Source organism: Pezoporus occidentalis, unplaced genomic scaffold, assembly GCF_034315485.1.
Source record: "Pezoporus occidentalis ecotype Australia unplaced genomic scaffold, CSIRO_AGI_Poc_V1 ctg16, whole genome shotgun sequence".
NCBI lineage: Eukaryota > Metazoa > Chordata > Aves > Psittaciformes > Psittacidae > Pezoporus > Pezoporus occidentalis.
This window is the reverse complement of record NW_026913425.1, coordinates 5,446,212-5,512,090: the sequence shown is the minus strand read 5'-3', so window position 1 is coordinate 5,512,090 and position 65,879 is coordinate 5,446,212. Positions and strand designations below refer to the sequence as shown.

General features: G+C 42.6%; 2 long non-coding RNA genes across 2 annotated transcripts; both read right to left on the bottom strand.

The window, feature by feature from the left end:
- Positions 1-5,813: 5,813 nt before the first annotated feature.
- LOC134160440 (uncharacterized) lies at positions 5,814-25,245 on the bottom strand. Its single transcript, XR_009963548.1, has 4 exons — positions 25,200-25,245; positions 16,387-16,588; positions 9,892-9,964; positions 5,814-8,588 (listed from the first exon to the last, which is right to left on the bottom strand). It is a non-coding gene; the product is annotated as an uncharacterized LOC134160440 (long non-coding RNA).
- Positions 25,246-32,972: 7,727 nt separating this feature from the next.
- Positions 32,973-36,560, bottom strand: LOC134160347 (uncharacterized). The gene is made up of 2 exons (XR_009963521.1): positions 36,040-36,560; positions 32,973-33,336 (listed from the first exon to the last, which is right to left on the bottom strand). It is a non-coding gene; the product is annotated as an uncharacterized LOC134160347 (long non-coding RNA).
- Between the last annotated feature and the right edge of the window lie 29,319 nt (positions 36,561-65,879).

Genomic DNA, 65,879 nt, shown 5'->3' with positions numbered 1-65,879 from the left:
CAGCTAATGCACAGAGATAAAAGGACTGGAATTGCTTGAGCTCGATCTGCTCTCATCGGCTGCAGAGCTGACCCCTTTGCTCCCACTGAAGTCTGAACACCAACTGTTTAATAAGCTGTGAAGGGGAATCCAAGAAGTAGCTGAACTTACTCCCATTCTTGTTTTTCCATATACAATCTTTGGCTAGTGCTGCAATATTATAGAATTATAGAATGCTACATAATGATAGAATTATGGCTGTCCAATAAATACATATTACCACAGGTACTCCTGGATAACTGCACCATAAAACACGCTATAGCAAATTGTAACATGTATGAAATTGAGCAAGAAAGAGGAACAGTTTAATTTCTTGGAAGTTTAAAAATCCTTAAGAACATGATGAAGAGGATTTGCAATGTGAGTAGATTACTAAAATTCATATTCTAACAAAGGAAAGTAAATTAGCCATGAAAGCAATATCATAGACTTGGAAAAGAGCCTGTCTCATCAGAGAGCTGTGGAAATGAACAGCAAACTAATCTGCAGGCTGCAGAAAGTGTGAGATTAGTTAGGCTGAACAGGAAGATTTAATTAAAGACATATACAAACCAAACTGCAAAGTATGTATTATTCTGCTTTGAAGAGTTTAGGGGAAACAGCCATTAGCAGAAGGTGAAAAAGGAGGCATGAAAGCTGGGGAACAGTAAGTCGGTGGCAACGCTGAGGACCAATTGCACTTCCAGATGAGGCTGAGGCAGGATAGAGGTAATTTAGCCTAGAAAAGGGCAACTGAGGCAAAGGAGCCTGTTCTTATCTGAATTTTACATTTATCACTGTCATTACAGGGCCAGCCCAGCTCCCTGAAGGCTGAAGAAAAGTACTCACAGGGGCAAGTAGCAGAAGACAGCAGAATAGCATTTGGTGCCAAGAAAGAGGTCAGGGGTTGTATTTCTTAGATAGAAATGAAAACTCATTGGTTTCAGCTCAGGCAAGAGAAGTATTTGTACCCTACAAAACAAGGAACTGATTTGTGCATTCAGAAAATACAAAAATCAGCTGTTAATTTTCCCTGGTCTGCTAGAATCTGTTTGTGCACTGATTTGCAATCATGATTTTCTGGACATGAATGTTATATCTACTGTGACAGTGTTTCAACAACGTCCATACAGAGAATATGCAGGAGGCTCAATGCTGCATTTGGTGCAGTTTTACTAGTAATACCTTAAAATGCTAAATTCAGCAGACGTCCTTCATTACTAGGAGCTCAGCTGTTTCCTAGAAGGAGCAGCACCTTCAACCCCTTCAGCTATGAGACCCAAAGCAAGCACCCTGCCATTGAGTGTTCCTCCAGATTACCTATGAGAATGTGCCAGCTGCACTACATGCTAGTTTGCAGTCTTTCTTGCCCCTGCAAATTTTCACCGGTTGTTTAGCAGCAGGAAGGGCCTATAGGTCGCTGCAATTTTGCCCCTTCTAAAGAGCTGATGGGAGCTCAGTGAAGGACACTGCTGCCAGTTTTTGCATAGGAAGCGGTGTGCGGGGAGCCTGTTGTGCAAAGCCTTTCTTGATGGTGAGTCACTAGCTAGGATCACCGATTCAGCTCAAATAGTCCTTCAGATGTCATTTTCAGGAATAGAAGAACTATGTAGATGCTTTATTAGTGAGGAAAGAAAATATTTGATAGTAGCCAAGATAGAAAATCTTTTTGGAGTGCAAAGAGATTTTTCATTTTAGAAATAAAAGGACATGGTGATTTGTTTGAGTTGTGAAGAACAACCCATCCAGAACAACGAGCATGTCAGGCAAATCAAGTACACAATGGCTATAGAAAGTGAAATGTGGCATACCTGAGTCAAACAACTGAATGTGAGTAAAGGTCTTCATAGCTTATTTATGGGGACATTAGCTTTTTTGCGGTTTGTTCTTGGCTGGGTTTTGCTCCCCCCCCCCTCAGAAAAGCAATTCGGGTTTCTGCACATTTTAATTTTTCAAGGGTGTTGGTCCCCAGTAATCATAGCTTACCCAATATTTAAAAGATTTAGTTCACAATCTGTTGCAATATCTTGCAGTTACTCCTTTTAGTTCAATAGATTCTACCCATTTAAGCCTGGCAGATCAAAATGGGCTGTGTTTTGTTTGTCTGCTAGAGTTCACCTTAAGTTGATGCTAATAGTGGTTGCAAAATTGATGTGTCTGCGTGTTATGTGCATAAATGCAAACGAGATCAGAAAGAATAAATATACAGCTAGATCAAAAAAAGTGGGATCTTTTTGAAAACAACTCAGAGGAAGCCAGAGGGAATTTGTACTGATGATTAACAGTTTGAGGAGATGGTGCACCATGTGTCAAGCAGAGGATATGTGGAAAGGGCATAAAATGACAGTGTCAGTCTCTGTAAGTAGCTGGCACATACAGGAAAGGAGAATTTATGCCAACCCTGTGAGCACGGTCTGCCCCAAAGGGCATAAGGAAATGCTGATTTCCTACCGGGCAAGTCCCAGCTACTCTGCTTAGGGCTGGCATCATGCCCAAGAACAAAAGACTCCTGCAGGGATGCAGGAGGAGCAGGGAGGCAGTAGGGTAGGCATGGAAATATCCACCAAATACTCACAGAAGTATATTCTGGTGCTCTAATCAGCCTCGCCCTCTTCCTGCTGCTTCTTCTCTTTCATTCTGTTTGACACAAGCACCTCCAGCCTCGGGCTCATCTCACACATATCGAAACTAAGCCCTGCTCCAAATGAGTTCAGTTTCAGCAGCTTCCTTGGCTTATGTGCTTGAAGATGTTTGAATTTCCTGTCAGTGTGGGTGCTGCCAGAAATTTCTTTGGCTTTATTTCCCCTAAACTTGTAATTAAAGCACAGTGGTTCTTTGTAAAAAGGCTGCTTTCAAGATTCTCAGCAGTCAAACAATAGTACAGATGGTGCCCTGCAGATTTCAGTTCTTGCAGTATTCTAGGAATTCAAGACTATGCACTGTCTATAACTGGCCCCTTTCTATTTCCAGATGCTCTTGTGAAAAGTTAATCACAAGTTAAGCACAAATTATAATCCTAATAAATATAGACATAGTCTTTTTTAAAAAAAAAAAAAAAATTCTAACAGTGCAAAATCCTTTTTCACATCTTCTGATGTTTCCATTTATTTTTTGTGTGTTGCAGGATGAAATTGGTTCTTTCCTGACCAAAAGACTTCAACTGAAATATCATTTCACTTGCGCTACGTTTTGCTCACCACCACCATGTAAAAAGATTACTAAGAAGGCCAGCATGACACAAAAATGTCATTAACAAAATCTGCCACTTCCCAGCATCAGTAAGATTTTAAAAAATCCATTATACTATCACTACAATGAGAAAAGGAAACCTGCCTGAGATTTCACAGTAAAGGAGGTTCAGGGGGTATTCTGAAATGGCTGAAATAGAGGATTGGTGACAGAAAGTAGAAAATTAATGAACATAACTGTAAAAGTCTGTGAGATAGGATGGAGTAATGTCCTAAAATAAGATTGGAATATATTTCTGTTCCTCTTCAACTTTATGCAGGGTTTGAATGAGACTTTGCACAAGGTTGATGTAGTTTACAGCTCAGATCTGAATAGAGACTAGGGCTAATCTCTCAAAATTTCAAAATCTGTGTGTCAGATTTCATCCCAAAACAAAAATGCCAGGGAAATTGTTGAATTTGTGAGAAATTTGCCACCTCGAGAAGCAGAAAGCCTCTTACACTTCCTCCAATTTTGATCTGTATCTAAATGAGAAACATACAAAAAGATTGAACTGTAGCCATAAACTGAGGAATTTTTGGCTCTAATCCGGGCATATTGTTGTGGGGTGGGTGCTGCTTGGTGCCGTGAAGAAGTGATTAGGGAGGAAGGTCTCAAAAAATTAACACCAAGCTTCACATGGCTGCACGAATACAAGCATTGAGCTGGGACATGCACACAGCCTATATTGTTGCTTCTGAAGGAACTCTGGTGTTTTTAGACTTTATTTCCCTCAGTGTTTGATGTAGACAGAACAATAACCTCCACACATCTAAATAATTGCTTTCACCAAAAGCTCTGAGAGCACTCAACTATTAGTTCATAGATGTTATCATAAAATTAATCACATTCCCTAAAAGGCGCCCTTAAAGTTGATGTTGATGGCTGTCTTATTGATTGGCTACTGAACTCTTCATTGTGCTAGTTCACCAAGGTCTCAGCCTGATTCTATGCAGAACACTTTTGCCCTGGGCTAGCTGCCAATCTCCACACAAAGCACCTTGAAAAGTTCAGGTCTACCAAGGCTAGCCAGGGGTGTACTTTAGCTCAACTGAAAAAGGACTTCATTAGGACAGAAATAACATGTTTGCTGAATTTCACGATGTAGTTATCTAGCTGATGAGTAAATTCAGGAGGCAGGCTATCTGTTCTCACCCCTTTTAGGGATTAACACCGAAATCCATAGCTTGAAAAAAAACTAAAACCCGACAGCAAGGGAGGGAGAGGAGTGATGGCAAGGGGAGGTGAACACAGAAAGCATAATCCCAGTCATTGGGCCCCATAATCAGACTTCTCCAAGAAGCAAACTGCTTGCAGTTCCCCTTCAATTAGCAAGTGGCTCTAAAATGGAAAGGAAAGCACAAGAATGTGGTTTTCAACATGTCAGGCACAGGTACAACTACACTGTGAAACAGAGGATGGCAGGAGCAGCTGGGGGGAAGACTGAGTGGGCAGGGAAAGCACTGGGGGAAGCACAGGGCAGCATCCAAGGTGCAGGCTAGGCTGTGCAGGGCTGGTGGTGCTCACCACTGCTCTGACAGTCTGGAGTTCAGATAATAAGTCCTAATTTTTGGAAGGCTTTGTCAGCTTGGGACACTGCTAAGCTAAGGGCTACTTCACCTGAGCTGGTGTTGAAGCAAGAGCTCTGGCATCTCAGTTTCTGATGCAGACATTTGCCCATGCTCCCAGGTAACCCCTGGCCCTGGTCTCTCAATGCCTGGCCTCTGCATCCCTGCTAGAAAGCCCTGGCTTTTGGTGCCTCAGCAGGCAGTGCCTCCTGCACTTTTACCTCCTCTACTCTGCATGTCAATATTCATGGACAAATAGCAGAGTGTTATGTCCTTTTTTTTTTTTTTTTGGCTTCGGGACCACACATTATCAAGATTAAGCTGTCAGTTAAAAGTTGTCCTGTGCTCTGTATCTCACCTCTGTACAGTATCTGAGGTATTTTCCACACTACAATTACGAGCAGTATTTTCACACGAAATTCCCATTCTAGCCATGGCATATTCTATAGTCAGGTTTTCACAGGAAACTCCTTATGACTCTCTGTTAAAAACAGGGAAAATGTTTATTTTTTGTACATAGTTCCTCAGGACTCTGATTTTCCATTACCACTATGGGCTGGCTTTCACCATCTGCTGGAAGTTCCTGAACAAGCAGAAGACCACAGCCAACCTGAAAGCCAAACAGAAGCAGATGCCTACCTGATTCTACATGTTGATGGCTGTCAGGAGCCATTTGCCCGTGGATTTACCTATTTAACTGAGCTACCTTGCAGGGTTGTTTGGGCCAGAAGAGTGGGTGCAGAAGGCATATGAATGAAAGGCTGCAAGGAGAGAGGATGCAGGAGAAGTGCTGGGGGCTGGCACAGGAGGTGAAAGTACATCACCCTGGGCAGAAGAGGATTTGCACAGTGCCAGGAAGAAAACAAGGTCTGTGTGTGTACATGCAGGTGGGTGCACGGGTGGAAGGAAACATGTCACACATATCTTCTGCCAAGAAGTAACTTCATCCGCATCCTGGAGCAACAAAATTCTTTGTTGTCCAGGGACACTCAAGCCCTTCCTGCTTGTGTAATATAATTCAGTGACAGCAGTCTGAGGGTGAGTTCTATCTATGACAGCAGGACTGCCAAGTGTCATCTTTCCTTTGTCGGTGCTACCAGCATGTTGAAGAAATTTGTGATAGCTATTGGTCTCATTTGCAGAAAGGTCAAATGACAGTGAGTTGAGAAGTTATTTTTGTAGCCATCCAAGTGACAGGGGAAAGGACATCTCCTGCTTGGTTGCCCTTCCCTAGCACGCAATGATCGTAATGAAATTGTGTGATTTCATTATCGTGCTGGTTTCCATTCATCCCTGCATTTCTGAACTTTGACCTTCATTACATCCTGTATGGTGAGTCCTCACAAGTAATTTTTCTCTTTACTATTGTAGCATTTTTTCCCTAAAATTAGAATATTAATTGAAATCTGAATTAGAATCTGATTGCAATCTAAATTGAATAGGGAGCTGTGACTCCAGTCCTCTGCAATCAAAATGACATGGCTGAGAGAGCTATATCTAATTGTGTGGGGATTTTTTTTTTCTAAATCTCTTTCTGCTTCTGCACTTGTTTTTTTATTCTAATAAGCCCAAACTCGGGAGGCATTTCTAATTAAATATCTAGAATTTCATGTCTGATTATAGATGCATATTTATAAGAAGAAATAATCTGGGAAACAACTAGGGTTGGAGCAACATTTCTAAATGATATGTATCTATTTTCTCCGAGCTGATAGAATTTTCAGCATTTCTCAGGTCTATTGCTTTTGTCTTCAGCGCACAGCTTCAGATTTCAGTGGCCTGAGAGAATGCATTACTGTTTCTACAGTAGAGCAGTAAAATTGTCAGCAGCAGATTTGATACTCGGTAATATAAGTGGCGCTTCATGAGGAAGCCCCAGTGATACTGGTCTTATTTCGGACACCTATCTGCTGAATACTGCCTGCTTCTAAATGCACATGTAGTCCTATTGATTTTATGGAGAAAAATGTGCTGGAGAAAATCCACAGGAAGTCCCTCAGTAGTGGGCATGGGGACTTGCTTTAAGCTGCTGCTGCATTTTGTAAGGTGGGAAAGACACTTTACAAAGACTACCTTATGTGTACTTTCAGTTTTGTAGTGTCATCTGGGCAGAGTGGTGCTGGTGGCAAAGTTACTTTTTATTTCATTGATAGCACACGACAGTTGAGGTCTTCATCTGAAGTTCTTGGAAAAGGCTTTTGTTGGCTTCAGCAGGTAGACAAAGACTGATCCTCCTTTTCTTTGGTATGTGCTTATTTGGGGAGTTTGGTGATGCTGAGCAGTAGTGAATCTGAAACGGGCACGTTTGGAAGTTGCTTGAGCCTGCAGCTGAGATAAATTCCTTTCCATCAATGCTTGTTTCTCTTATCTAGGATGGCTGGGCCAGATGTGTGCCTCACTCAGGTGGCTTGGTTTGTGGGTATGGCTCAAGGGTGAGAGAGAATCTCACATGGGAATCCCCAGCTTCACTGTCTATTTAGTCAGTGGAAACCCAGAGACTTTGGCAATTTAAAAGGGGTGTAGAATCCCCCTGTGCCTGATTTCTATAGGGAATAAAATGAGGATTACTGATACAGGTTCTTCATTAGTTTTTGAGCTTGAGGAAAAAAATGTCATTGACTAAGGGCACATAAAATATGCTAGTATTAAGGAGACCTGTCAGTTCCTTGTAATTTGTATGCAGATTTACTGTACTGTTATTTTGCCATGTTACAAAAAATGTTATTAAAAATAGGTCTGTGTAAAGATATTCCTGGGGTGCTGTCTGCATCAGGTGAGAGTCTTGCTTCGTATGAATTACAAAGGCACAGGTCTACCTGCCAGTGAAGGCAGAGAGCACTGTCTTTGCTGAGCAAGCGTGCTGGTGATCATAGCCTCTGTCCTGCTTCGGCTACGGTTCCACGCAGCTCTAAATTGGCTGCTATTGGCAAAGGTCACATTATGGTATCAATTACTGGCTACTACCTGGAAAATTTAATTTCATGCCCTGCAGTGGGTCTGCTTTCTTCTCTACTATGATTGGCAACTGTTTCTCTTTTGGTAACTAGAATAGCTCATTTACTTGCAGTGATTAAAACCCAAAGCCCACTGATTTGGAAGGACAGCTTCGGGTTGCTAGCACAGCACAGAGAGCTTTTGCACAAATGCAGTTGGATGAATAGAACAAAAACTACTTCTTGCCCCTTACAAGGCCTCCTAAGAAATTGTATTTTTTGTGATTTGTGTCACATCAATACACTCCTTGAAGTCCAGTTGGTGTTTAGCTAATGAACTCGGTTATGAAAACCAGAGGAAATTAGTGAGCTAAGAAGTTCCTAATTTCAGATAATCAGACATCAAAGTCTTGTTAAAATTACTTACTTTTTAACCTAAGCACTTTTGCTTGAAGTTCAATTGTCAAATCTTTTCTGTCTTTTAGAAGCCTCTGAGGAGCTTCTTGAACAGCTGGTTTGCATTTTAACAGATCTTAGTGCTATTTCTAAGATCCAGAAAGCTGGCTGTTCATTTATTCTCAGAAATGGTTTCCTTCCCAAAGGATATATTATGTAATTGATTTTAAAGTGCAACTACTAATCAAAGTAAAAGGGGATTTCTGCTTGAAAACTGTTTATGTAACATAGGCAGTGTCAGGAATTAAAAACAGGCAAGCAGGAGTGAATCCAATACTTCTCCATGTGTCTAGAAGATCTTAGTTTATGTTTTTCTGTATGTGTTTGCTTGAGATACAAGGAGCTGTTCCAGCTTCATGAGGAGCAAGGATTTGAAAGGAAATATCTGTGAAGGATATAAGGAATTATTACCTATGATTTGGTTATGAAAAGCTTATTTTAAAATAATTGGCCATTACTATGACAATGGAGTTTTGCTAGACCAAGTACTCCAGGACTCTCACAGTTCAGGTTAAAGACAGTTCAAACAACCATAGTATGGTGACTGAACTGGCAGTCTGCAGTTTGCAGATGCCCCACAGAGGCCTTCCTCAGAGGACACATATTTCACGTATTTTGGTGTAACACAAAACAGCTAAACATTATTTGAAAAGTATTTGTGCAAGGTACAAACACTCCTGTGATGGAAGCAGGGTAAGAAGCTTTTGTTAAGGCTGCAACCTAAAGATTGCCTAACTAAAGAATACAGGATACTGAGTTGTGGGACCCAGTGTTTCTTTTAGTAGTAGCCAAGAGAGACTCAGCACCACTGCCCTCAGTAGGGGCCATGAAGCAGCTCCAAAGGAAGGAACGATCAGAGCAGATCAAACATTTCCTCCTCTGCCTGTAGGTTACACGGAGCAGGTAGACTCCATACTAGCCATGTCTCAGAAAGGCTGTGCTCTGAGTATGGCCCCAGCTCTGTTTCCGGGGGTAGGGGATGAAGGCATACACACTGTCAGCCTTCACACAGCAAATGTTATGGAGCTTACTGTCTACTTAGGATCTCTCCAAGACAGAAGACTTTAAGGCAGATGATCAAGCATTTTTACAACACTCAAGATAAAAATCAACAACTGTAAGTCAAGAGATAATCTAAATGCTAATACTAAAGATATATGTTCTTCAAAAGTAATGAGAATTTTCACATTCTAAGTAGGTATGCACTTATGTGTTCTGTTGGATGGCAGCCAAAATCCACCTTTTGCCTTATTTGGTGTTTTTTTTTAGCTTCTTAATGAGATCGGAAATGTGTCTGGCACACACCTGTTACAAATATTTTTACTTAGGATAATAAGTTAATATTGGCTACTAAAGCACTGAGCTGCCAGGGCCAGGCTTTGCTGGTAGGAGTGTAATGAGTTGCTAGTGGTTTGGCGTTACAGTACCATAGACAGCCTGGAAGAAATTTGCAGGTCTCAGAGAAATGCCACAGCTCTGGCCCCAAGAATGTCAGGCAATTATCCCTCCTCATTCCTTTTAGGGAGGCCACCCTAATGTCACTTCCAGGAGTTATTCTCATTCAGTAACTCTTGCCATTTCTTGTTACTTTGCAGTCAGCGTGCAGCTGGAAGGTATCTGCTCTGGCAAAGCCAGAGCACTACCACTCACAAAGCAATCTGGCAACTTCACCACTGATGCTTACTTACTTACAAACTGTGAAGTATCCCTAGAGCTATCTAAACTGCACACTGTCAGTGTGCAGTGACTGAGATACACTGCCTCAAAAAATAACAGGGTTAATAACAATATCATTAAGTACAATGCTTTAAACTGCATTTGTTTACTAAAGATAGTCAAAGAAGAGAGATGTAATGCAGGTCCCAATGTTTGTTTAGCTTTTAAATCCTTGGTGCAGTATGTGCCGCATCTCATTAAAGATTTAAAGAAACAGACACTTTTCATTTTCTCTGTAGACTGAAATGACTTAGACTTCCTGCAAAGTGTGGGCTGATGCTTTGGTAACTCTCAGTTTCTCTAACATTTCATAAATGTCACTAAAGTGAGCGCCTGCAAACCTGTGGGAACCTGCCAATCACTCCTTGATCTTTCTCCTCATTTTAACTTTTATATCGATTAATAGGAAAACCTCGAACAAAATTCTGTAAGTGACCCTTTTTGAAAGAATCCAAACATGAACCATAAATTCAGTACTTTGTCGCTGTTGAGAATTTCTAGTATCATAAATCCAGCTTCACATCTGGAAATGGGTTCTTCAGAGTTTGTTGGTTATTAATCTAGGAAGAGGTCTCCAGTGGCACAGAGAGGATTTAGGCACAGGGTAGGAAGTAAGTACCCAATTCCCTTTTGCGCCTTTGAAAAGTTTGCACACTGATGCCACTGATAAAAAATATTGGAATAGCAGACCTTACCACATGCACTCTGTTAGGATACTCTAGGCATCCCCCATATTTTTAACATCCTAAAAAATTTCAAGTGGAAAAGGAATTCCTCAATAGTGCATCTTAAATATTTGGAGAAGGACAATAACTGTGCGTATTTCTAGGGGGAGGCAGTACCTTGCCTGAATTTAGAATCATAGAATCATAGAATAGTTAGGGTTGGAAAGGACCTTAAGATCATCTAGTTCCACCCCCCCTGAGAAGGGCAGGGACACCTTACGCTGAATCGTATCACCCAAGGCCTCGTCCAACCTGGCCTTGAACACTGCCAGGGATGGAGCATTCACAACCTCCCTGGGCAACCCATTCCAGTGCCTCACCACCCTAACAGGAAAGAATTTCTTTCTTATATCCAACCTAAACTTCCCCTGTTTAAGTTTAAACCCATAACCCCTTGTCCTGTCACTACAGTCTTTAATGAACAGTCCCTCTCCAGCATTCCTATAGGTCCCCTTCAGATATTGGAAGGCTGCTATGAGGTCTCCATGCAGCCTTCTCTTCTCCAGGCTGAACAGCCCCAACTTTCTCAGCCTGTCTTCATACAGGAGGTGCTCCAGTCCCTTGATCATCCTCGTGGCCCTCCTCCGGACTTGTTCCAACAGTTCCATGTCCTTTTTATGTTGAGGACACCAGAACTGCACACAATACTCCAAGTGAGGTTTCACAAGAGCAGAGTAGAGGGGCAGGATCACCTCCTTCAACCTGCTGGTCACGCTCCTTTTGATGCAGCCCAGGATACAGTCAGCTTTCTGGGCTGCAAGCACACACTGCAGCCGGCTCATGTTCATTTTCTCATCAACCAACACCCCCATGTCCTTCTCCACAGGGCTGCTCTGAATCTCTTCTCTGCCCAACCTGTAGCTGTGCCTGGGATTGCCCCATCCCAGGTGTAGGACCTTGCACTTGCCATGGTTAAACTTCATAAGGTTGGCATCAGCCCACCTCACAAGTGTGTCAAGGTCCCTCTGGATGTAATCCCTTTCCTCCAGCGTATCAGCTGAACCACACAGCTTGGTGTCATTGGCAAACTTGCTGAGGGCGCACTCAATCCCACTGTCCATGTCAGTGACAAAGATGTTGAACAAGACCGGTCCCAACACTGATCCCTAAGGGACACCACTCCTTACTGGTCTCCAGCTGGACATTGAGCCATTGACCACAATACTTTGCGTGCGGCCATCCAGCCAGTTCTTTATCCACCAAGTGGTCCATCCATCAAATTGATGTCTCTCCAATCTAGAGACAAGGATGTTGTGTGGGACAGCATCAAACGCTTTGCAGAAGTCCAGGTAGATGACATCAACTGCTCTAGCCCTGTCCATCAGTTCTGTAGCCCCATCATAGAAGGCCACCAAATTGGTCAGGCAGGATTTCCCCTTAGTGAAGCCATGCTGGCTGTCACCAACCACCTTGTTGTTTTTCATGTGCCTTAGCATGCCTTCCAGGAGAATCTGCTCCAAGATTTTGCCAGGCACAGAGGTGAGACTGACTGGTCTGTAATTTCCTGGGTCATCCATTTTCCCCTTCTTGAACATGGGGGTTATATTTCCCTTTTTCCAGTCATTGGGAACTTCACCTGACTGCTGTGATTTCTCAATTATGATGGCCAGCCGCTTCACACCTTCATTTGCCAGCTCCTCCAGGACCCGCGGATGGATCTCATCAGGACCCATGGACTTGTGCACATTCAGATTTTTAAGATGGTCTCAAACCAGATCCTCTCCTACAGTGGGCCGAAGGTCTTCATTCTCCCAGTCCCTGCATCTGTCTTCCAAGACTTGGGTGGTGCAGTCAGAGCCTTTGGCAGTGAAGACCAAGGCAAAGAAGTCATTCAGAACCTCAGCCTTCTCCAAATCCTGTGTAGCCAGTTCTCCCGAGAGCTTCCTGAGAGGGCCTACATTCTCCCTAGTCTGTCTTTTATTTGCTATGTACTTGTAGAATCCCTTCCTGTTATCTTTAATACCTCTAGCTAAGTTTAATTCTAACTGGGCCATTGCTTTCCTAACCTGGTCTGTCTTTTATTTGCTATGTACTTGTAGAATCCCTTCCTGTTATCTTTAATACCTCTAGCTAAGTTTAATTCTAACTGGGCCATTGCTTTCCTAACCTGGTCCCTAGCTTCTCGGACGATATCCCTGTATTCTTCCCATGCCACCTGTCCTTGCTTCCACTTATTATAAGCCTCTTTTATCAATTGAATTTTCCTCAGGAGCTCCTTATCCATCCAAGGAGGTCTGCTGCACTTCCTTCTGGTTGGGATGCAACACTCCTGAGCTTGTAGCAGGTGATCTTGAATATCAAGCAACAGCCTCAGGCCCCCCTGCCCTCGAGGGCTGTATCCCATGGAACCTTCCGAAGCAGGTTCCTGAAGAGGCCAAAGTCTGCTCTTTTGCAGTCCAGGTCAGTGAGCTTGCTGCACGCTCTCCTCACTGTCCTGATGATCTCAAATTCGAGCATCTCATGATCGCTGCATCCAAGGCTGCCCTGTAGAGTCGCATTTCCAACGAGCCCTTCCCTGTTGGTGAGCACGAGGTCAAGCATGGCACCTCTCCTTGTCGGCTCCTCTATTACTTGCAGAAGGAAGTTGTCTTCTACACAATCGAGGAACCTCCTGGATTGCTTGTGCCGGGCCGTACCGTCCTTCCAACAGATGTCAGGGTGGTTGAAGTCACCCATGAGAACAAGGGCCTGGGAGCATGAGGCTTTTCCTATCTGTCTATGGAGTGCTTCATCCTCGGGTTCTCCTTGATCAGGCGGTCTGTAACAGATCCCCACAGTAATGTCTCCCATCGCTGTTCTCCCTTTAACCCTGACCCACAAACTCTCTGTGGACTGCTCACCTGTCCCCAGACAAGAGTTCCATACTCTCCAGCCTATCCCTAACATAAAGGGCAACTCCCCCTCCCCACCTGCCAGGCCTGTCTTTCCTAAAGAGCCTGTAACCTTCCATTCCGACACTCCAGTCATAGGAGCCATCCCACCATGTTTCTGTGATGCCTATTATATCATACCCCCGTAGACGTGCACACATCTCTAATTCCTCTTGTTTGTTCCCCATGCTAATGGCATTCGTACAGAGGCATCTGAGCCGAGCTCCAACTGAAGCTGGCTCATTGGCTGGAGCGGCTGGGATATCTCTACATTGCTCCAGGCATTTATTATAGGTTCTGGCAACTGACTGGATGTGTTGGGATGGAATGATGTTCCTCTCCCCCAACACATCTAGTTTAAAGCCTCCTTGACCAGTCTGGCAAGCCTCCTACCAAAACTGCTCTTTCCCTTCTTTATCAGACCAGCTCCACCAGCCCCCACTAGACCTGGCCTACAACCTTGGGTCCCATGTTCAAGACACCCAAACCCCTGACTATGACACCACCCTTTTAACCAGTTATTAACCTGGCCAATCCTCCCAGCTTTTTTTAGGTCCTCCCCTCTACCCTGGAGAACTGATGAAAAGACCACCTGAGCTCCAGAGCCCCTAACCACCTCCCCCAGGGCTCTGTAGTCCTTCTTTATGTTCCCCAGGCTACTACTATCTATGTCCCTAGCACCCACATGTATCACCAGGAGTGGGTAATAGTCCGTGGGACTTACTAGAGCAGGCAGCCTCTCTGCAACATCCCTGATCTGTGCTCCCGGTAGGCAACACACCTCCCTTGAGACAGGGTCTGGCCGGCAGACGAGTGCTTCTGTCCCTTTCAGTGTAGAATCCCCTGCTACTACGACCGCCGCTTTTTCCTAGCGGCACCAGTAGAGATCTTCTTTAGCAGTGCACCAGCCGGCTGTTCCTGGCTCGAGTGCGCTTCCTCATTAGCCCCCTGCAGGACAGCAAAGCGGTTCTGGTGGGGACAGGGGATTTAGGGGGAAGCCCCTCGCTTTTGGTTGTCCTTTTCCTTCTTTTTTTTTTTGTTGGGTTTTTTTTTGTCACTAATTCCCAGCTTCCCAGGGTAACGGCCTCCTTCTTTCCTCCATGAGGTAGAGGGGAAGCTCGAGGCCCCTGCACAGTTCGGGCCAGGAACAAGCATTCCTGCTTCCTCTCAGCTTCCCTGACATCTCGCAGTCTATTGACAGCATCCCGCAGCTCAGCCCCTGCTGCAGGAGGACCTCCATCAGGGAGCACCGAGTGCAGCCCTGCCCATGGCGCACCCTCCCCTCACCGGACCAGTGCAGGCACTCTCCTCTCTACACCCCGAGCTCTGCACTGCAGCCTCCCCTCTCATCGGCTCTGTCTGGGTGCCTCCGCTGCCACCGCCGGGGCAGCCAGAGCAGAGCTCCCGGACCGGGCCCTGCTCATACAACGCGTGCTCACCATCCCGCTCGCCTGCCCGCGCGAACTGCCGCGCAAACTACCTCGACCTGCTCTGGTCGCCGCTCTCCTGGTCGCTTGCGCTCCCTGGATTTCAATTTCTTTCAATTATAGTCCTGTTTAGAGTTTCCTAACTCAAGAGCAGGTATTGACAGGCATCCTGCGGTTTTACTTTTTCCAGTCCTTCTATTGCCCTGCTTTTTTGCCCCCTCTTTCCAGCTGAAAGTCAAGACCCACAGCTGGAGGAAATAAAAAGGCTATATTGCAATGCTTTAAAATGAACATGGTTCAATTTCAGCTCAGAATAATAGAGCTCTCTGCAGAAGGCATTGAAGCTCTCTCTTTGTGCATCTGTCTCTCTTGTAGCGGAAAGAACATGAGCAGCTGCCCTATTGCAAAATATCAGAAAAACCCACCAGCTACCTATTCCCTGCACTCAGCATCCTGTGTTCATCCTAGCTCAGTAATGAAAGTTGATTCCATCCCCTCAGTATCACATTATCAAGTAGCTTCAGATTGTCCTTAATCACCTTATTATTTTTCTTTTTCAAAGTTTAGATTAAATGATTTAACAATGCCCATGTGATTTCCCCATAAAGACTGTGGAATTGGTACCCATATGCTGTAAGTTAGGACACACCACAATGGGAAATTTGAACATACTTCTTCTACTGCAGCAGTAACAGCAACCTCCCTTCCCTTCATGCTTTCCCCTGCCCTTCGCCAAACCCTCTTCTCCAAAACCACATAACCATATGGCCAGAGTTATAAAACATCAAGGCCTCAGTCACAATAGCAGTCCCAATAAAAAAGCTAAAGTAGAAGCCTTCACAAGGCTTAACCTTCATTTACAGCTGATCCCTGGAGTGTCTAGCTCTGCAGCTTTTAAACACTGCCTGTATCCCCTATTAAAAATGTTTCCTATTTAAATAACAAAAGATTTACTACATGAACATCCTTCTCTCACACCACTGGCTAACACCTCTCCAGGGACAAAACACCAATTGGGCTGGGTAAAACACCTGCCTTATTAATGCCGTTCATCAAGAAACAATACTAAAGAGCCTGACAGAATGCAAAAACCCAGCACCTCTTTGTAGCCAAAAGAGTCCCTGCTGGGCTAAGTGGACTTCAGTTAAGAGGAGCAGGTGCCCTCTCCTAAAATGATGCTTTTCTGCTTTAGGGTAGCAGAAGAATCTGGGGGAGTTGCACTGCACAGAGAGCCAATGTCCCTCTTCATGCTGTCCTGATGCCAGCAATGACAGCTGAAAGCATCACCTGAGAGCTCTGTCTGATGGGGCAATATGGGCTCATCCTGCCAGACCAGATGGCTCAGATTAAGGGAGGCTCCTTAGCTTCCCAAAACTGCGGTGCGCTCTCCCTGAGTCAGAGGAGCAGCTTTCCTTAGGCAGGCCAGAGTGGCACTGCTGACTTACCCTGAGGAGGCCAGACCTTACGCCTGGTCTTCACTAAGCCTGGTTAAGCACATGCTGTGTCTGCTTTAGAGGGTGTTTTGGGCCAGCCAGCATTTTCTTCTGCCACAGGCTTCCTCTGTTACTGATATGCCAATGGAGTTAAATATTATAGTGCTTAGACGCCCAGATGGGTTATATGGCACAAATCCTTATTCCAGGCTGCCTGCAGAAAAAGGTGGACAATTATATTTTCAAGGTGTGCTTTGTACCAGCTTGGGCTAGAAAAGGATATTATATCCTAAACACTAATGAAAGCAAAAATTAGACCCTTGTGAATCTGAAGGAGCTGGGGTCCTGTGAAAAACGTTTGCAGCACCTTTATTTTAATCCAGGTCTAAGCACAAAGAGAGACCTTCAAAAGTATCAGGAGGACTGTAGAAAATCTGTGGTTTTAGATGCTGGCATGAAACTGTCTCTACTGAGGCTTACTTGCTGCTGCTTTAAAAGACTAGCTGTCCACTAAAAATACCTTTTAACGATCCAGTGCCTTTTTTAATCGCATCAATTATATTGTTCAGTCCATAAAAACCTCTGGAAATCTGTGACATGATTCAGTAAAAATCTAGGTGTAGTTGCAGACCTATTTTGAAAACTTCCAGCAATGAAGCTCACCAGTACAGCTATAATCTTCCCCCTCGTTCCCTGTACTGTAGGCTGCTTCTGCTATTTCTGCACTGCAGTAGCATTTGCTGACATTTCCATGGGGATGTTGTATATTAGGTAGCACTCCAGGCTTTGGTTAGCAATACATGATACATCTTGAAGCAGTTAAATTCCTCATGCCATTTTGGAGTTAAAACCCTGTTTCATTTAAAAGCTGGACTCCTGGCTGGTGAGTTGTCTGGAATAGTGGGTGGCAGGTCAGTGCAATTTGAAATGTCCACAGCAGAGTAGGAAACCATGAAAAATGGAGCAATTACCCTGCAGGTCAAGGTTTGTTATAGGGTGGCATGGTTTCAATTTGGCACTGAAGCATGGCAACAAGGCTACTAGGCATGTTCATGCATTTTTGTTATCTGCCATTTGCAAGCAATATTTGAGGAGGGGGAAGGGGAAAAAAGTGTAGGAGGCCAATACAGCTATCTTGAAGGGCTTACAAGAGCTTTTTTTTTTTTTTTTTTTTTTTTTGAGGAAACCATTGTTAACCTAAAGTTTGGAATAAAAACGTCCATATGAAACTTTGAGAATTGTAAGCTGTTTGCCAAATTCTAGATCAAAGTTTCTTGAATGGACTGATACGATTTTTTTGAAGAATAAAAAAATGCACATCTGTCCTGAGAATCAGTTCTGCCAAGTCTTAGCCTAATGAACTTTGAAATCGGGCTGCTATTAGCAATCCTCTAGACCCAGGTTTCTAGTAGAGTTGCTGGACATACATTTATAGCCAAAAGACATTTGTGTAATGACAACGCTCTGTGCTAGCACCTAATTGACAGACTCCTGATACACTGTTGTTTCTTGCTAACAAAACTGTTTTTAATTTGTCTACCATCATTTATCAGCTGGCAGATGAAACCTGGATGTTAAAACTTTATCGCAACAGAACAAGTTAATGTGGCCGTGAGTCCAGCTGTGGAACACACATCAACAGTGATCTGTTTACACAGCACAGCTCTTCACATTTTATACCATTCTTTTTGCTTTATGATGCAGACCCAAAATTGGTTGAAAACTTAAAAAAAAGCTTTTGCTGAAGCTGGTGTTTGTTGGAAACATCCTTTTGTTCTGCACTTTCCTGATTGCCAGATGGCAGGAACTCTGAGAGTCTGAAAGAAACAAAAGATTCTTGCTATGTTCAGCCCAGAGAACTGAAGCCCAGAGAGCCAGATGCTCTTGAAAGAAGTATTTCCTACCATGACTAAAGTGCAAAGCATATTAAATAAACCCATTTTAAAAATATTTCATGATTTGAATCTCCTCTTGAAAATAGATTTCATGATGAAATGTAGTGGCTGTTATGACAAAAGGAGTTTGAAAAAACACTGTTGAACCTAGCCTGCACTTACAAAAGTCCAACCAGAAAGAGAATTTATGTGCACAAAGCTCCTTTGCCACCATTCAGGTTAACATGTACATGTTCAATATTCCTTTGACAAATGCCTCTGGCGTGGACCAGCAACACATCTTTGGAAATATATTTATCTCAAAAACACTTATGTGAACTCTGGCAAACTTCAGATAAGAAGGTAATAAAGCCTCAGCACCATTTGTTTGCACCCAGGTGTGTCATAGCACACACAGAATCCCTATTAATAAATGATGTATCTTATTGCTTCTCCACCATTATTAAGGTTGGAAATGTTTTCCTCCTAGCTCATTTGATACTAAAACTCTCTATAGTCCTAGCTACTCATATTTCTGAATTTAGAGAAGTTACAATTATCCTGATTTCATATTAGACAACTAGTTTAAGGCAAGATGAGAATTGCTTGAGACTCCATCCATTATACTATCCAGATTTCCACTGACTATAAAGACCAGATCCTCTCAGTCAGATTCCCTAATGTATCCTTGTGCAGGTGCAGATCTCTGTATCTGGAGACACAGGTATGAAAGAACTGTGTCCAAGGGATTCCCACTCTGTCACTGGTAGAGGATCCCCACAGTGCATGGTTCTTGTCTGACAGGCAGGATCTACCTCTGATAAACTCCTTGAACACATCCACCCATCTCAGAGCTCCAACACTATAGTAATTAACTCCCTCAGAGATTCTCACCTTACCCTCTGTTTATAGTCCCTATGTTTTAGGATATAAGAACTCAAAGACAGGAGGATTGGGGAACAGGATAATCCTGTGTTTCCCCAGAAGCACTGTGCAAGGAAATAATTGCAATTTTTTTCTGTAAACTACTTACAGTTTGTTGATGGTGTAACATGATTCTGAGTCTGTGTGAGAGACAAGGTAGGATGTTAGTGCTGTACAGGAAGATAAAGTATTGCATTTGGTATGTGAAATGCAGCCACACCATTTGTGTTTTACAGTCACAGCCTTTGCGAGACACTGGGAATCTAAATGGGTCACAGACCTTTACACTGGCACTACAGTGTATTCTGGCAAGTGACCTGCTGGTCAAACCCTGTTTGAGTGGTGCTTTCACCCAACATGCTGCTTTTTATTGAGAAAAAGCAGAAAACAAATATCCAGACAGCAAATGCATGTTTGGATAAGGTAGGCGGTGGCATCCCTCTCTCTCAGTGTAGGTAGAGAATGTCTCAGAGATGCTGTTTCTGACTTTTTAACATGAAAGTGGAAAGGAATTAAAAAGAAGTGTTAGGAAAGGTTCCAAAACCTGTTATGGTTATACTGTCCTGACGACTGTGAAGAATTTATGTTAGTGATTTCCAGATTTTATCAAGTTTCAGAACTGATTCAAATAAACAGATACTGTACCTTAAGCCAACGGCTCTCTTGTACAAACCCCATTTGTTAATAGATTTTTTTCTTTTCTAAAATGCTGTTGCTGTGATTCATGGTTTGGGCACCCCAGCGCTAACATCCATATTTTTAAATTCATGCTCTCACCTTTAAATCAGTTTTAAAACCAGCAACACAACTAAACTCCCTGGGCAGAGGCCTATAGGAATACATTTTCCGAATCTCTGTATGAGAGGTAGATGCACAAATCTTGTTTGCAGGTAATGGGATTTCTGCCCTCTCTTTTACACAGAGAAAACCATGCCTGGCAGACTATATTTTTGTTGAGGCAAAATGAGTTATGTGGTTGGTTGAAGTGACAGTGACAACAATGGGCTATGGTCAAAATAATTCAAGCCCTTTACTTCTCTCTACAGAGAATTACATTAAAAAACGCCAAACATTTGGCTCCTTTTATCAAAGTTATAGAGTTGTGTCAGCACCAGGTGACCAAACACATGTGAAAAGTTCAAAAAAGAACAATTGAAAGTTCTCCAAAGGAGAGAAAGTTTATAGTCCTGCTGCAGGCCTGTCCATCTTAGAACAGGTAACATATTAGTGCCATACAGCAGCATTTCCTCCTCTATATGCTGGTGTTCACTGTGCCGAATGGTAATTCCTGTGCTTTGTTATGCCTTTGAGTATTGTTAGCTGCAAGATACTCCTGGACAAGACAGTAGCTGTAAAAGAAAAACATCCTGCTCACATCAGGTATAAAATCTTCCTGGTTCTATACAGTTCTACAAGAATAGGCTCTTTTCAGCACCCAATAGATTTTACATTTAGATTACAGAGATATACCTATACATATTGCAATAATCTACAGTGTCAGCTGAGTCTGTACTCTGCTGTACTCCCAGGTGTACCAACAGTCTGTGGAACTTCCTTGAAGAACATATTGTTGCCCAGCAGATCAGAGGGGCAGATCCTCTGAAGGTGCAGACTAGATGGAAATGGAGCAATGATAATTTGAAAATTTGCCTACACAATTTTCTAAGCATTATAAAAGAGAATGATAATATAATGAGGGCTGGCAGGATTGGTTATCATTATTGGAAACACTTATGAACAGCTGTAGTAAGCAGCAATAACATATTCTTCAAGGGAAAGCTATTCCTATCTTTCAACAAATAGTATACCAGATGTATTGAAATCAAGCATCTGTAACAACTGTGACCATAATTTTACAACTAGTGCCAAACTAGTTCGTTTCCACAGAGCACCGACCTGCTTAAAATCATCTCAATTTAAACTTCTAGTAAAAATATCTCCTGGGAACAGAGACAACCAGTGTATGCAAGAACATTCTTGAGCGACTTCTCACTCTTCTAATCCTTGGGTTCTCCAGCCCTCATTCTCAGCTGGGTTATTCCCATCCCTTAGTGTGTTGTGAAGGATCCAGACTGGAAGCCATCTATGGTTCAGACCTTCAATTTTTTTATTGTCTGTAAAGCAACATGCATACCTCTGGCTTTTTATCAAGAACAATTAGACAGTTGCATAAACTGACCATCTGGCATTTTAAAGAGTAGCAAGAGATTTAGAGTTGGCAGTCTCCTGCCTGCACTGCTGCTGATATCAACCTTAAAATTTAAAGTGACTCTGTTTCACAGCAGAAGGCAGTTACCAATGCTTTCCAGAGACTTAGGAGAAATTATGCCAGGCTGCCTTGGAGACCCCCCTTAATGAATGTGCTGGGGCTCTGGGCTCCCCAGAGGTTGATTCTACAGGGTTGACTCTAAAGAGCTGGTGTCCATCCCTTGCTAGCAAGCACAGTTTTCTGGTGTGGAGAGGCAGGAGATACACTTCACCTCTTTCTTGCATCATTTTGGGAAGGTGTCTGGTACAAGATCCATGCGTGAACGCTGGCGGGGGATGCAGCATGGATGGAGACAAAGGCCACATCTCAGCTCTCTCTTCTTGCCTACAGAGCATGGTGTCACTTCTTCATGTTTGAAGTGTCTTTGAAAGAGCTGGTGAGATGGAAGTGTCTGCTACTCTGCAAGGACGCACATGGTATCGTAAATTCAGGAAATTCTACCTTGTGTTTATAAAATGAGCATCTCCCAAGATAAAGTCCCCATAAATATCTGGAAAATGTCACTATCAACTTACAGTTAAGTCAAGACACGAACCTTGGCTGACCTGCTTGTCTAGTTCCCTGTAATCCCTCACTTCCTCACAAAGCTGAGTGAATGGTCTGAGAAACCTGTGGATCTCTCAGTAAATCATAAATCCATAGGGCTGTTAGTTTGGGGGATTGGAGGAACAGACTTTGGGAAGTACTGAGCAGTAATGATGTTCTGGGATATTTCATCATTTTCTATCAGCAAAAGAGTTTACACATGCTGTCTGTGACTTCCCCAATGGATTTGAACTTCCTCCTTGGAAGGAACTGAACTATCTCAATGTTTCATTTTTGAGTGATATTAATCAAAATTGTATTCTAAATGATAGTGCTCTGTAATGTGAGAATTGCCGTACCTCCAATAAATAGGCTGATTGTACAAAGTGATAGTCAGACCTTCTTAAGACATAGTCCAGTAGATACATATTCTTGTCTGCGGCATTGTTATACCCTTTCATTTGTCTTCTGATACCTTCTTTTCTATGCTTCCAAGTTGCAAATGACTGGCCTGATTTAAATTGTGTGGGAAACCCAGAAAGTTATACAAGGATGGACATGCTGTGACACTGCACACATCATTGTCAGAAATGTTCACACATTTAGCCCATTTAGCTGCTCTTTGCAGCATCTCACAGCTCCAGGCACTCTGGTTGCCAAAGAACCCAGCTAAACAGCTTGAAGGTTTGTTAATAGGCTGTGGCACTTGTAGGCATGTATTAGATCAAAACCCAGACAGGGAGAGTGTGAGACTACGTATTTTCAAAAGGTATCTAGACAGGAAGCAAGGGACGGTGCAGAGAGTCAGAGGTATTTTTAAATTAACTGGTTTGAAGCTTTGTCATGGCAGTTCTGAGCTCAGTGCAGTCTAGTTCACCCTGCTCATGAACAATCGAGATGAATAATAACAATCTGAAATTTAATTCACCTTCCATAAGGTTCTCTGGATTATTTACATCTGATTGGGGTTTTTTTCTTTTTTTTTTTTTGTCAATAGATGCTTTCTCACCACCTTCCAGAGAGCAGGGTCCTGCAGTGTAATGGGCTTCTCCCTTCAGCATTCACAACTAATTAGAAAGGATATGCTGCAGCATTTTATCCCTGTGCCAAGGCAGGATTATTTCTGAGGAACAGCAATTGAGTGATCCTGCCAAAATCACATATCTGCAGCACTAGAATTGTCTGGGACCTTCTCTAGAGCTTAGGAGAGAGTAACACAATAAAATAAATGATGTGGGGAATAACAGATAGATGACAACTGACTGCAGAAACACAAAGGATGTGCTAAAGGAATATCTATCATGCTTCTCACTTAATGAGGTTACAACAAGAAACACTGTATTTAAGATACACCTGGGAAAACCTGTCATTTTTATTGGCCAACGTTTACAAAGCTTAATGGCTAATGCTGAGCTTCTAAATCTACTTTCAGGTATTTAGAGAAAAATTGTTCAGGTTTTCAGAGGTGGTGAAAAGTTGCCTTTCCAGCCCTCCTTTTCTACTGCACCAAGCACAAATCAGGCTGAGCAGAAAACTTTCAAAACCATCAAAACCTTCACTTCCTACAGACATTTCTCTCCTTTTCAATGGTAATACACTTCTTGCTCTGTCAGCTTTGTCTCATTAAAGGAACTTGAGTCCTTTTTGAAGCACCTGGACCAAATCTTTTCTTGGATGACTCCTGCTTGCTTCTGCAGTACTCTCTGAAGCATCAGCATGTGGTGACTTGACCAGCCCTGCTCTACTCTTAAATTGTACTATGGGACACTCTAAAACTGAGGGCTGTAAAACTCCCTCCTTTATAAAGCCATATTCTATAACCATGTGTGTACAATTAATGTGTGCTGCCAGGTTGTTAGGAACACTAAGCAAATGCAGAGTCTGATTTTGGACCCAGCTGGGAGATGAGTAAGATCAATGGGTTTATAAATTAAAAAGATATTCTGAGGTAAAAAAATCCTGCACAAATGTAGTTCTGGTGATTTTGCCTGATGATGTAAACACTGTTGGGCAGCCTAGGCTCCAGATCACACTGAGCAGGGAGGCCTGTAAATAAAGAGCTCCTTTATTTTGTGTAAGAGGTGGATGGATCTTCTCAGGATGTATCCTGCAGGGGTGACACGGAAACCAGGTGAGTACATGCTTGAATGTGAAGGAAAAACACTTCTTGACTGAAAGAATCCTCTTATCCTATCAATACATGGCCTGGATCCAGATTATAACACGTGTGAATGAGTTGATACCGTCATTTGGTAAAAGTGAAGAGAGTCACTCATAGCATAAGCTACAAGGGGGACAAGAACCAGTAAAAAAGTGGGCACAACCTCATGGTTTAGAGCAACCCAGTAACTCAGCACAATGCAGCTACTTGCTCATCCCTTCCTTTCCCCCACTTCCTGCCCCAGGCAGAATGGGGAGGAGAATCAAAAGAATGTAGAAACCACAGGTTGAGATAAGAGCAGTTTAATAACTAAAGTACAATATAATAATACTACTAATACTGCTATTTATAAGGGGAATAACAGGGACAGAGATATAAAACTAAAGAGGAAAAGAAAAAAAAAACAATAAACAGCAGTGATGGACAATGCAATTGCTCACCACCTGCTGACCAATGAGTGGCCCCACCTGACCAGCAATTGATCCTTTCCAGGTGACTCCCCCAGCTTATATACTGGACATGATGTGCTGTGGTATGGAATTAGCTTTTGGCTAATTTGGGTCAGGTGTCCTGTGTCTGCTTCCTCCCAGCTTCCTCCCAGCTTCCTCCCAGCTTCCTCCCAGCTTCCTCCCAGCTTCCTGTGCTGGCAGAACATGAGACTGAAAAGTCTCAGGTAAGATCAGGGTAAGCATTACTTAGCAACAACTAACACATCAATGTGTTATCAGCATTGTTCTCAGACTAAAGCCAAAAAGCAGCACTGTACCAGCTACTAGGAAGAAAATTAACTTTATCCCAGCTGAAACCAGCATGTGCAGCTTTCATCTGCTGAGGTGGACAGTCCCACCCCTGGTATCACAAATAGCTCTTTTGCTTTTGTGGCCTCCACTAACTCCAGGAAAGGCACTTTTCCCAACTTTATGGCCTCTGGGTGAATAGGGCAAGGACCTGCATCCTTGTGCTGCTCTCTTCAGTTGGCTTGCTTTTGTCTGCCTCCACCTAGCAGGTCACAATCTTCATTTCAGTCCCAGGTGATGCTTAGGAAATGGCAAAGGCCATTTCCCTTTCCCACCCACAGACTGAAATCCAAACCTGATGGTTCACTACTGCCTCAGAAGACAGCAGACCCAGGGTGGAGGGGAGCAGCCTCTGGGAAGTCCCTGAGACATGGGAGATGGCTGCAGGTTGGGTTCTCAGGAAATAACCCATGAAGGGAGCCGGTTTGCACAACCCTAGTGCTCTCTGGGAAACCAAGCTTAAAAAAAACAACCAACAGCTCTCTCCTCTCCCCTTCAGTGTAAATCCAAATGCTCTTAATTTTCGCAGATGCGTGCTTATCTTTCCTTTCTGCTGCTTTAAAAAGGGACTGTTGTTCTCCACAGCCCCTGGGCTGCTGTGATCAGAAGAGAAATGTCAGTGTCCAGATGCAGCAGGAGCTGAAGGTCCTGGAGATGTAAAATATTCTCTCCTCCCTTGATTCCCCTGCAGAGACACTCCTGCTGGTAGCACTTGCACTTCCTCCCAACAGCATGTGCATCCCCACCACAGCCTCTGCTCTCCCTGGGGGAGAAGTGCTGTAAGGGAGCACAGCCTGTGCCCTGAATTGTACCTCGCTGGCAGTGTTCTGTACGTGGAGAAAATCATAGAATCATAGAATCTTTAGGGTTGGAAAGGACCTTAAGATCATCTAGTTCCAACCCCCCTGCCATGGGCAGGGACACCTCACACTAAACCATGCCACCCAAGGCTCTGCCCAACCTGGCCTTGAACACCACCAGGGATGGAGCATTCACAGCTTCACTGGGCAACCCATTCCAGTGCCTCACCACCCTAACAGGAAAGAATTTCTTTCATATATCCAATCTAAACTTCCCTTGTTTAAGTTTTAACCCGTTACCCCTTGTCCTGTCACTACAGTCCCTGATGAAGAGTCCCTCTCCAGCATTCCTATAGGCCCCCTTCAGATACTGGAAGGCTGCTATGAGGTCTCCATGCAGCCTTCTCTTCTCCAGGCTGAACAGCCCCAACTTTCTCAGCCTGTCTTCATACAGGAGGTGCTCCAGTCCCTTGATCATCCTCGTGGCCCTCCTCCGGACTTGTTCCAACAGTTCCATGTCCTTTTTATGTTGAGGACACCAGAACTGCACACGATACTCCAAGTGAGGTTTCACAAGAGCAGAGTAGAGGGGCAGGATCACCTCCTTTGACCTGCTGGTCACGCTCCTTTTGATGCAGCCCAGGATAGGGTTGGCTTTCTGGGCTGCAAGTGCACACTGCAGCCGGCTCATGTTCATTTTCTCATCAACCAACACCCCCAAGTCCTTCCCCACAGGGCTGCTCTGAATCTCTTCTCTGCCCAACCTGTAGCTGTGCCTGGGATTGCTCCGACCCAGGTGTAGGACCTTGCACTTGTCATGGTTAAACTTCATGAGGTTGGCATCAGCCCACCTCACAAGTGTGTCAAGGTCCCTCTGGATGGCATTCCTTCCCTCCAGCCTATCAACCGAACCACACAGCTTGGTGTCATTGGCAAACTTGCTGAGGGCGCACTCAATCCCACTGTCTATGTCACTGACAAAGATGTTGAACAAGACCGGTCCCAACACCGATCCCTGAGGGACACCACTCCTTACTGGTCTCCAGCTGGACATTGAGCCATTGACCACAACACTTTGTGTGCGGCCATCCAGCCAGTGCTTTATCCACCAAGTGGTCCACTGTCCTGGGTTCAGCAGTAGCAGTCATTTTTCCCCTTCTTGGTAGCTGGTGCAGTGCAATGTTTTGACTTTCAGCTCGGGAACGGAGCTGATAACAAGCGATGTTTTGGTTTGGCCAAGGACTTTGTGAGCCTCATGCTCTGCCAGGGAGGAAGGGGAGCCAAGAGGAAGCAGAGACAGGACACCTGACCCAAACTGACCAAAGAGGTATTCCATACCACAGCACGTCATGCCCAGGATGTAACTGGGAGTTAGCCGGAAGGGCTGGGAGACTGCAGGGTTGGAGGAGGTATCGGTCAGAGCTTGGTCGGGCTGGGGGGGCGAGTTATCGGTCGGCTGGTGGTGAGATGATGTATTCTCTTCCCTTGTTATTTCCTTTATCATTATTATCATTGGTGGTAGCAGTAGTGATTTGTGTTATACCTTAGTTACTAAACTGTTCTTATCTCAACCCGTGGGAGTTGCATTCTTTTCGATTCTCCTCTCCGTCCCTCCGAGAGCAGGGGGAGGGCAAGAAAAAGGGGGGGAAGTGAGCGAACGAATTACCTGACTGGGTTTAAACCACGACAGTTCTTTTTGGCGCCCAACGTGGGGCACGAAGGGTTGAGATAACGACAGATCTGACTGGATTAATAGTCACTCGTCACAATGCTGATTTATTGGGTCTCAGAGTTGTTTTGCTTGATCTCACAGCTTCAGAATGTTGTAACTTACGTAGAGCCGGTATTTGCTGTGTTAGTGTTTATCAAGTATGGGGCCTGGGCTAAGGTTCTTGTCTCACTGTGCTTTATGGCAATGGCTTGTAATACGGGCGGGCTCCAGCAGCAGGGCGGGACGGACGTGGCCGTGGACTTGTACCTGGCCGTCCGGCTGCTCTTCACCGGCCTGGCCCTCACCCTACTCTCCATCTTCGTGAGGCTGCGGGGAGCCGAGGGGGAGCGGCCCCGGGAGCCGGCGGCTGCTGAAGCGGCCCGGGAGAGCGGCCCCGGGGACCAAGCGGCGGCGGGAGCGGGGCCGGAGGCCGCGAGGGGACGGCTGCCGGTGGAGGAGGTCGGGGCCGTCGAGGAGCAGAAGGAAGGGGCTGCCGAGCAGCGGGAGAAGGCGGCGGAGGAGCCGAGCCCCGCGGAAGAGCCGAGCCCCGCGGCGGAGCCGAGCCCCGCGGAGGAGCCGAGCCCCGCGGCCGAGCCCAGCCCCGCGACGGCCGAGAGCGTTTCCCGGAAGCCGCCCGCCGAGCCCCAGGAGGATGCAGGAGACCAGGCAGCATTTCCCAGCAAGGCAGAGGAGGAAGAGCTGGACTCAGGAAAAGAGAAGCTGGCGGTGGGAGAGCCGGCAAGCACAGCAGCTACACCAGCCCCAGTGACAAGTACAGCAGCATCAGCTGAGAGTTCTGAAGGTTTTGAATGGCCTTTGGGTGTCCTTGGGACCTGCCTGCTGATTGTGATGGGGATCAGCATGTTGGCACACACACAGGCTGTGTTCTACCCACGACCATTTTGTCTGATCTCAAAAGTTAAGCAGAGTCAGGTTTGGGTCTTGTCTGGGGTTAGACGAGGATATGGGGGGACCAAGAGGTTTTCCCCAAGGCTGGACAGCCAGGAGTGGCAGGGTGTGTGGGACAGTATGGGCAAGTATCTAGTCCACTGGGCCCCTCCAGTGCTTTGGAAGCATTGGAGATGGAAGGCAGCTGTATGGAGTCCCCAGCAACAAGCTGCAGAAACTGCTGAAGGGGACAGTGAATTATTTTGAGCCTGGTGGGCCCAATGCACTTCAGGCCAGCAGAGCAGGGATGCAACACAGAGATGGACTCATGATCGAGGGGTGGACTTAGCAATGGACACTATTGCCCAGGTTATTCATGAGTGTGAACACTGCACACAGTCTCTCCTGCTCTGGAAGACTGTTACAAGAGATGGAGCCTGACATCATGGACCAGATGGACACAGCAGCTTTATAGGGACTGGTCCATGCACTAAGATAAGAGTGCACTGAGATAAGAGTGATGGTATATTGAAAATGTGGGATCTGAGCATGACGTGAATGGTATGGAATAAGGGGTGGATAATGTCCTGGGTTCAGCAGTAGCAGTCATTTTTCCCCTTCTTGGTAGCTGGTGCAGTGCAATGTTTTGACTTTCAGCTCGGGAACGGAGCTGATAACAAGCGATGTTTTGGTTTGGCCAAGGACTTTGTGAGCCTCATGCTCTGCCAGGGAGGAAGGGGAGCCAAGAGGAAGCAGAGACAGGACACCTGACCCAAACTGACCAAAGAGGTATTCCATACCACAGCACGTCATGCCCAGGATGTAACTGGGAGTTAGCCGGAAGGGCTGGGAGACTGCAGGGTTGGAGGAGGTATCGGTCAGAGCTTGGTCGGGCTGGGGGGGCGAGTTATCGGTCGGCTGGTGGTGAGATGATGTATTCTCTTCCCTTGTTATTTCCTTTATCATTATTATCATTGGTGGTAGCAGTAGTGATTTGTGTTATACCTTAGTTACTAAACTGTTCTTATCTCAACCCGTGGGAGTTGCATTCTTTTCGATTCTCCTCTCCGTCCCTCCGAGAGCAGGGGGAGGGCAAGAAAAAGGGGGGGAAGTGAGCGAACGAATTACCTGACTGGGTTTAAACCACGACATCCACCTATCAAATTGATGTCTCTCCAATTTAGAGACAAGGATGTCGTGTGGGACAGCATCAAACGCTTTGCACAAGTCCAGGTAGATGACATCAACTGCTCTAGCCCTGTCCATCAGTTCTGTAGCCCCATCATAGAAGGCCACCAAATTGGTCAGGCAGGATTTCCCCTCAGTGAAGCCATGCTGGCTGTCACCAAGCACCTTGTTGATTTTCATGTGCCTTAGCATGCTTTCCAGGAGAATCTGCTCCAAGATTTTGCCAGGCACAGAGGTGAGACTGACTGGTCTGTAATTCCCTGGGTCATCCATTTTCCCCTTCTTGAAAATGGGGGTTATATTTCCCTTTTTCCAGTCATTGGGAACTTCACCTGACTGCCATGATTTTTCAAATATGATGGACAGTGGCTTAGCAACTTCATTCACCAGCTCCTTCAGGAGCCGCAGATGGATTTCATCAGGTCCCACGGACTTGTGCACGTTCAGATTCTTAAGATGGTTGTGTATTGGGAGCTTAAACGCTGGGTTTTGGGAGCTCAGGAGATTATGGTTAAGTTCCTTGTTCTGCTTTCATGATAGCAACAGTCTGAAGGCTTTTATGAGCTTGAAGGTACTCATCTATGCTAAGAAAAATGCCTAGCTAGGGACTTCTGGATAGTTTCACTATGAAACTAGCAGCCACTTTAAGGAGCTGAAATGCCTTTTTAAATGCCAGTCTTTCTTTAAGTCTCTGTGTTTCAGTTCCTTTTATGAGAACAATGTTAGCAATGGTTATAAAAACCTCACATGCTCTGTAATGAAAGCCACACAAATAGAGCAGCCTAGCTTTGTTCCCTTTCATTGCTCAGCATAAGGAATTTAAGAAGTACTTTTGTTTCAGATTTTGAATGAGCTGAGTTTCATTGTTGTAAACGACACGATTTGTATGGGGGGCTGTGGGATTATACCAGACAGAGCTAGGGGAAGGTCCCAGATCCCAAACCAGTGGCACTCCTACAGACCTCAAGCCCAAAATGTGAACCAAACAACATGCAAGATGGGGTACCTCCACTTGTCTGACCATCCGTCACTTTTTCCAGAGCCAGGAATAGGAGCTAGGTTCTCCTGTGCCAGGGATGTCTCACCTTGCCTATTGGGAATTACTCTGCAATTTGCTGACAAAAAGCACATCATCTTCCTCCCTCTGTCCAAACAGAGCATAACAGCCTGCCTCTGCTGGCAGCTGCTAGCAAAAGCCAACACTGGTGATCGAGCCAATCAGCATGAGCAAACCCACTACATACATACATATCCCTGAGAAATCTGCCTGTACTGACTGGGTGCCTTTAGTGATTTCTTAACTTTTAGGTGATTTTAATTGCAGTCCAGATGTTTAGCTCCTACTAGGTGGGTGAAAGGAATATCTTTGTGATAACTGTGAAGTGTTGCAATGGCTTTGTATTAAAAAAAAAAAAAAAAAAAGTGCAATTTTGTGGACAGAAATAAGCTATATTTTATTATTTATAATCACGTTTTTATTAAAGGAACGAGTACCTGTTTTTAGTATGTGTTCAGTCTAGCCTTTTATTCTACCGGCTTCATTAACTAATTTTAGTAAGGGTGCTATAAAAAAGGAAAATTCCTTTATAGAGATGAATATAGACAGAGAAAAAAGTTAGGAAAACATATACCCATCTTGGTCTCGAAGTATGAAAATGTACTGTCTTAAGCAACATATTTATTACAAGCAGAGGAAGGACAAGCAAATGTTTATTGTTTCTATCAGCATTAATGCAGAGTCCCTTTGGTTATTTCTTTAATCCAAACAGCTTCCTGGTAGATTCAAGATGTGAGGCCTTTCTATAATGACTTGGCAAGAGAAAGGGTCCAGAACTTCTCTGCAAACGCAATTAAGTTGTCAAAAACAAGTCCCCTATTTGAATTAAAACTATAAATCTTTCATCTGCACCTACTCTACATCAAATAGCAGGAAAAGAGGTCCTCCCATCTAACAGTCTTAATTACCAGAGCACTGCAGCCTTTGAGCGTGACAGAGCCAATGACAGCTGACCTTGTGCTCTAGGCCCAGAGTGGGATCAGTGTGATGAATGGGAATCCCTGCCTGAAATATCACAGCGAAAGGAATAGCCTCTGATGGCAAATTGAGTGCTTAACACACTGTTGGCGCTACACAAATATATAATCATGCCCTTTGCTTTGATCCACTTATAATGGAATGAGCAGTATGTTGAAGGCTTCAGTGTAAACATGTCAAGCTTTGCCTTGGCCAGCCCTTGCCACCTCCTTTTGCACAGAATGCATGTCAGAGTGGTGGCTTTTCTCCTCTCCATTGACACCGCAAGTTCTGTTGCACAGGGAGTAGAAAAGATAGACACTGTGGGTTTGTTAGGGTTTTTGCTAATACTTCACCGTGGCCCAAGGGTAGGCAAAATAACTGTGGATCTCCACGAGTTAGGAGGCTTCATTTTCCTTCTCACAGTATTCAGGCAACAGGTAAGTCATTGTTGTGGCAGCTGGGTGTTTGATTATCTTAGAGCAGCAGTTCCCATGTTTTGTAGTGTGGGTAGTGAGTGGACCTCAAAGTCCACAGGCTTTTTTTCCTCAAATTCTGAATGTTTTTAGCTCAAGGTTTGTGACAAAGATCCATGGCAGACCATGAGCAATGCTGATAGTGGTTTGTTGGCCCAAAACTTGACAAATGAATGCCTCAAGGCAAGGCCACATTTCCTGGGGTCATCTCTGAAGCAACTACACTTTAGGATGGGGCTGTCACATCTTCCAGTGTACTAGCATGACCCTCTTTGTCCTTCAAAGGCATTTCTGAAACTCTGTCTCTAATCACTATATTGACTGCTACTGAGCATTTTCTTCCTGACTTTCCTTCTTTCTACTTTTATATCTTGAAGTTTCATTATGTATTTCCTCCACTAATAGGTCTTTCTAGCTCAGTAAGTAACTCTGGCATGTACAAGATACTTTGCTGTTTAACTGGTAGTGTCATATATGAAGAAGGAACTGCATATGCCCTGCAGAAGAACTCATCTCAGATAATGGCATATCAAATATAGAGCATAAAATATTTTGATTTAAAAGATATATAAGTGCTGCTTCCTTTTTTTTTCTTCAAAAATCATTCCCAGGAAAGGTGTAATGAATTTTTGTGTGCAGAAAGCTACAAAAATCTGCCTGTGAAAACATGCTGTAGCGAATGCTTTACCCTCGAAAGTGAATTCTTCAGATAGTGTTTCCAGAGCAAAGTCCAGAGCGTGAACACAAAAATTTCTTAGCACAGCATGTTTGTGCAGGAAAATCAGCTACATTTAAATATTAAAATCTTATTTTATTATTTATTTTATTTATTATGTTTCTATGATAAATAGAATATGCTGTCTTGTATTACATAAAAATACATCTGTGTCTATATATGCATATGTGCTTGTCTTTCTGTATTTGTATTTGCTTCATGTCACAAATAAATAAGTCTTTGTGCACACTCATGATTATTATTTTCACAAAAACATTTGAAATTCCCAAGAAAAGCACATGAAAGCAACAAGGAAAATAAAGAATACTAACCCTGGAGAAAAATTATTTGAGATGTATTTTGAATCTTCAAGGCTGCCAGATCACACTCAGAAACATTACCCCCATGTCACACAGGAACTATTCAGCATAAGAGCAGATGGGGAAAATAAAAAAGGACAAGGCGATGGTGAAGTCTGCGCTGTCAGATCTGCATCCTTCTCATGTTCCTCAAGAGGCGCTCTGTTCACCTGCTATGTGTTTAGGCAGCGGTCGATAGGGGTTTGTTGGTTGCTCCAGGGCTGTCCTGGGGAGAGGCATCTCCTGATGGATGCTGCATGTCTACATCCAGAGGTTAAAAGTGCAGGAGAGACTGTGAGATTCAAAGGATGTAGACAGAACTACTTGTTTTGAGTGAAAATGCTGTAACTGTGTTTTAGGGGTAAAGACAGACCAGGCTTCCCCCCTGCCAGTGCAATTAGGGGAGATGCTTCGTTAGCTTGACAAGCAGAAGGGTGTGGTGGGAATGCAAAAATCCTCATGGGAACATAGCCTTCCTGAATGCCTGGGAGGCATGCCACTGACTTTATCACGGGATGAATTTCATCCTGTGAGCTTGTATTCTCTTGATACGGAATGTGAATAATAAGGATGGGAATGAAGTATATGTAACCACATACTGCCAAAAGGGGACACAATCTTATTAAAAGCAATCCACTTCTGGCAGAAGAATAGTTATTATGGAGTTTAGAACAGGAAGTTGTGTAATTAACTGCACATTTAGAGCAATATTATGCTAAATATAATAAAAATACTGCATGAAATAAGTGGCCCCAATCCTCAGGATATGCATGTGTAGAAACCCAATTTACTCTAATGCCCTGGTGGAACAATGTAAGTTTACATTAACTCGAGTGATTGCTGTGTGCCCTACCCATGCAGAATTCACAGGACATAAACTTGTCCTGCTGGGCACAGGTTCACTGTCGTCTGTCTTGTGAAGGATATTTTATGTTTTGTCTTTCTATAGGCTTTCCCCAATGTTTAAGTTTTAAGGGCTGAAACAGGAGAAGAATAACTCCAAAACAACTGGTAAAATAACCCTTGGAGAGAATAAGCATGGCTGAAACTGTAGAGCATAAACGGTCCTCTAGCATCCCTTGAACTGTTTAAACTTAAACTCTGTGCATGGACATGTGTTTCCTTGCACTTCTTATCCACACTGCCCCTGTACACAGGTTAGCAGAGTCTCTCTGTTGTGCATGGACATGATCAACATTTAATTTCTATATGTTAAATGATATCACTTGTGTGCCCAAAAGGTCTTTAAATGGAAACTGAACTATCTGGGGAGAACACTCCCAAATTTGTGCACACTTGATTATGAAGAGTGTTGAGATATCACAGACCCAGTGGAGCATTTGTGCAACATATTTTCCAGGACTGTTTTGGTGGCAGGTGCATTAGGAGTATTTCTAGGGTTATGAATATGCATGTGTCTGTATTTGCAAACATTTGGAGCTGCCATGTACATAAATCATCTTGCATTCATTTTGTGAGGATGAAAGTGTTCTCTAACAGAAAGGAAATTTCTCACCCAACTGTAGCTCTGAGCTGCCTAATACATTTTGCACAGTAAACAGAATTCTTTCACCCCGATTGCCAGTAAGCTGCCATGCTTGCTGTTTGCCTTAGGGAAGAATACTCAAGTAGCTGTAATAATAAAAAGTTATAATTGCTCTATAAGGTATGAAACATTGTAGCGGTAAGGTTGGGCACTGAAAAGTTACAGAGAGGATGTGAAATAAGGAAATCTGAGAGGACTGCACAAAAAGGCACTGACACTCATAAAAGGGCAGGCTTAGCTGTTACTTGACTACAGTCTACACTCTTCTTTAGTTTCCATGTGAAAGAATACTACTAAGAAAGATCCTGGAGAACAGTTAATTTATTTGTTATTTAAGCCCTCCCCTTCCCTATGCAAGCCCACACATGCTAAGTGTTTGAACAGGGGCCAAGACTCTAACCCAGGCATCCCTCCCTGGGAAGCAATGGATGAGCAGGAAGCTGTGCTCAAAGGGCAGCAAATCTTGGGTCCTGCCTTCTTCTCCCCTCCTCAGGGCAGCTGGCCAGGATGTAGGCATCAGCCCTGCCTCCAGTCACACCAGTGTGTGTGGCACAAGTATCAGGCTTGTGTTAACCCAGCTTGCAAGGGCTGAAACGTTGAGGGACAACCAAATGTTATCAGTTTGTTGGATGAGCATGAGGGGCCAGAAATTTCCAGCTGCTGTGGGGAGCAGCAACCAGCAGGCAGAGGTAAGAGCCAGGTTTGAGTCATAGAAAGAGAATGGGTGACCACAGACGGGATGAATGGCCCTGGGGAATTTAAAGCCTTTACTAGATATTGAAAGAATATTAGCTAAAATAACGTATCAGAAGGATGAGATGTAGCAATAGGCTACAGTTCAGGTTGCCTAAAAGGCCTTTAAAAGTCAGGAAGAGGGTACTCTGCCTTATGTGAACAGCAGCATGCAGAACCAATCGTCAGCAGTCATGGCAGACAGAGCATGAACTTCAGCAAGAAAGGGTTCTGGCCTATGTAAAGTATCTTGTTCTCTAGGAGTGAAATGACTGGGACAAACGTAAAAGTAATGATGATTTTCACAAATTTCTAAGCAAGTTCTTTGGGGATAGGGAGTGGGAGAAAGAGGAGTTAAAAAATAAACCAATCTTAGTTATCTTTTTCTTAAAACTGGTTGTAACTGAAACTGGAAACCCAGACAAACCATCACAAGGAAATTACTGTGATGTTTCCATTTGCAACAGAAGGTAGAAGCCTTATAGAGGTAGGATTGTGTGCATGCAATTTCCAGCCTATTCTGCATTCTCAAGCTATACTCAGAATCTGGCTGCACATCAGAAAAGCAGTCAAGCTGTACAAGAAAACCTTTTAAGTTTCACTCAGCACTGTATACTGTTGCATTCAGTGCCCTGGATAGAGGTTTTATTAGAGCTACATACTTAGTGAAGCAAAGTTTGTCTCACTGCTTGTCTTTCACTGTGATTGTAGTGGAAAAGGCAACGGGCAGCCAGCAGAAGCTCTGCCTTTCTGTGCTCCTGGGGACCTGCCCTTCTCCTGGAACCCCAAATTCCAGCTGGTAAGGACCAAGTCTGAGCAGGAAATTGTGAATTCATCTCTGAAAGCCCTTTCACTGAATTTCTTGTGCTTCTCTGACTCCTGATGTAGTTCGTGTATTCAAAAGAATATTGTCTGTAAAGTACAAAATGGATAAGCCTCACTTAGTTACTCTTAATCACTCCAACTTCTACAGTCAGTTAGTGAGTGAAGGGAAAATTAAAAGTTACCTGGCTGCGTATTAAGAGATGAGTTACACCGGCTGCCTGCTTTGGCTCTGTTTTTGGCGAGACCCATCTGTTCTGAGGAAGCTGAGAGCATTCCAAGTAAAAGCATTTGTAATCTCAAAAAATCCTTTACACTTTCAGGGCAAAATGTCAGATCTTACTTCAACAGATCTCTGTCCCTAGAGTCAGAACTTGAGTCTACCTAAAGGACATTAGTCATCTCATACCAAATGTCCATAACAAATGTCAGCAAAACAGTATATTATTTGGCTCAAAACAATTTATTAGATGCAATTGGATCCAGGTGGAATGGGCAGATCACCTGTGATTTCCCTTTCCCATTACTTTTTGCTTATTGAAACTCTTTTAGGGAAAAAAAAAAGACAAAACAACCCAAAATGTTCAGCTACAGCTGGTAGTTAGATTTGGGAATGGATTATAAAAATGTGATATGGTCCCCATTTCATTTGATGGTGCCTAAAAATCATTCCAAGGGGGATAGGTTTGTGTTCTGATGTTATGTTGATATGATTTAGAGTGTTATATTTCTAACAGCAATTGGATCTTGGGTGCCATTTAGGAAATAAGTTATTCTAATCAGAGCATGGTAGTCTCAACACTCATGGTAGTATGCCAAGGAGTTTTGTCTGGCCTGTAAGAAGAAGCTCGGTAGATGGTCCAACTTTTTCCATCAAGACATGTAAAGTAAGGATACTTAATTTTCTTCCTTGAGTAAAGAAGGGAGAAATCACTAGGCAAAAGTTGTAAATGAGGAAAAGGAAACACTTTATAAAAAATGAAGGATAAGAAAATAAGAAATTACTAAATCTGTGTAACTGCCAGTCCCCCCAATATCTCAGAATGGCATCTGCTGGTCTTGCTTGAGCTAGCTCCTAGGTGACATTGCTGGGAGCTACAGCAGAATCATAGAATAGTTAGGGTTGGAAAGGACCTTAAGATCATCTAGTTCCACCCTCACTGCCATGGGCAGGGACACCTCACACTAAACCATGTCACTGAAGACTCCATCCAACCTGGCCTTGAACACCACCAGGGATGGAGCATTCACAACTTTCTTGGGCAAACCATTCCAGTGCCTCACCACTCTTACAGTAAAGAACTTCTTCCAACCTAAACTTCCCCTGTTTAAGTTTGAACCTGAAGTAGTGAAGTAGTGAAGGTTTACTGCAGCTGGTGAAGCTTTACAGCAGCTGAGCCTTCAACATGAGAAATCACCTTTAACACTAGCAGAAATTGAAACAGAGCTAAAGCAAGCTGAAGGGCTTTTGGTAGTAACAGAAGGTGTAGGCAACATGAATGAGTCATTACAGGGTGAATAAGAAACTGAACTTACAGCTGATCCCCTGTAATTGCTTGTGTACCAGCTCCTGCTCTTCAAACACTAGGCATATTTCTCTTTGACTGAAAGATAAGCAATGTGCTTATTATTACTATCTGTCTTTTACCATGGGATAAAAGCTTGCACACTGGCAGTTAGTGGGGGTCATTCTGATGTCTGTTCAGTCAGTCTCTTTTTACCCCTACTACCTGTTCATGTGTCTGTACCCACAATCCAGCCATATCCCTATGGTGAGCCTTCAAGATGTTCTAGTCTTCTATACTGTGAAGTTAGAGTTCCCAGCCTGTTCTTCTCCTTCAGTTTATTCTCAATTAACTAATCCATTAACTGCATTAATGGAGTAGGGAAACCCTGGGGGTGCTCATTAAAGTAGCCACTTTATAAACAGTGTCTCTCTAGGCACTGCAAGGCACTGACCATTTCCTAGGCAAATTTATTGCAGCTCTCAAGAGGACAGAAGCTAGAGCCTCTTGAATAGAGAAACTGCTTTCTGAACAAGCCAAGAGGGTCCATGGACTGCAAGAGAGCATTAGGTGTGAGCTGTGCTTTTCACAGGCTTCATCCTCCAGCTTTCTGCCAAGTGATGGTTTTACCTGGACTCTGCACAAGTCCCTCCTGAAAACCCATCTCAGGATTTGCACAATTGCACATGCACAATTAATACCAAAGAAAATTAATATAAACTTTCTGAAAGGCAGCCACCCTGTTTTTTCAGACAGTGACAAGATTTATATTCCTACAGAGGACTTCCTTTTCTCAGTGACTGCTTAAGAAGTCAGGCTTCTGACTTCTTATGGACATAATTGCTTACTGCTGTCCTGAACTTGAACACTGTAGTAGGTGCATAAATCTGCCTGAAGCACCACATTAGTTTGTCTTCACACCCTGACATCTTCATCACTCAGCTACCTCAACTGAGATAGAAAACAGAAACTGACTCTATTAAGCTTAATTAAAATTTGTTTAAACTGACTTCTAGTCATCTTAGAGAAGCTTCCTTTTTCCTTTTGAGCAAACCCCTGTTCTTATTTGACAGTGCTGCATTGCTGACAATGCACTTTCTGGGAAGTGTTTTCTATTTTGAATGAAAATGTCAGGCTCATTTCCAAAAGATTTTCTTTTTCTGCTCTCTCCTTTTCACTCTTCTAATTCTGTGAATCTTCCTGGTTTATTCATATGTCTTGGTGGGGAAACCTCTGAGGAGCTGTGCTTGGGAGTTCCTACCCCTCACCGTGTTATCCCATCAAAATCTCGTGAAGGTTATGCTGTATGCTATTGCTCACTGCAGGAGAACAGAGCTCATGCCACAGATACGATCAGAGGGCTGGAGGCTTCAGGCAAGCTGGGAGGGCTGGGCTTGTTCAGCTTGGAGAAGACTCCATGGAGACCTTATAGCAGCCTTCCAGTACCTAAAGGCTGTTGCAAAAAATCTGGAGAGGGACCTTTTACAAGGACCTGTAGTGACAAGGGAGAATGGCTTCAAACTGAAGGAGGATAGATTTAGATTAGACATTAGGAAGCAATTCTTTACTGAAAGGGCAGTGAGGCACTTGAGCAGGTTGCCCAGAGAAGCTGTGGATGCCCCATCCCTGGGAACATTCAAGGTCAGGTTGGATGGACCTGATCTTCTCCCACCGCATCCTCCTTCTCCTCTGGTATTTCATACCACAGCTACTTCAGGTCATGACTAGCAAGTGCCATGATACATAATGAAAAAGTGGTAAGAATTTTCAGAGATCTTTTTCAGCTCTTCAGGAAACTTAAGTCCCATTTTGAGATAGAGACTTAAAAGTGGGTAACAATCTTATTTGGAGTTCATCCCAGCATACTGATCTTATTTAAAGAGCACTCTACTGCAAAATGGCTGCCCTCCATGATTTATTATTTGGGCTTAAACAGAAAGTATGAAACACTGGAATAATAACTTGGGCCTGAGATGGTTGGTCTTCTAATGAGCCTAAAAAGACCAGGGATCACAGAGCAATAGGCTGCTTGTTCAAAACTAGAAACTGTGGTATTTCTACAGCTCTTCCTAGACACCCATCTCCTTACTGGAAACCTTGCATGCTATTGACAACTGTCTGTTTCCAAACAAGTCATAGCCAACACATTTGAGGGACAGCCTGTATCTGAAGAAGAAAAGGCCATCAATTTGCCATGCATAAATATGAAGTTTAGAATAATCAGTAATCTGAAGCTGCCAGGCAAATATTTAAGTTAATGTGGTCATTGGAGCCGTCTCTTTTCACAAGAATGCAATGTTAAAACAGAGAAGTAATCTGAAACTGAAAGTCTTTGGTGATGATGTAGAAACTTAGATTTTGCAAGACCAAATTATTTTTCATTTTGAAAGAAGGTCAACAGCTTTTTATTCACCTAAAGCAATTAATGTCAGGGGTACTCCACTTTCCAAGCCCTTACAGGGTAATATCCATCTTGTCTCATAGGACTAAATTACTTAAAATCACTTAAAATGTGTCTTGGAACTGAAGACTCTGGTAAAACATAGGCTATGGTAAAACAATAATGTTGGATTACGTTATGAATGCTGATCTGTATATATTCAGTATATAAGGTGATTTGACCTAATCTGAGATTTTTAATATAAAATTCAGGAAGTTTGAGTACAGATACCCGGATTTAACTAGAATCAATGTAAATTGTGCCATATGATACACTTTGAAGTCAAATTCATGAGAATACTGTGAGAGTGGAAAAGTTCTTTTGTTCAACTTTGAATCGTCAAATATCTGTGCTGAAAGAAGCTCACACTGTCAGTGATCCAGCAGCTAGAGCACTGTCGTGGTTTAAACCCAGTCAGCCACACAGTTTCTACTTCCCCCTCTTTCTTTCCTCCCCTCCCCCCCCCCCCCCCCCCCCCGAGGGATGGGGAAGAGAATCAAAAGAATGCAACTCCCACAGGCTGAGATAAGAACAGTCCAGTAACTAAGGTATAACACAAACCACTGCGGCTACCACCAATGATAATAATGATAAGGGAAATAACAAGGGGAGAGAATATGATACCACCTGCCAAAATGAGCCCAGCCGAGCAGAGAGTGCCCTTCCGGCTAACTCCCAGTTACCTCCTGGGCATGACGTGCTGTGGTATGGAATACCTCTTTGGTCAGTTTGGGTCAGGTGTCCTGTCTCTGCTTCCTCCCGGCTTCCCCTCCTCCCTGGCAGAGCATGAGCCTCACAGAGTCCTTGGTCAGAGTAAACATTACTGAGCAGCAACTAAAAACATCGGTGTTATCAGCGCTGTTCCCAGGCTGAAAGTCAAAACACAGCGCTGCATCAGCTACTAAGAAGGAGAAAAAATAACTGCTACTGCTGAACCCAGGACAAGCGCCCAACAGAAATAAGTTCATTTTCCAATGAGTAAGTAGCTCTTTGTGCAGAGCAAAACAATTGCAACAAAAAAGGTCATGGGTTCACCCTTTCCTGTCCCCAGTGGCCCAAGGCATGGCAGTCTGATTGACAGGAGACCTGTATCCTGGTCCTGAGCACGTTCCTTAACTCAGGGATCTCTTACACTGCAGCTGGAGAGCAGAACCTGAAGCTTTAAGCTGGGGTTTAAAAAAAAAAACAAAACAAACTCAAACAAGAAATAAAAGGGTCAAATCTAACAATCGTTGATTTACTATTCCCATCCTTTTTCTAGCCAATTCGTATGATAAATTAATCCAACACAAACTTTATACATAAGAAATTCCTTTAATTTACATAGGATTAGCCAGAATGTAAGCAAACATAAAATGTGGCCCAGTATCTTTTATAGCACTTCTTAGAAAGCTTCTTGAATCCTGAAATACCTGTAGGCCATACATTTTCTTATGTAGATGGCATGGAGGATACCAAAGGAATGTATTAGTCACACTGACTCTGGTGTAAACAGGAATAAAAGCACAGAATAAAACCAGAAAAGCAGCCATTGGGACACACAAATGGTGGCTAACTTGGCCAAGGTCCTCATTTTTCCAAGGTCACTTATCTTTCAAGCTCTGAAACTTGACTTGAAGTATTTACAAACATTACTTCTACTCTTGTACAGTTTTGCAAGATACTGAATATCAATTAAGTTTAACACCACTGCCCATTGCTTCTGCTTGAATTCTTCAGTTCACAGAAACCATAAAATGCATGCATCCAGTTTATTTCCATATTATTTCAATCACAGTAATACCAGGATCTGGAGATGTCAATTTTCACAGAAACTGCTTTTATACTTCTGTCAAACAATCACTTTCCTAAACAACTCAGTACAAATAAGCAACACAGCATATTTTTTCATGTCCTTGATACGTTTTCCTTTTCTTTTGCAATGAACTCTTCATACAAAGTTTGCAGAGAAAACCAAATTTACTAAAAGTAGTGTGAAAAAATAAAATAAAAAAAAATGGATGAATTTGATGTGCCTTACAAATAGTTTGTGGGCAGAGAAGAAGGTGAAATACAATTTTGTGTAATCATTTTTGCATTCAGACCCTCTTCATACAGACTTTCATGGCTGCTGCCAGAGACTCAGCACCAAATGTTAGTTTCTAAATACCATAAATTACTTTGAAGGTGTTTTTCTAAAACATCATATGCTATCACATGATGGTATTTCTTATTTCTCACTAGTCTGACTTAATTTTACTTGCAGTGAGCTTTGAGCTGTGATTTACGTTGCTATCAGACTTAGGAAACCAATTGCCTCAAACTGAATTATCTAAAACCAAAGTGTTGTAAATTCCAAGTGAGCATTTGCAATTGTTTCCTTTTTATTAGCTGCACAAACCTGTTATTTCTCTGGCATGCAAATAATTTGTAACGGGCTGCTATATGTATTCGTTAATTCATTCACTCTCAGCTTAAACGGTGGCCTTCAGCAAATCCAATAGATGAAGCATTTAACAGAAACGGCCCTTGGTAGCATTGACTTGGGCCTTGTATAAAAACAATTTGGATACTTCAGGCTGGAAACAAGCATTTTGTTACAAAAGTTGATTGTTCCCTGCTGTAACTCATGCTAGCAATTTCTTTCAGAAGTGTCCTCACTTGAACATTCTCCTCAATCATAATGCAGCTCCGTGGAGCCCATATTTCCTCCTGAAATGCATCTCTTTTTGACATGCTGTCATGCAATACGTATCAGGAAAGTAGTCAAAATCATGTGTTTTACACATGCTTATAATGATATGCCCCAAGTGTGTCAGCTGGTACCATCTGCAGTGCCTGGAGCAGTGTCTGGGAGACTGTGACAACTCAATTGCAGGCTGGAGTTTTTGAAAAACAGTGGATAATTGCTATTCCTGCTTAGGCAAGAGCACTCCTATGGGCAGTGTTAGGGAGGCCACATCTGTTACAACTATTACTAAGTCACAGCCGACGACCAATCTTGCAATAAAAATAGCCATCAATCTGGTTAAAAATCACCATTTCTTTTCAGTTCTAGACCACTGATCTGATCAAGTTGTAACTAATAAATTGATGCTTTGTCACCCTGTCCTTTTGTGTGCTTTTAATTCGCGCTCTGATTGATTTTGGAAGCCATGCAGGATCCTGCCCCAGACAAATACTAGGTAGCAAAATTAGAGGAAAGAAAGAGAGCTGTAGTTTCTCTTGTGAAAAGGAGTTGAGTGTTTGAGAAGAATATTGAGTTCTAAAATCTTAGTTCAAGAATTTTCCGTAAAGCCATTGCTTTCAACTGTACCTGGGTTTACTTATCTTGAATAAGATCTTGTTTCTTAATTATTAGGCTTATAGTGGCTAGTTTGCATTTTTAGAACAAGTATAGGTAGTTATCTAACTTAAAGTTGAGAGAAGTATTGCAGGTGCTTTTGCTCAGATGAGTTGCTTGTGTTTTAACTGTGCAAATTCAATGCTTATTTTAATCAACTTCATTTTATCCCAACCTAAGACTTTACTGGCCATTCAGACTTCTTTCTGTGGTCTTTCTTAGTGCTAAGCATGAGGTTTGACAAACCATGCCATTCTTCATGGTTCTTGTGCAGAACTGATATGTAGAGACTTGATACGTGAATATTAGAAGATAAACACCAAATATTTTTACTGAGAAAATTTAGGTATTGTATGTGATACGGATTCCTTCCCAGATGGTCCCACATTTTATGTTAAACATAAAAAATAACATGGCAAAGCTAAGTTTCTAACAAGCAGAAATGAAATCTGAGCTCTTGGAAGCATGAAAGAGGGTGCATCTCGAAATGGCCAGTGGTAGAAAACATCCAAGGGAACTTCTTACATGATATGATACTGCATTGCCTTCAAACTGGTAATTGCTGAAAGAAAGTTTTCAGTGCCATATGAGATGCCTTAAAACAATGGTTGCTGCAGTGTTCCAAGTTTTGTTTTCTTGGTACAGTCTACCAACAGACATAACAACAGATAGATATCAAGACAAATTTTTTAATATCGCATTATTGGCAGACAAAAAAGATCGCTTTACATTGGAATGTTGAGGTCCTGCCAACCACCAACAAGTGGATAGGTCTGGTTTAGAGCTTACTGCTAGCGGGAAAAAATGTATGTGCTGCACAAAAACAGAAATAATCTGAATGCATCTGAAAAGGTTTAGATACTGTTCTGAGAGCCCCTAGAAAATCAGCCCTGATGACAGAATTTGAAAAATACAGCTTGCTTAAAGGCAGTGGCATTTAATTTTTCCATATTCTGTTACATCTCTGTAGTGCTCTGTGAAAAAGAACCACAGTGATGCTGGTAAATATTACTAGTCTAACTTAGAGATGCAGAAGGAAATTCATACAAAGACGCTTGGCTTACTCAAGGCCACCCAGAAGATGGTTGGATACCAAAAAATGATGGGTTGGGAAGTGGCAACATAAAGTAGCAGGGCTGGTTTGAGAAATATGAGGGTCTGAGATGGAAAATTAGTTTCAATGTATATAATTAAAGGCTGAAAACTTTTTAAATATGCCTTTATAGATTAAAAAATTTATAGAAATAGTTTTTTTATGCTGCTGCAAATATTTTTGGGCAGTGAATAGGAGGCCTTAAATGCAAACTCTTAATAGCGTGTGGATCAGGTAAGGGCTGAGATTTATGCTCGTGGTGCTTCCAAGAATCCTGATCCTGTCAGGTTGCTGACAGTGGTCCTGCAGAAAACAGACTTGGTACTCTGTAGCCCTCATTTAAGCAAGGATCTAGGAGGTTTGCTAAGTTAATGTAAGAAGGATGTTGGAAAGAGAAGAAGGACTCTGGAAAAGCTGTGTTATTGCTCCCTGCCCATGGGGGTCCATTCGTCTGTTTAGGGAAAGAGGCTGTACACCTTCCAGCTCACAACACCCTTTATACAGCCTATCCACTGAATTTCAACCTTTGGGTGATGGTAGCCTTCTTGAAAGGGGTGCCATAACTAAAAAGCAGGACTTCTTGTGCTTCTTGCTCTAGGGTTCTTTTCGTTTCCTGAAGTTGTTCTTTTTTTGTGTCAAGTCATAGATAGTCTTGTGGATTAGGTACACTAACCATAAAGATGATGAGAGAAAGCACACACTTAATGCAGGTTCCTGCACATACAAATAGGAAAAAGTTCATTTCCCTGCCTCTGTGAAGTCATTGGTAAGACTGTGACACGGGCATCATGTAAAAGCTTTGCTGTATGGGTCTTTTCCGTGGCATGTACACACACACACACACACAAACTGATGAAATAGATGCATTTTACAGCAGCGATGTATGGACTGAATCAAGAAGGGCCTGAGCCCACCTCTTCTTGGGACCTTCAGCCAGGAGACTGGAACAGCTCTCTCAGAGTGATCTCATGGTATGGAATAAGTAAGAATACATCTTACAAATTATTAGATTTTGGCTGCTTTTTTGTTTTGTTTTCTTCAAGCCATTAAAGGGAAAAAAGGAAACAAAAGGCAGATTTTGATTGATCTGGTAAATATGGATGTGGCTGGAGCCAGGAAGAATGCATTAGAAAAGTGATTGATGGCCTTGATTATGGTCAGTGCAGTAAGAACACTGGGTTTCACTGTGACTGCAGACTGCAATTCGCTGTTCCCTTGTTTTCTGTCTGGCACAGCTTGCTCTTTTTTCTAAAAAAGTCTTCAAAGACAAATACAATTGAATTGTGATCATACTGATTTTGCTAATGGTCAGTTGGTGTTTGCGGTGTCAAAGACCCATCTTTACTGGAGTTCAGCATACTCATACCGTGTATCCAGATGGCAATACTTACTTAGCCATATCTGTTTTTTTTTTAAATTGCTTCAGAAAAAAAAGTCAAGATTAATTTCTATGGTTACAAAGGAAGATATTTTCTGATCCAGTGTTACTACAAAATTTTATTTCCCTTAGATTTGCCTCCTTTACCATTTCCTTTGGGTTTTTAGCTAACATGACTTGAATACAACAGTTTAAAAGAACCTCCTGCATATATCTGGTCATGTCTTACCATAACCAAAATGCTTTTCTAATGTTGGAGCTCGATACCATAGGACAATATAGTTGTATGACAGGAATTTGTCTGTCAGAGTGTTTGGCCAATGAACAGACTGGAGAATATTGTCTATCTATCTCCTCAAACAAATGAGTATCTCTAGCATATACACAGCAAGTGAAGGTCACAGGCAAGCAAACTAGATGAGGAAGAGAAAACATGAAGATGACAATAATAAGAATAACAATAGCAAGGCAAATGGATGGTTTTCATCGGTTTTCTTCACTCCCTTGAATGCCAAAAGTGCCAGAAGGAGGTGGCTGTAGGAGCAGCTTTGGTAGGACAGAGAAAGGTGGGATGGAGGCTTTTGTAAAACAAGGGAGGTAGGCAGCATGACCAAGTAGAAATAGCAGGGTAGAGAAACTAGGTTAGATTTAGCAAGAGGAGCTGAACAGCAGATCTTCAAGACTAGGACAGAGTCCTAGATGTTAGATCTTGAAGACCTCTTTAGAGAGCACTGAGAAAACAGGCCAGCTTTCAGAGGGGCAAATGCCACAGCCAAAAATGGCTTTGGCAGCAACATCCTGACAGCCCAGTAAAGAGACAAAGCAATACTGTGAAGAAGAGTGCAATAGCTTAAAAGGAAAGTGATTAGGTGTGTGTAAGTGGTTTGGCTGCAGGGATGGAAAGGGTAGATGGCTAAAGTGCTGTAGCAGGTATGTCTCATTTACTCCATTTTCTCATAGAAGGTGGGCTGGGAATCCGCAGAAAAGGACTGAATCTTAGTGGGGTAAGGGCAGTTGAACACAGTGCAGGATGTTTTATACCAGATATTGTATTGTTCCTTTTGTTGCCTGCGAAAGCCATCCACAGAGAAGGATGTAGGGTATTTACCAGAGTAGGGGCACTCTGTCAAGGACTTTTTAGAGGCTCAGATCATTCAGCTTTCTTCATCCTGTTGGTGCAATGTCACATTCACTACATTGTTTTGCAGAATAAGCTTCTCATTATTTGTGCAGAACATGTACACGTTAACCCTACAGTGGTATAGTAGGTATCTGACATTTGCATGTAATTACTGTGACCTGATACTTGTGTAACTAGAGGATGAAAATGCTTTGCTTTATCTGAAGTGTATTTTCCATGTAATGACCATATAACTAAATTAGAGATGGATAAACTTGCTGAGATTTAATATGAGCTCATAGCAAAAAAATGTGTTTAAATAAACTTTATGTTCAGATAGGTCTTGACAACCGGCAAAAATGCCATTTCTCATTCTTTGCTAAGATCTAATCTCGTTACACATGAACAATCACTGCAACACATGCAGAAAACAGCACAAGAAACCCCTTTTCCTGATGTTATCTCTGGTTGTCAAGTGTTAGATGCAAGGCTAATGAGCTTTGATCCAAGTGCCAGCCAATTTAATTCTCCCCATTATCTTGGCTGAATAGGGTTATTTATTAGATTTCTCCACACGTGCTCGCTGTGGTATAAAAGCAATGAATCTTTTTTATGCCACAATAACAAAGCTGGGCTTGACTCTATGCACCAAAGACCAAAGGTCTGATTCTCGCTCTGCAGAAAATACTCAGAATACAACATTGCTCCCAAAAGCAAGTGTCCAGGGAGAGCCACAGCCAAGGGAATCTTGTCAAGTAGTGCCCTGGTTCATGCAGAAAAAGAAACTTGATTTACTGAGGCTGTAAACGTTGCTGCCATGATTCAGATTTTGTTCTGGATGCAGTGAATCCCAACCTTATCTGCATTGTGATTTTTATTTCTAGGTATGAAAATAACACCTTAGGTAAGGCCGCCCTGTGAGTCACGCTGCAGATTTGTTAGCTGTAGCAGCAGCTTCTATTGTGTGGTGCTTTTGATGTACACAGGCCCATCACTGGTGGGAAATCAAAGCAGGTGGTGCAATCCAAGTCCAAAGGAAGGGAAAAAGAGAAGAAACTTTTACCTATGCCACCTAGAAATAAGAGCAAGAAATGTCTTGTGTGCCCCAAGACCTACTTCTGGGAGATTGGAGAGGACCTCACCTTAGAAGGTTATGAACTGGCCTAATAATGCAGGGTATCAAGCTCAGTGGATCTGTCATGGGCCTCCCAAAACACTTGGGCTGACTGGAAGTTAGCATGGGTTCATGGGGAAACAGAAGCAAGTTCATTGCTGAAGTCAGAATCTCAGAACACACTCCTTAGTAAATGGTGCAGTTGCTAACTTTTACTCAGCTGGCTTGTAGTTTCAGTTTTCTAAGAGTAAGTATGGTCAGAGTGGGAACCAAGAACATAAAAAATACAGAAACTGACCTTCCTTTACTCGAAACTCTGCATTTATTTTATTTTTCACAAGGCAGTGTGGTGTCTTGGGAATGGAATGCCAACCCCAACCTTGCATATCTCTTCTCAGCTTCTGTCAGCTGTGTTCTCTAACATTATTTTAAGATCATTTAGGTATTTAACTCATTAGACTGCAAAATTCTGCTAGTCTAGCAGGGCATTTCCCAAGCCATTAGACATGCCTGTAAGTTCACGCCCACTTAATGCGTGGCTACCATTCACAATGATAAAGGTCTATTGGAGTCTTTTCAAATATATTCAATTAGTCAGATTCACTTGAATACTTTAAAAACAGCACCCACGATTGCAGCATTGTTCTCACCAGGTAGGAAACATCTCATTAAAAAAACATGCTCATCAGCAAACCATGATGTTACAAATGTTCCTCCACTATACTGAAAGGATAAAAAGCAGACTGTGGGATTTTCAGGACTCGACCATTCCCGTTACAATCTCTAGCCTCCACATTTTCACAGTGTTTCATGAAGTTTTATCAGTACAACGTGACTTAATCAATCTGACCTTTAGTAAACAGAGTAAAGCTAAAAACCTGTGTAATTCTTCAACAGTTAATCAGAGAGAATCAAAGGAAAGAACTTTTCAAAAACAAAGAGACAGAATAACAAAATACAGAAGATTCAGATAACTTTTCACCTGGGAAATTCCCCTGGAGGAGTCAGGTTAAAGAATTACCTAGCTATTGAGGGAAAGGCACCATATCTTTCCACATACCTAAGATCTTTCTGAGACTGCAGACTAGACACCTTTTAAATATCCTAGGTTTGACAGCAGGTCTAATATCTTCAATACTGAAATACTGTTAAAAAAAAAAAAAGAAAACAAAATATAAACAACAGCAAAAAAACAAAAGCAGAGAATTCTGCAGCTTCTCCATAAATTTCATGAGACTTACCACTTTTCAATTGCTTAGAGTTTTCTATGGAGACAGGGAGGAGACTCGATCATCCCTCATTCACCCTTATCAGACTGTAGGCAAACCTGCCAAGTTTTGGTCACTAAAAGGAATCAGATTTGAAAAATGTACTCTCTGAGTGATGGTTCAAATTTTCCATTTAAAAGTACTGTGAATCTTCAGAGTTTCATGCGAGACTGCTTCAGATTGCAGAAAACTCAAGCCAAAAATGGGGAGACACACTGAAACTCAGTGAGACTTGGCAGTGCATTGACTGCTGCGGCAGAGGAACAAAGGCTAGGCTAACAGCATATGCTATCTATTAAACTTTGTTCTTTATGTGTGTAGACAGAGAGAGAGAGAAAGAGTGACAGAGGTAGGTAAGGAGTCCAGCTCTCTCTTCTTTATTTCAGACAAAGCTTTTGCCCAGATTATTGAAAAGCTAAAGGAGTCTGGAGAGAGATAGACATTTTGGAGAATCACTTCACAATGCAAAGTTTTAATTTCATGCTCTCTCTATTTTGTAGGAAAGTTATTTATCCACCTCAGTCCAAACAAATTAATTAAAGCATATGTGAAAGCAGGCACTACTGTAGAAATTGTCTGCTTTGTTGTTGATCAAGAAACCTCTTTTGTTCTTTTGTTGTTGGAAGATAGAAAATATTTCCAATTAAGCAGCTCACCTGCATGCTAGAAATGTATGGGTAACCTAAATGTGAATGATAATGCTTCCTCAGATACTCCATGAAAATTATAACAGATAGGCAAAGCCCTAGAAGAAAGCCACTGACCTCAAAGATACTGCAGACAATGCCCAACCATGAATGTGATTTGACCCCGTGTCTTCTACTCAGGAATTAAAGTCCTTTCTCCAACTGTCAAAGAAAAAGTTTCAATGTGACAAAAGCAAAAAGCAAGCATGGTTTTGAAAAGAAAACCTGGAAACCTGGCCTAGTAAGAGGTAATGGTAAAACCACCTCTGATTTCAGTGCAGTCAAGATTTTACCTTTAGTTTCAGAACATTAAGGCTTAGAGAGTGAGGCAGTGAGGCTGTCTTGGCCTGACTGATCAGCCCATGAAAAGCCTTCTTTCCTCACATTTGTCCCCTGGCCTTTTGGGAAGCACTACAGACACTGGTAGAGCTACAAGAAAATGGAAGGAGTAGCTGATGCACCAGAGGGTTGTGCTGCCACCCAGAAGGACTTTGGCAGGCTTGAGAAATGGACTGACAGGAGCCTCATGAAGATCAAAATGGCAAAGGCTGAAGTCCTGCACCTGAATAACCCCACATACCAGTACATGGTGTGTGCTGACCAGTTGGAAACCAGCTGTGCAGAAAAGGCTCTGGGGATGCTGGTGAACAATTGGTTGCCCACTAGCCACCAATGCACCCTTGCAGCAAACAAGACCAACAGCATCCTGGACTGGAGAAGTGATTGCCACCAGGGTGACAAAAGTGTTCTTTTCTTTCTACTAGTGCTGGTGAGACATATTTGGAGTGGTGTGTTTGATGCTAGGCTCCCTGAGAGGGGAGAGACATGGGGCTACTGAAGCAAGTCCAGCAAAGGGCCACTAAGATGGTTAAGGGGCTGGAGCATCTGATATATAAAGGGAGACTGGGAGAACTAGTAATGTTCAGCATGGAGAATAAAAGGCTCAGGAGGTGCCTTACTGATATCAGTAAACATCTGATGAAGGGAGTAAGGAAGATGGTGCCAGACTCTTCTCAGTCTGACAATACAATAAGTAGGAAATTCTATTTTAACAGAAGAATAAAAATTATCCTAAGGTGGCCAAACACTGGAACAGGCTTCCCAGAGAGGCTGTGAGCTTCCATCCTTGGGACTGTTAAAATCTTCACTTATAACAGTAGAATAGTTTGAGTTGGAGGGGACCTTTAAAGGTCATATAGTCCAAACTCTCCTGCAATAAATAGGAACATCTTCCACTAGATCAGGTTGCTAAGAGCCCCATCCAACCTGACCTTGAATGTCTGCAGGGATGGTGCATCCACCGCCTCTCTGGGCAACCTGTGACAGTGTTTCACCACCCTCATTGTAAAAAAAATTGTCTTCCCTGTATCTAGTCTAAATCTACCCTCTAGTTTAAAACCATTACCCCTTGTCCTATTACAACAGACACTACTCAAAATTCTTGACATGGTCCTGGGAAGCCTACTCTCAGTGGCATTCTTTTAGAACAGGGTTAGGGCTAGATGGTCTCCAGAGGTCCCTTCCAACCTCAGCCATTTTATGAACCCTTGCAAATTCAGTAGGGGCATTGCCTCTACCACATGCAGGCATCTCTGGGTTTGCTTGTCTGAGAGGCTGAGTGACTGACTCCTGAGTTGCTCTTGTAAAAGACTGACCTTTGGGAAAATTGTCCTGCCGGGAGTCAAATCTAGTAGACCAGACAGGAAGAAGTTCAATACCACTATTGAGCTGTCTGGTAAATTGTGACAGATAGTCCAGAATGCCCATAGAGCTATTGCTCCATTTCTTTGGCAAAATCTGCGATTTTTTGAAATATGATTTACATACTGAAGTGAAAATATAACTGTCAATTGTGTGCACATGCATTCTGTGGCACCAAGGCCTACTGGAGATGGAGGAGACACTGATTTGAATCGCAATTAGAATGAAATGCTGTATCTCAGGCAAATCAAGGACTGGGATTTGATCTCCTATAGACCATAGTAATTCTCTGGAGTACCCTGGTAGAAAGCATTTAATTTGATATTTTATAAATGTTCCAGGCAGAAGATTTATGGAAATATTTCCCAAAATATCATTTTGTTTGGGGAGTGAGGGGGGGTGGGGGGGGTGGGGGGAATTCCAAACAGTTACAATTAACATATAGCTGTACCTCAGAAACGGAGATGATAAGATTGACATGCAACTGTTGAACTTCCTGTCTGGAGTAAGACAAAAGATGGACATCATCTCCAGTTATTGAACATAATTACTCCACCTGCGTGTCATCAAGAAATGCTCCTAGGTTTATAATATAAACAACTGTGTGTAGTTTATACAAGGACGCCAGACTTGGTAAAGTGATCCCGAACAATTAATTGCTGCACTACATCTGCTAGAGAACTTTGTCCGTACTCATTTAGAAAAATCTGAGCATGCATCTCCACAGATGTCTGGTCTCAAAAGAGTACTTCAGCCCACACACCACTTTATGCAGCCAAGTCTAGATAAGGCTACCATGTATCCAGTTTTTCCAGATGTTGCTCCCTTTTCCACTCAGAAATGATGTCTTTCTCTGGGTTTTTGGATGCCTGGTTGGGACACAGGCTGCTATAGAGCTGAATCTAGTGTCTATGCTGCAGTATAAGCCTATCAGTTATCACCCCAGGAAGGACAGACACACTAAGACCAATGCCTCTGGGCAGCACTGGACTCACTATGGACATCCAAAGGTGTTTCTGCCACAAGAATCTCAGATACGGCACCTTGGCACCTCAGCTTCTTCCAGTGCCTTAGTTACATGGCTTACACATGGCGCAGGTCTTGCTGTTCCATACCGCAGCACACAGTAGAAACAGAGCTGCCTTCAGTGTAGGAACTTATGTGGCCTATTCATTATAGCACCATGCTTCAAAGTCCGCCTAAGTTCTTCTCAGCAAAATTCCTCGTAAGGGTTTAAAGAGTAAAACTGGCCCGTAGGGGTAAATTGCTCCTTAACACCATTATTTGGTTTATGCCTCAAATCATACAGATGTAAGCCCTTTTGTATTTCTTTTCTTGTCCAACAAAATCTTTCTGTTCCCATTGCTCATGTAGATGTTTAACTCCCCCATTACACATTACATAAATGGGGTTGTTTTATTGGTTGTAAATGTCTTGTTATTCAGTTTCATGGCCCCATGCTTTTGTTTTGTAGGAAAGGCAATCTTGCTTACAGCGTTTATTTTTGTGTATACTTCTGGTATGCTGCCACTGCTTTTTCTTCTCTGATCTAACCATCTCTACACTTTCCATGTTTTCCCCTTACATTAAAAAACCCCAGAAACAAATACCAACATTTCTATTCCTCTAGCCATTTCTGTCATGTTTTTCCCCAGACTCTTAGTACTTTTGCAGTATTATTTTCAAGCTGAGTGACCAGGAAGGAGCAGAGAGGACATGTCACTGGATTATATAATTGTATTGTTTTCAATATTGTTTTCTATCCTTGTCCTGCTACATTCTATCAGTTTGCCAACACTTTTCCTGCACACAGAGCATGTGGTTTGGCTAAGATGTCTGCTGTGACTCTTTTTTTTCTGTACGGTGGTGATTAATTTAGAGCCAAGAAATATGTCATGTTGATTTTTCCTTCCAACTTGCATTAATTTGCCTTTGTATTCATGGAATTTAATCTGTGATCAAGCTATCTAGCTGTCTACCCCAGCAGAAGTTCCTCACAGACTTGTCTCACTTGCACTATCTTATCTACTTCCATGTCACTTCCAAATCTTACCTCCTTACTTTGTTGCTTGTTTTCTTAGTGAGGCTCTTCTCTGCCTTGTAAAACACAAATTTTGTCCCTATCTCAAAGTTTCTTTGAAATTGTCTGAATTGTCTAATTCACACCTCTGTCTGTGGTCTTTGTTAGTGCTTAGCTTGAGGCCACAGACACTTAGTGCGACAGCTACTTTCCCAAAGGTAGATTGAAAGAGAAACAACAGGCAGCGCAGATTAAGTACTAGTAATACATTGACAAAACTTTTCTTCCTTCAACCCATGGAGTTTTAGACTCTGGTGCTGTTTTTCTCATAAGGATGAGAATTTTCTCACCTTGTTCCTCAAAACAGGGGAGAAGATCTTTGTCACCCAGCAGGAGAGATACTGTGGTGTCTGGAAACCTCACGCAGGATTGCCAGCAAGGATGTCACCCTGAGGGCTATGAAGTCCACACACTATTGTGAATGTGACAGTATTAAATCTAAAGAGACTGATGTTTTATATTGCAAAGAGGAGTTGTGGGCACACAGAAACAAAGACCAACGGCGGATATGTAGAAACCAGAGATAAAGCCGCATGCAGATAAGCAAGCGGCAGTGGTGAGAAAAGAAGGGAAGCTGCCAATCACTTGCATTTTAGGAGTCCAGCTGGCTTGTTCCCTTCTGAGAAATGCAACTGGATTTTCTCTATATTTCCTTGCTTTTGATTTGCCTAGAGGAGAAGTGGTAAAATGGCCTTGTCCCTCCCAGTGTAAGCAGTCCATCCTACAGATCACTCAACCTAGAAGGTGAGAAGGGAAGCAATCCCAAAGCAAACTCCAGCCCCCGACACAGCTCCACTACCCTAAGTTCCTCTCCAGGCTCTCTGTTCACACTGAAACTTTGCTTATGTCTCTCAATAGGTCAGGTACTGCTCCAGGAGGGTTTTACCACATAGGACTAGGCAGGTGGCAACAGGGGTAGGCAAGGAGGAAGTGTTTGCATGGGTGGCATGAGGAGCAACACAGTCCTGATTTTTTTCATTCTATGTGACAGATAAAACATACATTGCCATTTGGGTCTTCAAGATAATTACTGATTTCAGTGAAGTCCTGGTTAAGGGTTTCAAATTACAAGGCATAAACTGTATCTGTCATTGGAATAAATTCTGAAAAGCTTTTAGACTTCAAGGGATCAAAGCTGCTTATTACTTAACATTATGATAATCTACCCATTGCAAACATTGCTACAAGTTCAGTTGTATCATTCCTTAATTCCTTTAAATCTCTGAGTGTCTTCAGTCCCGCCCTGGTGACTTTACTGTTGCTTCACATTTCTTCCACTTTACATTTTGACCTCTCAGACACTGTAATATATTGTAACGTTTTTCCTTGGAAAACAGTAGGTATTTCCCTGGTACAACAGTGATTGACTTTAGCAAATGTTCTATCAGAGTTAGCATGAGAACAGAAAAATTGCAGTATCCAAATACTGTGATCTGTTGCCTCTACCCAAACCTCTTTAGCATCTGGGAGTAAAGTATGTCTCTGTGTAAGCTGTTTCCCATTGTGGTTTTAAAGGTCTGCAACATTTTTATAGGCTCAAGGACCAAAGTAACTCAAGACTAAACTGTGTTGGCTCACCCTGGGGTAACCCCTATAAATGACAAACAAATCAGCATTTCACAGTTAAAAAACAACAGCAAGTGTTCTACAAAATCCCCCAGAAGTTTACTGCAGTGATGCTAACAATGCTAGACATTAAGGCAAGGAATTTCCTTTTTGCATTTCAAGAGAAAAAACACCACAGCTGTTTCTCAGCGGATTCCCAGCCAAGTTGAAAAGGTCACTGACCCAGCCATGATGTAACACCAAACACTGCGAATGACTCCCCCAACCAGTGTTTCTGCAGAGCACTATCCAATAAGAATTTTCACCCCACAAAAAACCTATTTATCCACTGCACCACTAAAGCCTCACCTAGAAAGGGTTGCAAGAGTCTTTGGTCTTCTGCTGGTTGAAGTATCTGCAGCAAATATTTGTTAACAGACTGGTAGGAATAGGGAAAATCTAGTCCTGAGAACTATATGCATTACCTTTAAGTACTGGGAAGTGTGAATGACTAAGATAAAATACTATCTTAGCCTCAGCACTCATTGTATAATCTATAGTGTACTTGATTAGAAACTGCAAGAGTAGTAATTTTATATTCCCAGCAAAACATCAAAGTCACTACAGCACCTAAACAGGAAAGGCACAAGCCAGGGGCTGCAGGGGATCCGATGCTGTGACACACACGATGGGGCAGTAATGGAGTCTCGTAAGTGAATTCATGGGCAAAAACCTCTGTGCAGGTCACCCTCGCCTTCAGTGGTGGCCCAGGCAGCGTTCTCATTTCCAAGATGCTGGGGAACACTGGAAGCCGTGGAGAGTCTGAGCAGCAGGGGAAAAGTTAAAGTTACTGGGAAGTGATGCTGATACTGTTCCCGCAGTCATTCCCCATCTGCACTGGACTGGCATCAGTGACAACACATGGAGAAGATATCCTGGGACCTGCTCTTAGCTGGATGGCTAGATTAAAGCTGTTCAAGATATAACCTTACCTCACTTAACTATGTGATGGTTTCTACTTCTGCAGCACTGGTCCTGCATATAACAAGGCACAGGGATTTCTGGAGTACAGCAGCAGGTAGGTGAGCAGGTGATTACGAGAGTGTGCATGGAAGAGAGAGAAAACTGCCACGTTCATAAAAGAATGACTGGTTCTGCAAAGGATAGAGCCCAACTGACTGTGCTGTCATTGATAAAAGCAAAGCCAAACAGTCATTATAACGTCTACATTTGCACACAGGGAAGGGGGCAAAATGTAAACCAAACTATTTGCTGTCTTAAAAGGGTTATTTCCAAATGTTCCCTCTCTGCTGCCAGCTAAACAAACCTTGGGTACCTTTGCACTTACTTTAGGTGCTCGATGGTAAGCTTTTCTTTCGCGTACATTCACATTGACCCTCCTTCCTTACTCAAATTACAAAAGATTTGAGGAGGAAGTATGTGTTGGTAAACAGAATATTAATAGCAAAAAGAAGTACTTTTGTCTCATTACATCTGCCCTTCCTCTGTGTCTAAAGCTCCTAACTCAGGCAGAACACGGGTTTATGGGGCAGATGGTAAGTTTTACTGTGTTTCTCATCTGTTAGGAATTAAGAAAGCTAGAAAGTAGTTTGTCTGCAAAATTTTTGCATTAGAAACCCCCACTTTCTTTTTCTGTGTAAAAATGATAGAAGTGGAAAGTCAGCGAGGGCACTCTAAAGACCTGGAGAGATGTTTAAAGGGAAAAGTCTTTAAGGTTCAGCTGGCAATGAATCTAAATCTCATTTCTGACAGGTGCTGGGAATTCAGAACCTGTTCATGCTGCACACTGCTGTGGTGAGCAAAGGTGCCACAATAGGTGTCAGCAGTCTGTCTGGATACCTGCTGTGCTAAAGCTCTGCTGACACAACACAAACACGGCTATGTGGATCTTCTCAGAGCAATGCAGAGTAGAAGCAGAAGACTTTGTGCCTGTGCATGCTTGCTTGTGTACAAATGACCCAAATCATTTAAGTGCTTCAGACTTGATATCCTTCATTTCCGGAAAGTACTGTGTACAGAGATATATGTATACACAGGAAACATCCAGTAGCTTACACAATTCTGAAGAAAGAGGATCGTTGTTCACATTTAGGTCGCCCACTTGACAACCCAGGTAGAAAACCATTCATAGGGAAAAAAAAACAAGTTAAAACCAAACCAAAATACAATTTCAGGCCCTTATTGTGTGTGTCAGAAAAACCAACACACAATTCCTGTGGGAAAAAAGAAATCAATTTTATGTCATTTAAGTGACTAACTTGTCAATTCATTCTGAAACTGGATTTTTTTCTATTTGCTAGCTGCCCTCCTTTCTCACGTACTTAACTTTTCTAAAGTTTACCTTTCCCACAGTTTCCTTATTAATAAGCCTTGCTTAGTGACAGATTAAGAGCCACTTTGTCATCATTCATGTTTCTGGAATTGAAGCTGGGAATTTAAAAGGAATCTACATAGATACTCCCTGCCACATTTTACTCCATTCTAATAGCAAATTAAAGAAGGAAAGATCACTAGATTACTTTTTTTTTTTTAAATAGTTTTGTATGCTATAATGAATAACACTGCATTAGAACTATGACACATTCTGAGAAATAAGAAAAATTCTTTTTCAGATGGAATAAGATTTTGGACTAAATACAGTAAAAAATGAGCCTGCTTCACAGGGAAAATAAGTTTTGTGATTATCAGTCTCACTTCAAACAATGACATTTCCAATTCATGCATTTTTGTAAACTGTAGGAATGCAGCTGTCCTTTGTCTGCTTCCTGAGTTAAAAAAGACTGAAAAGGCTCTGAAAAGCCCACTTATACACACACGTCAGCTTTTGCCCTGCATGAAACTGTAAAAACCCTTCTCACAGTTTCTCCACTCTTGCTGGAAGATGCCTGAAGGACAAGCCTGCAGTGGACAAGCCTGCTCATTGCTCGTCACAGGTCAACAGGGTGCCTCTGCCCATCTCAAAGTCAGTGAGGCCCCATCCAGTCCTGCTCTGGAGATGTGCCTGACACTATCCTTATGTCAATACTTCTAACTGCATGTTAGCATGGCCACTGTTTCTAAAGAGCTCTGAAAAAGAAATTTCCAGCTTAGCTGAATTTCCCTCCCTTGAGATGTCAAAGCTTCAGGTGCTGCTTGTGAGCAGATAGGAAGCCATCCCTGAATTGGAACATGGCAACCATTTAGGGATACACAGCAGTAGCACAGAGTAATTTGGCAAAGGAGGGTGGAAGAAATGCTGCATCCAATGGAAACTGAAGGAACATACACAGGTAGGAAGAATGCAATTATCCAGGCTGGAAGCAGGCCAGGATGCCATTCATACTGCAGACTTGGCATTTCTCAAAATGAAATAACAGATGTTTTTCTGATTTTGTGTCAGGAATATGTTTTATTAATTAAATCTGTAAGAACTACACTGCCTTTGGCTCTTTTTTATTTTTTTCTTTTTGCAAATAAATGCAAGAAACACGAAATGTCAATGTATACAGATAGATATATGCATATATATGTACATATACATGTATTTATACACATCCATCTTTTAGTTCAGAACAGATTAATTCACTGAAGCAGATGAAAAGGAAAGATGTTGCTCTGTGGGGCCCCATGATCATCTCTAGCCTCCAGTTACAAGAGAAAACCCAGACAGACAAAACATGAGAAGATATGCTCGGGGCAGCAATTTAGACTGACAGGGTGATAGACTAGGTGATCATATAGATTTTGCTGGTCTTAACCTCTCAGAGGTAGTGAAATAACTACAAGGAGGGGGATGCTGTACAAGATATAGACAGAAACTGTTTCCCAGCTCTGCAGCTGACTTGTGCAAGATGTACCTGAAGAATGGAGGTACACATTGCTGTTGCTGTCTGTGGACTCTGTAATAGGTAACACACACGAAAACCTGCTCCCTATTCAAAATCCCCTACCACCCACTTCTTTTAAAGGCCCTAACAATGGAAAACTGGGGGAAACAGACTTGCTGCCAAAAAAAAAAAAAAAAAGATTTAAAAACAAAGCACAAAACCAAAACACAAGAAGGCTTTGTAAGTATTAATCTTCTTTTGGCAAGAACTGACTATAAACCACCTACATGGTAGAATATTGGCTTTCTTAGATACCAAGCAACAGAGCTGACCTGTTCCCAGGAGTGGTAGGTTTGAGTGAGATTGAAGTGCAGTGAGACACTATGGCAACAGAAAACTGGAGTCAAATGTCTCAGTCTAAGTCTCCCTCCAGATCTCAGTGACTCAAATAACCACATTAATTGGTCTTCCTCCAGTGACATGGGAAATCCGGATGACTTCCTGCAGCCCAAGAGCTCAGTCTGTTCCGCTGGTCATAATAGATCGTGCACTTTCTCCTTTGCGATGCAGTGGTGTCTGGGATGAAAGCAAGTTCTGAGGGCAGCAATTCCTTCCACTTGAAAAGAAATTCTTCAAGCAGCACTAAAAGGGAAAGTCACCACGGAAGATCCCATGTCCCTGACCTTGCCTCTCCAATTAGGAGTTCCGGATTTGCAGAGCAAACTGAAACATTCATTTGCATTTTTTCTCAGCAAAGAGTGAGCACTTATGAACCAGAACAAACGAAGCCAGAATATTCATCTTTTTCTCAAGACTTATTTATACAGGTGACTAGAAGTTGGACAAATTCTTTGGTAAATAAGAATAAGTGAATTAAATACCAGTAACAGTCTCATTCTTTCAGCCAGGGTCATTAGTTTGATTAGGCTGAACATGAACATAGGGGAAAAGCAGACATTTTATCTCTAAGCCACTCAAGCTAGCTGAGTTATTGTTGTAACTTGACATGAACAAATGCAGTAGTATATCCAAATCCAGTGTTCCCACTTAAAATTGATGTTGAAAAATGGGGAATAGTTCAAAAGAGCTACATGACTCAGTGAATGAATGATCCATAAAACATGCCTCGTGGTGGGAAACTCGATACACTCAATTTATCTGCTTTATCTGAAAGCAAATCAAAAGGGAAAACTCTGCTGATAGCAGATGATTATTTAGTGAAGCAGAAGAAGGCAGAACATGAGTTCAGGGTGGGAAGTTCATCATAGTTGCAAAAGACAAAAAATAGACATTTTTAACAGAGAGGGTGATTAGCATTGAAGCACCCCTCCAAGGACAGGATTACCTGGTTCAGTGCAGAGTCTATCAGACTCCAGCTCCACTCACACTGGCTCATTTTTATGTCTCAGTGCCAAGCCAGGATGCTGCAGTGACACAGGACTAAGGCTCAGCAGTCTGGCTTCTCCTGGCTCCCTCAGTCTTTGTGCCTGCAATGTTGACACTCGGGGCTCAGAGCCCCTCGCTCAGCTCTGCTTTGCGCTGTGCAGTGTAGTCTGACGTTTTCAAGCCAAGAGGGATACTATCTGAAATGCCACCACTACACAAACGAGGCTGGGTTCACACTGAAGTAGTCTTCAGTTCAGGTTCAATTCAAAAAACAATGGTTCAGATCAGTTTTGGGTCAAGCTCAGTTAAGGTCTCTCAGGAAGGTAAAGGCTCTGGCTCACCATCTTTGATGGATTCAACAGAAAATGTAACTGGGCATAATCTAACCCACTTGAAACTGCCAGCATCTCTGTAGCAGGGGTCACACAGTGGGGCAGTAACCTTTGGCTACACATGAGGGCAGTTCCTCTTTTTCCTCCCTCTCCTCCAGCCTTGTAACACAGGAAAATCAAGTAGGGCCCCCAGCACTGTGCTGCTTTCTATTTGGTTCCCTCCCAAGGTGGCAAGAGCTATCTGGGTTCATCATAAAAGATAAATGCACTCTCCAGCTGCTTGGTGGACGTAGGCCTTGTATCTAAACAGGAAGAAAATTTGTTTGGAAACTATTGAGAAACCTAGTCATTTATGCCAGGAAGCCAGGTGGTAGCCTGGCTCAGGGGACAGTGCACATTCCAATAGACGTGGGAGATTTGCAAGGTTAACCACAGACTAGATTCTGTGTATATATCTCAGAGTACATAACTCAGCTGAAAACATCCATTCATGTTTGTTTTCATCTAAGCAAAGTCAACAGATTACAATGCTCCTAATTGCTAAAGAGCCAGTGCTGGGTTCTAATTATCCTGAGATCAGATACGGACCTAGTGGCTGTATGAAATGCCTCTCTCCCAGATGTGCTGTTTCCTTGGAAGCAGAACTGAAACCAAACTGCTTCAGATGTACAACCATTAATAAGAAGAATTTGTTCAGTTAGGCAAATGCCTGGGACCAATTATGAGCCACAGAATCATTCAGGTTGGCAAGGCACTCTGGAGATTGTCTCATTTGCCAGCCCTGCTCAAAGTAGGGTCGGTTAGGGCAGGTTGCTCATGGCCATGTTCAGTTGGGTTTTGTTTCTAAGGACTGAGGCTACCCCAGAGGTGAGGGAGGTCCTAAGCTAAGCAGGAAATAGCAAGGTGAGTAACAGAGCCTGACACCAACACCTCAAAAACGATTGGTACTTGACCTCTTCCGTTTGGATTCAGGGCTGGGAGCTGTGGCTGAAGCCCAGACCAGACTAGTCATCTTCAGCAAACGCACATGAGAAAAGCCTTGGCTAGAGTCCCACTCCTGCTGTCTTTCCTGGTGTCTTAATGCTCTTGCCTTGAGGAACTTGGTTGAGATCCTATTCTGCCTATATGAAGTAGGAATACGAACCCTGGTTTCTCTTTCCCACTCTCAGCTGCATTTTCTGTTCTGTATGAGCAGAGTAGCCTGATTATTTCATGGAAGAGCCAGTTTAGTAGGCAAGTTTCAGAGACACTGAGCAAGTCAGGAAATACATCTGTCAGTCAGGGCAAGAGGGAGACACCTTGTGAGCTATGCTGCAGGAATGATCAATTGACTGCACATATATCCAATGTGTGGCAAATGTGTAATCACCCTGGAGATTTTACTGGGAGAAATAAAAGAGCAGAGGAAATCTGGCTTCCTCTAAAGTTAGGCAGCAGCTGAGCAGGAGAATCAGAATTTTGGACACAGACAATTAAAATGTCAGTCTCTGTGAATGTAGCTACTGGTAACTAGAAAGGGATTAATTTAAATCTGCATATAATGTATGCTAGAAGAAAGGTGCTTTCAGTTCAGAGCAGGATTTAGCAACTGTGCATAATCCAAGAAATGTTGACAGACTGCAAATATTTTTGAATTATATTTTAATTATGTTGGTGATGCTACTGTAGGTACTAATAAAAATGCAAAGTGTATGGCTCAGAGCAACAATAAAAAAGGCATGAATTGTGAGTGAAATGGGGTCATATTCTATTCACAAAAGTACAAATACAGGTACTTCTGGAGAGTCAGAAAAAGCTTGGATACTTCAAAAAGGAACTATCTTGCATTAAAATGTAGCTTGGGCAAAAGAGATAAAATTTTTTACATATTTTATACTCTTTCTATGAGCAGATTATGATACAGTGAACCTCTTAATAGTTTTAAGACAAATTAGTCAACAAGTTATTTTTACATTTTGCACATGATTCTAATCATGCTTGTAGCTTTATGATGCTGAGTACAATGACTTTTTTATTTCTAGAATTCAAGTAATGCTTTTATAAACTTGTCTCATGCTTATTTTTTCTATAAAGCTGCACAGAAAGGTCAAAGAAAGGGTTGTCTTTTATATTATGACAGCCCCCAGTGGGTTAAAGAATAAAAGTGGTTTATAAATAAAAGCTTCTTTCATCTGTCATTTGATCCCCATCCCCCCCCAACAAAACCTCTCTGCAAGTATTTTGCTTGACATAGTCATAATTTCTTACTAGTTTCAAAATATCTGCAAGACAATGTTCAGTTATGGGTACACTCTGCTGGGACCAGAGAAAGTAGTTTAATGTGCAGAGATGGAAGAGGCCATACCCTGTTTCTGTCCATGACTGGCTTCTTGGCTCTTGATAAACTGGGCTGGTGGTGCCCCTTACATGTCAGGGCAGGTCCATAGCTGGACCTGGCTGGAATTACCTGCAAAGCTCTGTATGTTAGCAACATCCTTCATCCTCAATTGTGCTTCCAATGTGTCTCTGCGCCAATAGCCATGAAAATAAGGATTTTCAGGGAAGCTCTAGACATTCGTGCCAGGTGATTTAAGAAATTTGTGCCATTAGCTGTCTCAGGCAGAAGGAAGAGGTCATACATCATATGCATGCCTCTGCTTCCATATACCCCTGCTCCATTTCGGATCTGGCCTGGAGCCTGTGGTTCAGTGTTATGCCCCATAGTAAAGGTTGCAAGGTAGCAGGTTGCGAAGCTGATCCGCAGACTGTTCCCAAACTCCAGCAGGGACATGGGATGGAACATCCCACATCAGGCTTTGTGGGTCCCCAGTCCACAGACAGATTTGAGCTCCAAGGGTAAAGACAGCACATTGAGCTTCTCATTTTTGTGGGCTGGGAATAAAAGGGCCTTTGAAATGTGGAGAAACCCCTCTCTGTTAGAACTTCAACTTGGCCATGTGAAAGAGAAATAATCTCCCACGATGAAATAGATGAAAAAGGACCCTGTTTAACTCTGTCAATAAATAATTTTTCATATTTAACATTTGAAAGCTTAATCTGTTTGCATCTTCTTACTTACACACAGACTATGTGGGGTTTGTCTAGTCCCTTTTCTCTTATAAAATTAAAGTTTACAAATGTACTATTCATTTTTCATTTATTAAACCCAGTTTTCCTGCATAAAAGTAATTCCAGCTGATCATTAAAAACATACTTTAAAAGGCAAAGGAAAAATATTGATTGCACAGAATTTGGATGGTAAGAAATATGTTTTTAATTATTTTTATTTTATTAATGGACAAGCACTATCTTAGTAAATCTAAATTGGATGTGCACTGAGGAACACTAATGCAAACCATTCTGAAGACAAAAATTAAATACATGTTGGTACATAATAAAGCCCTCATGTATAATAAAGGTGGTTTTCAAAAAGATCTTTCAACTTTTGAACAGACCAGCATGCAAGTATTTTGTCATCTGAGTTCACAGTAAGGTCCCTAACATAAAGTATAGGCCTTAAAAGAGCTTGAGTTTTTTTTTTTTTTCTGTTGGGATCCTATGTTTGTGTAGCTCCATTAACTTCCAGGCTACTGCTTCAAATTTATAACAGTTCAAAACAAGATTTGGGCTGGAAAAGCTGAAGCCATCCAGTTAAAATGTAGTAAGGTAAATATAAACTATTAAACACTGACCCCAAAAATGCATTTCAATGCAATCAAGTTCCTGTGTACAGTATAACTCAACTCACCTCCCCAGGCAGCCATTCGGTTATAGTCGGGAGTCAGAGTAGCTGGAGATGTCTGTGATCAGCATTGTGGACCCAAGTTCACCCTCTCAGCCCTCCTGGCATTTGATTACAACTTGGGTTTCCAGTACACAGTAAAGTCTTCTTCCTCTTCAATTTGTTTTTGGTCCAACAACATAATAGGCCAATTGGAAACAGTCCAGGCCCATTCCAGGTGTTTCTTCTGCTAAGCAAGACTCTCTAAATCTAGCAAAGCCACAATGCCCATGTATGTGTTGCAGGTTCCTTTGTTTTGGGCAGGGACATTTGCTTGGGCTTTCTGTGTAACTCTGCTGTTGCTTCACTCATCTGCTTCCAGGAAAAAAAAAGGAAGCACATTTGGTTATTCTTTAATGAAGGAAGCTTATTAGATCACTGATTTAAGCACAAATACCACAACCCGCAGCAGCAGTGGTCTTGTCCAAGACGTATTGAAATACCAAAAAGGAATTTCCTGTATTTCCTTGTAATAAACTATTTTCTGCAACAAGTCTTAAGAGTATGAACACTGTTTAGAGTGAGAAGTTGAAGGCACGTAAACACAACAAAGATGATTTCTTTGTTCAAAAGGGAAGTTAAGGACTTCCAGTTGTTCAATGTTTCACAACCAGCTTCCTAAAAACTCTTAACTGGAGGTTCAGCCTTTCTGATTAGATGCCAAGGTGAGGGCACTTGTGTGGTCTAGTGGGAAGATCAGCTAGAATTCTCCTAGTGTCCTGCTGGCTGCATAGTACTTAGTCACTGCCTGGGTTTAAACCACGACACAGATATAGACACTTAAATGGACAGCAAGGTAATTGCATTTGGCTCACGGGTGAGAGGATCAAAAAATGCATGTGTAGGCCCTACTGGCTTGTCATGGAGATGGCATCATGAAGTGGTGAGGGGTGCTATGACATGGAAAGGAATATGACAGCAGCTCAGGAAACCTTGTCAGTCACTCCCCTGGCAAGTTTTTCCCTTGCTGCCTATGAAGGTGTGGAGATAGGTGGGCAGAAGGGAGTTACTGCTGTGGTAGACCTTTGCTATGGTGGAGCTTTGCATAGGTAGACCTATGATAGCACATTTTGACATCCTTGGTAAGGTGACAGATGACAGAGTGCCGCATGTAGTTGGCGACCAGTCACTAGTGGTATCCCTCAGA